The following is a 72,089-nucleotide window of genomic DNA, read 5'->3' on the forward strand; positions in this document are numbered from 1 at the left end:
GTATCACAATTAGAAAGGGCTATTGTAAACAAATCTACTGTAATGGAAGAGATGGGTAATGCTGTTTCAGACTTTTACCTCAGAGGTAAAACAAGCATCTTAGATAGCCCTGCAAAACAGAATGGCATTAAATTATGTGCTCGTTCCTCAAGAAAGGTACATGTACACTGGTTAACACCACTTCCTGTACATATGCAGACTAAGATCAGAGAATAGAAATGGACATACATAAAATTTGAGGTAAACTTCAGATCCTGCATTAAATACCTGGAGAAAAAACTTTTTGACTGGTGGGAATGGCTCCTAGACATGGAAGGATGGTTAGGAAGCTGCTTAAGACAGCACTGAAGTACAATTTGTTGGGATTAACAATTTTGGTGGTTATGTATTAGTTCAGTTGATCCTACGTTGTAGCTAATTGGTACGTAAAAGGACAGAACAAGGCATAATGCAAGTAGAGGCCAGAACAATAATGCTGAATATCATAGAATGGTTTAGGTTGGAAGGGACCTTAAAGACCATCTATAGTTCCAACCCCCTGCCATGGGCAGGGACACCTCCCACTAGACCTGGTTGCTCAGAGCCCCATCCAGCCTGGTCTTGAACACTTCCAGGGATGGGGCCTTCACAACTTCCCTGGGCAACCTGTTCCAGTGCATCACCACCCTCATAGGGAAAAATTTCTTCCCGATATCTAATCTAAATCTCCCCTCTTCCAGTTTGGAGCCATTACCCCTCGTCCTATCACTACAGGCCCTTGTAAAAAGACCCTTTCCAGCTTTCTTGTAGGCCCCCTTCTGGTACTGGAAAGCTGCTGTAAGGTCTCCCTGGAGCCTTCTCTTCTCCAGGCTGAACAATCCCAACTCTCTCAGCCTGTCTTCATAGGAGAGGTGCTCCAGCCCTCACAGCATCTCCGTGGCCCTCCTCTGGACCTGCTTGAACAGGTCCATGTCCTTCTTGTGCTGTGAGATATGCAAAAAGATTTCAGCTGTCATCCAGGTGAGCAAATTATCAGCTGGTTGCTCCAATGCTGGGATACTGGAGCCAATAGTAAAGAAGCCCAGCTGCTAGGATCCCTTGCTAGGGATAAGGCCATTGACAAAGGGATTGGAAAAGGGACAACACTCCTCAGTCACTGGAGGTGACTCCTGTCAAATGTGAAGGAAAGGAAGATCTTACAAATTCCCAAAGCGAGTGGACCACCGTTGAGGGAGGTATCCAGTATCTGAGGGAATTAGCCTTTGTGGAGGTGATCAACAGCAATGTCGTGGTTTCGACTGGGATGGAGTTGACTTTCTTACTAACAGCTGGTATAATGCTATGTTTTAGGTTTGGGATGGGAATACTGTTGATAGTGCACTAATGGTTTTGGTCGTTGCTAAGCAGTCAAGACCTTTTCTGCTCCTCATACTGCCCCACCAGTGAATAGGCTGGGAGTGCACAAAAAGTTGGAAGGAGACACAGCCAGGACAGCTGACCCCAAATGACCAAAGGACTATTCCATGCCATATGACATCATGCTCAGCATATAAAGCTGGGGGAAGAAGAAGGAAGGGGGGGTTGTTCTGAGTTATGGCGTTTGTCTTCCCAAGTAACCATTACGCGTGATGGAGCCCTGCTTTCCTGGAGATGGCTGAACACCTGCCTGATGATGGGAAGTAGTGAATGGATTCCTTGTTTTGCTTTGCTTGCGTGTGCGGCTTTTGCTTTACTTATTAAACTGTCTTTATCTCAATCCACGAATTTTCTCACTTTCACTTTTCTGATTCTCTTCCCCATCCCACCATGGGGGGAGTGAGCAAGCAGCTGCATGGTGCTTAGTTGCCAGCTGGGGTTAAACCACAACAAGCAACCTGGACAACAACCAGGCATCCAAAAACCCAAATGAAATCTGGTGCACACAGTCCATGTGGAAAAACTTTGTACAAAGTTCACCGATGTCATACACCAACACCCTGGCAATAATGAGCTGGACAGACACAGAGGCACCAACTGCGGATGGATTGGCCAGTCAACTTGGAGAAATCAAAGAGAATCTCGCTTCCTCCCTACAGACCTGTGTCTCAGCTGCGGAGATACTGTTCCAACAAGCGTTCCAGCAATTCAAAAAGGATATGTTTTCTTCCTCACTCATACCAGCCAATATCTCAAACTTTTTCTGCTCAAGGGAAAGGGTACCAGTGGCATACGCCATGTGCCACCCTGTGGTTCTATCTGCATGACCAGGGGGAGGACATGAGGAAGTGGGATGATGAATCTATCAGGAGATTAGAAGCTCAAGAATTACAAGAAAAAACAACAGCCAAAAGCTAATTCCAATATCCAGGAATATTACTGCTCCAGTGTCTGTTGGGCAGAGTAGAAGGGCTGATCTTACTTCTGACCCTGATGAAGGGACTTCCAGTTTGCAGTTACAAAAGTCAAGTAATGAATACTCCGATGAGGAATAAAGGGGCCCTGCCTGCAGCAAGGCAGAAGAAAGGGGCAATCATCGGGTTTACTTGACTGTGTGGGTTTGATGGCCTGGCACATCAGCCCCACAGGAGTATAAAGCTGTGGTGGACACTGGTGCACAGAGTACCCTAATACCATCAGATTAGAAAGGGGCAGAATCCATCTGTATTTCTGGAGTGACAGAGGGATCCCAACAACTAGCTGTGTTGGAGGCTGAGGTAAGCCTAACTGAAAATGAGGGGCAAAAGCATCCTACTGTGACTGGCCCAGAGGCTCCATGCATCCTTGGTATGGACTACCTCAGGAGAGTGTATTTCAAGGACCCAAAAGGGTACTGGTGGGCTTTTGGTATAGCTGCCTTGAGTACGGAGAAGATTAAGCAGCTGTCTAGCTTGCCTGGTCTCTCAGAGGATCCTTCTGTGTGGTGTTGCTGTGGGTTAAAGAACAGCAGGTGCCAATTGCTACCATGACACCAAATTTGTCAGGCATGATTTGGCCTTGGTGAAGCCATGTTGGCTGTTGCCGATCACCTCATTTTCCATGTGCCTTAGCAGAGTTTCCAGGAGGATCTGCTACATGATCTTGCCAGGCACAAAGGCGAGACTGACTGGCCTGTAGTTCCCTGGGTCTTCCTTTTTAAAAATGGGGGTTATGTTTCCCCTTTTCTGGTTAGTGGGAACTTCACCAGACTGCCATGACTTCTCAAATATGATGGATAGTGGCTTAGCAACTTCATCTGCCAGTTCCCTCAAGACCCACGAATGAATCTCATCAGGTCCCATGGACTTGTGTACCTTCAGGTTTCTTAGATGGTCTTGAACCTTATCTTTTCCTACAGTGGGTAGTTCTTTATTCTCACAGTTCCTGCCTTTGCCTTCTGCGACTGGGTGATGTGGTTAAGGGGAGACCATCTACCTGGACTTGTGCAAAGTGTTTGACACTGTCCTGCATGACATCCTGGTCTCTAAATTGGAGAGACATGGATGTGATGGATGGACCACTCGGTGGATAAGGAACTGGCTAGATGGCTGCACTCAAAAGGGTTGCAGTCAATGGCTCAATGTCCCAAGTGGAAACCAGCGACAAGTGGCGTTCCTCAGGGGTCAGTACTGGGACCAGTACTATTTAACACCTTTGTTGGAGACATGGACAGTGAGATTGAGTGCATCCTCAGCAAGGTTGTCGATGACACCAAGCTGTGTGGCATGGTCAACATGCTGGAGGGATGGGATGCCATCCAGAGGGACCTGGACAGGCTTGAGAGGTGGGCCTGTGCAAACCTCATGAATTTCAACCAGGCCAAGTGCAAGGTCCTGCACCTGGGTTGTGGAAATCCCAGGCACAAATACAAGCTGGGTGGAGAACAGATTGAGAGCAGCCCTGAGGAGAAGGACTTGGGGGTGCTGGTGGACGAGAAGCTCAACATGAGCAGGCAATGTGCACTTGCAGCCCAGAAAGCCACCTGTATCCTGGGCTGCATCAAAAGAACCATGGCCAACAGGTTGAGGGAGGTGATCCTGCCCCTCTACTCTGCTCTGGTGAGACCCCACCTGCAGTACTGTGTCCAGCTCTGGGACCCCCAACATAAGGAGGACATGGACCTGTTGGAATGGGTCCAGAGGAGGGTCACAAAGATGATCAGAGGGCTGGAGCACCTCTCCTATGAGGACAGGCTGAGACAGTTGGGGATGTTCAGCCTGGAGAAGAGAAGGCTCTGGGGAGACCTTCCAGTACCTAAAGGGGGCCTACAGGAAAGATAGGGATTGACTCTTTATCAGGGAGTGTAGTGATAGGACGAGGGGTAATGGTTTTAAACTGAAACAGGGGAGGTTTAGATTAGACATTAGGAAGAAATTCTTTGCTGTGAGGGTGGTGAGACACTGGAACAGGTTGCCCAGAGAAGTTGTGGATGCCCCATCCCTAGAAGCGTTCAAGACCAGGCTGGACGGGGCTTTGAGCAACCTATTATAGTGGAAGGTGTCCCCGCCCATGGCAGGGGGGTTGGAGCTAGATGATCTTTAAGGTCCCTTCCAACTCTAACCATTCTATGATCCTACTCTGATTTGATTGGTAATAAATTAAATTAATTTCCCCAGGTCGAGTCTGTTTTGCCTCTGACAGTAATTGGTGAGTGATCTCAGCAGCCCGCGGAAAGCTTATGCAGGAGCAGGTTTTCCGGCAGTCCACAGGACTGACCCATGCTAGAGCAGTTCCTGAAGTACTGCAGCCCATGGAGAATGCCCACACTGGAGCATGGGAAAGAGTGAGGAGGAAGGAGATGCAGAGACAAAGTATCATGAACAGATTGCAACCCTCCTTCCCCCTGTGCTGCTGAGGGTAAAGGGTGTTTGCCTTTGTTCCTCACCATGCTACTCTATTTTTAACTAACAATAAATTAATTTTCCCCGGGTCTAGTCTGTTTTTCTCATGACAGTAATTGTTAAGTGATGTCTCTGTCTCTTTCTCAACCCATGAGCTTTTCCATTGTATTCCCCCCATCCCCCCCTTGAGGTCAGTGGTCTTCTGCAGGTTCACAAAGGATGTATTCATTTCAGTCCAGGTAAATTCAGTACTGCTTTATAAACTTTTTATCACTTTCCGAACTGTGTATTTTCCTTTTCTAGTCTATAAGCAATAGGAAGGAAGATCAAGAGGCTGAGATACCTTGGTAAAAAACAAAACAAAACAAAACCATTCATCTACACTACTCATCTGCCGTGACCTTTCCCCACAGATATTGTTTGGAAGTCTCCTACTCTCTCTCTCTCTCTACTCTGTAGGATAATATGGTTTTCTACCTACAGAGAATGGGTTTTATGTAAGTGCTCATTAAAAAAAAACCAAACAAAAAAAACCCCACCACACACAAACAAAACCCCAACAAACCACCACAAAGCTGAATCCAAGTGTTACTTAATCACTGACTTATGAGCAAGCTTTTGAAGAACAGACAGATGATTCAAGAACAAATAACAGCATGGGGAGAGCGCAGCCAGAGCCATGTAAGTCACAGGTCTAAAACATTTGCTCTTTTAATTGTCTTAATTTCACAGAATGTCACCTTCTTTCACTACAAGATAGCAGAAAGGAAAGTTCCTGGTCTATCTCATCTAGACTATTCATTGTTTTAAATACTTCTATCGCATTACTTTTGTATACTTCAGAAAGGAAGCTAGTAACCCCACTGACTATCAGCAGTTCTTGCTTATACAGACTTAGACCATGGAAAATTCTACTTTATTATTGGTGGTAGTACTAGCAGCCCCCCTACATTAGAAAATAAATGATCAGAGAATAACTTGCTAGGTCTCATATCAAGTAAAAATTTTCAGCTTCTACTATAAGAAAACTACATTTAAAGTGTGGTACTACAACATCATGAGTTTGACATATCTATGCTGATATAATCTTGTAGGAAGTTATGCCTCAATTATGCTGCACTGCCTACTGGCAACATACATTAAACTATCAGGGACACCTGGAGGGGTTTGCTATTCTTGTTGAGCCTGCTCAACAGCTAGGCACAAAGATGAGAGAAGTTTTAGCCTCTATTTTGATTTTGTCAGCCTGAAGGACTCCAAAAACATAATTTAGAAACATTTTGTTTTAAAAGGTGGGAATTTGTCTCAGGTTCTAATCCTGCCCTCACATTTATGCAGCAACATGGCAATTAATACATGTTACTTCTGCCATCTGATATTTTTGGTTTTACTACTTATTACCCTTATTTTGTCATCAGAAAATATGTCAAATAAAGTATTTGCCATTAAAAAAAACAAAACAAAAACACAAACCAAAAAAAACCCCACCCCACAACTTAAAACCAACTAAAGCACTAAAGATGGCTATATGTTAAGTACAGGAAATAAAAAAAATCCCCCTCCGCACTCATGCCTTTCGTCTCTGCTCTATTACTACTTGTAATAACAAAAGGTTAAGAACATTTCATAGGCAAACATAATTCTCATGTTGCAGGCTTTTACAGCTTGATTTTTCTTAATTTAAGAATAATAAATATTTATGTCTATGGCTTAAACTAACAAAGAAAAACTCAACACCTTGTTCCATTAAAATCAATTCAGATAAATCATGCTTTTAATAGTTGTTCCTTGGTTAGATTCTCACAAAGCTTAGTCTAGAAGATAGCAGCAAGATTTCTCTTAATTAACAGCGTTACCAAAGACAGGCCTCTGCTTTGTTCATAACCATATGCTAACTAAAATGTTGTTTGTTTCCTACTAACCTTCTTACTGTGTGAGAAAATAGACACTGAGCTGATGTTACAGATAATGATAACAAGGAGACAGCCAGAAGTAGCTAATCACCAAGGATGGGATAACAAGTAGTTGTTAATCACTTCAAGGTTCTTCTATATGTCAAGTAGACACATAAATCAAATAGAGCTGTGGCTACTTCAAGGAACATCCTTATCATCCTCAAGAAGTTGGCAAACTTACAGAGAACCTTTACTGTCCTGAGATGACTCAATACCTTAAAAGGATAATGTGAGGAAGGGTCTCCTTACCCAAACAACCACTGAGACGCTCACGCTTGCGCATAAGTGTTTTGCCAACACAGCAAAATTTGATACGCATGTGCAAAAAGGTGAATAGCCTCATCCTAATGAATATGTAAGCCTAGGTGGAGTTATGTATTAGGTGGGTGGAATTATGAGAATATTTTGTGTATAAATAATGGGTGAATATCCCCGGTGAGGTGTGCTAGATTTGTGGGTTTCCCCCCTAGCACCCAACGTTGAATAAAGCAATATCTCCTCTCTAAACTACTTTTGGTTTCGAGAGCTTTTATTTCAGGTAACAGCAGCATTATGGATTTTTAATATCTACACACAGCAAACAAGACCTTCACATTTACCTCAGAATATCCATACTCACTTTACACATCCTGAAAGAGTGAGGAAGGGCACAATTGACTACACCAGAATTTTCACCACTGGCATCACTACTCCATCCCATTCAGCATCATAGGATCTCCTCCAAAGCCTTACTTCCTATTATCTAAATACATATTGGGACGGCTACAAAACAAGAAAATGCAAAGGGTGCTACCATTCTTGCCAGAGACATAAGGAATTACAAACTTCTAACCCCACATTTGGGGATAACATCAAGTTTGCTGATGATACCAAACTGGGAGGTGCTGTTGACTCTCTTGAGGAACGAGAGGCTTTGCAGAGGGCTCTGGATAGATTGGAGCATTGGGCAATCATCAATGGCATGAAATTTAACAAGAACAAATGCCAGATCCTGCACCTGGGACGGAGTAATGCCGGGCACAAGTATAGATTGGGAGAGGAGTGGCTGGAGAGCAGCCCTGCAGAAAGGGATCTGGAGGTGCTAGTCAACAGCACTGTGCCCTGTCAGCCAAGAGGGCAAACCGCATCCTGGGGTGCATCAAACACAGCATAACCAGCCGGTCAAAGAGGTGATTATCCCACTGTATTTAGCATTGCTGTGGCCTCACCCTGAGTACTGCGTGCAATTCTGGGATCCACAATTTAAGCAGGATATTAAGGTCCATGAATGCACCCAGAGGAGGGCAACAAAGCTGGTGAAAAGGCTGGAAGGCATGTCCTATGAAGAGCATCTGAGGACACTGGGCTTGCCTAGTTTGGAGAAAAGGAGGCTGAGGGGCAACCTCATTGCTCTCTGCAGCTTCCTGAGGAGGGGAAGTGGAGAGGGAGGTGTCGATCTCTTCTCCCTGGTACCCAGTGACAGGACGCATAGGAATGGTTCAAGTCTGCACCAGGGGAGATTTAAACTGGACATCAGGAAGGATTTCTTTACCGAGAGAGTGGTCAAACAGTGGAACAGGCTTCCTAGAGAGGTGGTCGATGCCCCAATCTTGTCAGTGTTTGGACATTGCCCTTAACAGCATGCTTTAACTTTTGGTCAGCCCTTAAGAGGTCATGCAGCTGGACTAGATGATCATTGTAGGTCCCTTCCCACTGAAATTTTCTATTCTATAACAAAAGGACCTATGGATACTGTATTAAAGTAAATATAAAACTGAAAGAGTAATTCTAAACAGGACATCTCTCCCCTCCAATATACCACAGCTATCTTTTGTTGATAACTAGCTGTACTAAATCTACTTTCCCTGGCATTCTTTCAATTTTTTTTAACTGAAAGGCCAATCTATGAACATCATCTATAATAGCCTTATAAAAGGCTGACCTTGTATGTGTTAGAAGACAGAATAGTCAGAAAAAACAATACTGGTATTTTAAGCAAGGACAATTAATACAAGATAAGCATATTCCTGATCTACATCTAAAAAGGTCCAATAAACCTAGACCATGAATTATAGGATTCATATTATACAGCTAGCCTCAGTCAGACATTACTCGGTAAAACATTTTGGCCTTGAAGTTCATAAATCTCTTAAAAACCAAACCAAAACACAAACCCCCAAAAAAACAGAAAACAAACAAACAAAGCAAATCACCACAAACCTCCCCCGACCCCATGAAGTAGGGTTTGATATATTAAAGCTTTAAACTAATTGAAGTAGGGGCTTAATATATTAGAACTGTAAATTAGAGTAGGAGACTGGGTGCCTTAAGGCTGTACAAAGAGCAGATGCAACAGTTGTAGTACTAAATGTCAGAACTTATCTCCTATTTTTTAAGAAAGAATGCTTTAGGACCATATAACCTTGTAGTAGAAGCTTATCTCTCAAAACAAGGGGCCCAGGATTACTGAGGAATGCAGAGACTAGTCAAAATTAACACTTTTGATACGCCAGCAAGAACAAAGAAGTAGAGTAGAGGCCTGCAGTTCACCAGAAGGTCACAACGATGAAGAGGAGTGGAGGAAGTAAACGACCACCAGATGTCTCTGAAGACCACTGAGAGACTCTAGTGCCCATGCGGGAGTGGGCAGTAACCTGTAATAATGAGTTAATGAATAGGTAATCATTTCTTGGAAAACTAGTAAATATGCATACATAGTATGTACTTAAACTGTACAAGTAAATCAGTCGGTGCGCACATTAGGTGGACCAATCCCCTGTGCACCCAGCGCTGCAATAAAGAATACCTGCTTAATAGTCACCAAGGCTATTGAGTCTTAACTTCGGCATTTCACTGCATCACCCACCACAACCAAATTACATCCTTTGACCCCCCCCCAAATGAACAGAGGGTAACTTCTGGGCACTCACAATGGTGGGCTTGGGGGGGGGGGGCTTTTTTGACTCAAAAGGTAAACACACACTTCATTTTTATCAGTTGCATATCACAATTGTAATACCTAGAAAATAAACATTCTTTGCTATTTTCAGCATTTGTAAAAAAATATATTACACATCCATTTCTGGAAGAATGACAGGTACAGGCTGCAGAGATAAGGACAGTCAGTTCAGATTTTGAATGCAATGCAGTAGAATTCAAATCATTGTGACTGGAATATTTTAGGGAGCAAGTTGGTTGTGAGCCTGTGAGATGTTTAAAAAGAATAAAGTTCTTGCCATATAGATGTATTCTTATCACCTGACATGGTAATGCGTATTAAAGATAAGAATTAATGCTACATATTTGATCTGCCCCACACCCTTAATAATATGCAGAGTTTGGGAAAAATCTGTGCCTTCCTACTTTAATTTCTTCGTGGCTATGACAGTTAGATCCATAGGGCATGCTAAGATAAACTATAATTCTACAGCCCAGTAATGTTGTCGAAAGAAAAGGGTTAACAGTCACAAACTCTAGGTTTCACAACCAGATGGGCTTGTTTAGTTGATGAACTGGGGAAGGGTGGGGACAGCCCCAGGGGCGGGGGCTTGTCCCCAGGCCTTGATAGCACCAAACTGCTCTCAAACAGAAGAGTCTCAAGATAAGAGAATGGTAAGTTTCTGCTTTCATACGTAAAGTTAGGAGTGACGAATGACTGACTCATCGTTCACTGTGGTTTCTTCTTTGTTATTATTTGGTATATAAAACCTGGCTTATTTCTCAAAAGGTGTGCTAGCTTCATGGAGTTACCACCTAGCACCCATCTCTGCGCAGACATGCAATAAACAAATATCTCGACTCTGTGTGCAGATCGGCTTATTGCACACCGGGTGAAGAACCCAGATTTGGGACAACAATAAGGACACAAAAAGGGAAAGAAAAAAAAAATTATTATTTCATCCCAGGCTCAAGTCCTCAGTCTCTTTCCAAATACAGCTCTACAGGCAGCGATAGTGAAACAAGCTGCAGTAAATGGCTTCTGTTAAGAGTAGACTTCCCAGAAAAAGAGGTAAAATATTTATGGCTGCACCAGCCAGGAAGATAATTTAAGTAATCCACACCCTAATTGCACCAGAAGCTATACAGATTCTTCTCCAGGAAGAATCAAGAGGTCTCCCTTTCCTAAAATTAGTATTTGATACTAACAGCTCCCTCTCCCAGCTCAAAGATGAGGGAGAATCTTACAAATAGGGGTGGGAAGGTCTCCTCTCCCTTGAGCCCCTCCCACAAGCCAGCAGTCCAGTAGGACCCGGTCAGGGCACGTCTTCACTCCCTGTCTTGTTGCAACCACGTTCTGCTTGCTCAGCAATTAGCTTCCTTCTTGACCTCCATTTCTCCTTTAAATCAGGAGGGATAAAAAAAATATGGTAGAGTATAAGTAGTTCTGTACAGTAATATTCCATGCATGTCTCAATATTATTAAAATAACACAGTGCACAGTTATTTATTGAAGCCCCTATTTGCAGGTGGACCCAGGGCATTAATATATCTTTATATCTTTCACTGCAGCTTAAAAAGCAGATGCAAATTTCCTCTCATACACTGAGTCTTACAACCTACTGTCATCCATTCCTATTTTCTCATTGGTGCATGATTCACACACCAAGTACCTGCCCCAGCACTGCACTCCTGATGCTAATGGCTGCCATTGCCTCATATTTTTTTTCAGTTACAGCATCCTTAGCTGAAAAGAAATCCTGTGAAACAAAGAGCATACTCCTACAACGTTACACAGTTTATACACATCACAGATTATAACATACCCCCAGCACAATGCACATGATCCTACATGCAGCCATCCAGATTCTCTTATTGTTACTCCAAAATGAGCCCTATCCTTCCTCAGGAAAGCTTAGCAACTATCATCAGCATAACATGTAAATACATTTGTAACCGACAGGGATCCCCCCCCCGTACATCTTACTCCTAGTCTAATCCTCCCCCTATCTAGTTCAGCTCTAAAGAGAGCAGCCGCCTTATACCTTGACTTGATTCCATGCGGACTACCTCAGCACGCAGGACAGCAATTATGACACCAGTGAAATTGACAGCACAAATAACGCCAGAAAGCATAGGAAACAAGCCTTTCCTTCAATTGCTGTTATCTTCAACTCCACCATCTTCTTTCTCCTCCTACTCTGACAGTCACCAGCAGAGCCTGTTCCTGCCTACTCCTCTCTTACCCCACCTCCCTGCACGTGACCAGCTTTCTCTCTCCAGCCTCTAACACACCGAGAAAAAGGGTGCGGGATGAGCTGGTTGTTTTTTTTTCAGGTAGGCGCAGCTGATGCAGGCAGGAAACTAGCTATTCCTTCCCCCAATAGACGAGGATGGTGTAGGATCCTAGCTACTCTCCAACAGCAAGAGCAACAAATGCATCAAAATTGGATCCTGTTGCTTAGGAAAGCGTACGTATGCGGCTTGCTTTAGTCACTATCAGCACATGCAGGAAAACATGCTACAGTAGAAAGCTTCCTACGTGCACTTTGACAAATTTGGTTTTTGTCTCCCCTAACAAATTAACCCAAATCACATCCTAGACAGTACATGTTAACATGTTTGAACTTAAAAATACAGCAAATGCAAAAAACTGCATAACCATGTAATTGCACCAGTCTATTGCCTACAGATGTCCATGCAAATCAAGTAAATACATCTTGCAATGAATTGTTAGGAGGTTAACTATATAGTTATATGCACGTTAACCTGATTTGCATGTATAGCTCAGTAGGGCTGCCTTAAGCCCTTACAGCTGCTGACAAATTCTGCAGCAACTCAACTCATTAACTAGCCCATTTCTAGCTCTAATTCATTTAAAGCTACAGAGAAAGCAGGGAGGAACCCACACCAGATAACAAGCTGCATACCATGGAAGAAAAAAATATCCCCTCTCACCTGGAGAAGCATTTGAAGTAGGAAGTTTTATAGCTGTTTCAATTGCTTTAGCGCAGAAGTGACCATTAACAATGCAGACAAATCTCTCCTTCAGTGGAGCTGGAAGACTGGAAGTGACCAGCACCCAGATCCCTTTTCCCTGCCCCAAACATTACCCCTCAGAAACTTTTTACAAAGTATACTAAAGAGTGAACCTCACATTAAAGTTATCGTGCACAAGCAATTCCCTTGATAAAATAGTATTTAATGGCCCTAATTCATTGAAAACTATGTATTACTTGAAGGTTTTAAATGGCCATCCTCTTCCTTATGCCTTTGTCAGCAAGGTCAATCAGCCTTGCATCATCCTCTCCGCATGCCAGTGCCCCTATGTAATGAATCACAGTTCAATCTGCTCTTCTACATACTGAATAGATGGAACCCCTAAACCAGTAATTTTTCAGGATTATTTTTCATCACCAGATTACTTTTGTGGTCCTTTTTCCAACATTCTCACATCTCTTGAAATATGGTCATAAGAGTTATGCAGCTGACTAGTACAAGAGCAATCCTCAATGGGACTGAGACTCTTCCTTCTCTCCTTCGCATTAAGGCCTACAGTTCTCAACAGGTCAGGTGGGGAGGGGCATGCCTCACAGAAAAGGAGCAGCCTCTCAGCATGAAGCTGTATGATGGAAGGAGAGATATACAAAGCACAGGCATGTTCTTGGTTGCTGCTAGCCAACATTGTGCTTTCTTTCCTGCCTTGGAGGAGCCAAGGAAAACAACAGTGCTGTAGAACCAATAGGAATACCCTAATAGCTGAAGATGTAACAGAACGATGGCAAGTGGAGGCTGATAACTCCTTTAGCTTCCCTGTAGTAACAGTTTTACCAACACTGCCTTCCTGGGTGAGGGCATGTCTGTTTACTTCTTTTTTATGTGTATAAAGGTAGCATTAGTCCTTACATTGCATTTACAGGCCTCACTAGTTAAGAAACATTTGCAGCATGATTTAATCAACAAAGTAGTCGTAAGGAGCCTCTGGTCTGTGCATCCTTTTATCTGAAGGATTTCAGTTGCTGTTATTTATCATATATGGGTTGTATAACCTAAAAGTATATAAACTCTGTAACTGCCTCATTTGGACAGAGTTCATATCAGCAGAGGCTGTCATTTGGCTGCTCTGTGTTCTCTCCTATAGCAATAAACTGTTTCTGTTCTGACCTAATCTAAATTGTATTCTGGTTATTTCTGCGACAGCTATTACTTACTATATCTTGTATGTTCTCTTTCAAGCTGACACTCTACATGGTAGTGCCCTATTTCACAGGTACAACCATTATCCTTAATTTATAAAGATAATACCTTTCATTTTACAATATTTCAATACATATGGCTTGATCGTAATAAATTAACAAAATTATCAGAGGACAGACAGCTATCTGAGAAATAAAAAATTGCATAACACTTTTGTAACAAAAATCAAAGTTATTATTATAGAAGAGGAGACTCTTTAAGGCATTTGAAAACTAATACAAAATTACAGTATTTCCATCCTAAATTAGTGAGTTTTTAGCTATATTGCAAATCTGTCTCTTCAGAGGCCATTCTTATGGCATGGTATTAATTTAGAATAGACTTCTGTTTATTCCTCTACCAAAAAGAAACTCCAGAGGCTCCTACCTGAAAAAGACTATTCTTTGTTAGAGCAGGGCCTGTGAGCCACTTGGCTGTATTTCTATACTCTAGTCAACATGCTACAGAACTCTATAAATGCAAACTCTAAAAAGCACAATGCAAAAGCATTTGTTGAAAGAGGAGAGAAAAGCTCAAATTTCTTGAACAGAAGTGTGTGTGGGGGGGTGTTGGTGTTGGTTTTTTTGTTGTTGTTGCTTACAGAACTGCTACCACAACCGCTACCTCTAATTATAAAGCACTTCATTTTTGCCATCTTTCTTTACTGTTTTTATTGATTGATATTGTCCTTTTCCATCCTGGAAACAACTTTCTAATGTACTACTTGGGGTAATTTGCAAGGAATGCAAATCAGCTATCTTCTAAAATACTCAGATGCTCTTGCTGTGTAAATGGTGCTATTTACACTGAGTTTAACTAACATGTATATGCTGTTTTCCATATATTCCAATTTGAAGACAAGCCTGTAAGGGTATGTGAAAGGAGAGTGTCTACTCTTTAAGGGTACCCAGTCCAGGGCCTTTTCAGTGCAAAAAGGGATAATAAGAAAAGGAGGAAGCCATAAACAAGAACATACAGAGACACAAACCTGACAGGCAAAAATAATGGAGACAAAGACAAGAAACAAACCTCATCAGGCACACTAATTGATGGCTTATAGCACTGGGTCTGGCTGCGATGGAGTTAACTTTTTTTCATAGCAGCTCGTGTGGTGATAATTTTTACATTTGTGGCTAAAACAGTGTCAGTAACACACTGATGTTTTAACTATTGCTGAACAGTGTTTACACAGTGTCAAGGCCTTCTCTGTTTCTCACTCTGCCCCCACAGAGAGTAGTTTGTGAGTATGCAATTGTGGTGGATTGACCTTGGCTGGACGTCAGGTGCCCACCAAGCCACTCTATCACTCCCCCTCCTCAACTGGACAAGGGACAGAAAATATGACAAAAGGCTTATGGGTCAAGATAAGAACAGGGAGATCATTCATCAATTACTGTCATGGGCAAAACTGACTCGACTTGGGAAAAATAATTTAATTTATTACCAATTAAATCAGAGTAGGATAATGAGAAATAAAAACAAATCTTAAAAACACCTTCCCCCCACCCCTCCCTTCTTCCCAGGCTCAACTTCACTCCCAATTTCTCTACCTCCTCCCCCTGAGCAGGACAGGGAATAGGGGTTGCGTTCAGTTCATCACACAGTGTCTCTGCCACCCACCGGAGTGGGTGGATGTGCCCAAAGGAGGCTGTGACCCCGTGAAGAGCCCATGACAGAGCAGTCTCCTGGTAGGACCTGTGACTCCGTGGAGAGGAGCCCACACTGGAGCAGGTTTGCTGGCAGGACTTGTGACCCCATAGAGGACCATGCAGTCTGTTACTGAAGGACTGCACCCCATGGAAAGGACCCATGCTGGAGCAGTTTGTGAAGAAGTGTAGCCCATGGCAAAGATCCATGTCAGAGAAGTTCCTGGAGGACTGTCTCCCATGGGTGGGACCCCACGCTGGAGCAGAGGAAGAGCATGAGGATGAAGGAGCGGCAGAAACATGTGATGAACTGACTGCAACCCCCATTCCTTGCCCCCCTCTAATGAGGTAGTGAAATTTTACAGGGGACTTTGTTATTGTTCATGCTTAAGTAAACAAACTAAAGGACACTGGGTCATCTCCAGGAACAGAAGGACAGCCTGGCTCTGGAGATAGGGACCTTGCTTCTCGGAATCTTAGAGCTGTCTGTGAAGGATAAATGATATCCCTGGACAACCAAGATAACACTAGCTTCCTACCCCTCTAACATATCCTTGAAAAAACCCCAGTACCTGGTGTCATGGATAAGTAACTACTGCAAGACCGACTCCAGAGGTATCCAGAGTAATAGATAAGAAGTTCCTTTCCGAAGTTTTACTATGATTGGTTGCCAGTAGTATGTGTAAATTAGTGACTGATCAATTTATATTGTACCTGTACACCTGAAAGGCATAAAACCCCATATAAAAATTACATTTCAGGTGTCCAGTTTGACTGGGACACCTCATGCACATTAATAAATATTTACCCTTGTAATTCTGTACTTTGCATCCTATCCTCTCTCCTTGGTCAGCACGAGCCAGTTGTGAATTTTTGTAACAGCAAGAAGCTGGGAGGGGACACAACCAGGACAGCTGACCCAAAGTGACAAAAAAGATGTTCCATACCATATAACATTGTGCTCAGCAATAAAAATTGAGAGAAGGGGGGCTTCGGGTAGGTAATTATTGTTCGGGGACTGGCTGGGCATTGATCTGCTTACGGGAGGAGGTAAGTGATTGATTTTGCATCACTTGTTTTGTTTTTTTTTCCTTTCTTTCTTCTTCCTTTTTCCTCTGTTTATGAAACTATTCCTATCTTGATCTACAAGTTTTCCTGCTTTTACTGTTTCTATTTGTTTCCCCCATGCCAATCAGGGAGGGAGCAAGTGAGCAGATGTGTGGGGCTTAGCTGCTTGCCAGGGTCAACCTACCACAGCTATCAAGAAACTGCAGAAAAACTGAGACTTTGCAACTGATAAGGATATATATATATGAGGGTCCAGGATGTTGGGCGGGGGTGGTGAAACTATGTAAACTGATGAGGGAATGTGCAGGGGAAGGGAAATGGAGAGGAACAAAGGAGGAACAGGCAGAAAGGGGTATAGAAGGAAACAATTGCATGTAAAATGGGGCTGGTCAGTACACTTTAACTGAGCCATGCACCTGATCGCTGCAGTCTGTCCTATCTTCTTATTAAACCCTTTCTTAATTATCTCTCTGCATAACCTTACTCTGTATCCCATGTGTATGTGTGTTGCAAGGACTAAATGCCAGTTTCTGGAGAGACAGATGTGAGTGGTTTTGGTGCGAGCTACTGGAATCAGACCAGGGGTGTAGGCACCCTGCACCTGTGGTGCAAAGAACTGGAGCAGGTAAGGGGCTTGGCTGACAGACACTTGGGTGGGAATGATGTGTGTCCAGCAAATCAGATACTGGGATGGAACAACGTGAATGAGGTGAGTAAGGAGTGGGAGTGAGTGTCTGGAGTGGGACCAAGTGCCTGGAGCGGGACTGCTGGTAACAGCCTGTGTGCGTGGTGATGGCTGCTGATTGGGAGCAAGTGTCTATCTTCCCCAAGTCGGATGTGTGTGGGGGGGTGTGTGTATCCACTAGCAAACTTCAAGCTGGACTAGCTGATGAGTAGGGGACTCATGAAGCAGGTAAGAGGTCCTGGGATCTAGGCAGGGGTACAGGATGGACAGAGAGCCTGTGCCAGTACTCGGGGGATCTGCAAGTGTGCATGTGCTTGTGAATATAGAGAGTGTTGTGTGTGCCTTCATTAGTGAACTTCTATCGCTGATAGACAGAGGAGGAAGGGAACTTGTCAGGCCACATTTATGTTTTATGTTGGTACTATGTAGATGCTATTGAAGGCAGCGCCTTACCTGTGTAACCAGCCATGTCAGTGTCCTGCCTGCGTGTGTTTCTGGGATATGTGCTCAGCTTTGCTACTGGTTGAACCTGCAAACAGGTTGCTGCGTCCCTCAGCCTGGGAAGAGTCCCCTGGTCTCTGGGCACACTGGGCTGGACTCCAGCCACCAGGCAGGAGGGAGTCCTGAGCCGGAGCAGCTGGAGGCGGCACCTGTCTTAACATCCCTTAAACCATTAAACCTGTACTTATTGACTACTTGATATACAGCTAGTATGCAGTCAACAATGAAGCCAATTTAACAGATGCAGGATAAAAAAGTCCCTTCATTGCCTGCCCACATCTCCCCCTCTATCTGAGGAAAAAGGAACTGAAAGAATCCTGCACCTGACATAGCCAATCTCCAAAAGTTCCTTTATTATTAAAAAAAGAAACAAACCTAGAATTAAGTCACCCCCCATTAATGTTCACCTTTTTTTCCAATTGGAAGTCACAATTTCCAATTTCTATTCTGTTCTGCTCTAGCTTTAAGTTTTAAAAAACATGATTCAGGTGCAAATCTTCAATTCAGACACACCAGACCTCATAAATCATAGAATCATAGAATCATTTAGGTTGGAAAAGACCCTTGGGATCATCGAGTCCAACCATCAACTCCACTCTACAAAGTTCTCCCTTACACCATATCCCTTAACAGCACATCTAAACAACTCTTAAACACATTCAGGGATGGTGACTCCACCACCTCCCTGGGCAGCCTATTCCAGTGTCTGACCACTCTTTCTGTGAAGAATTTTTTCCTAATGTCCAGCCTAAACCTACCCTGCTGCAGCTTGAAGCCATTCCCTCTTGTTCTATCACCAATTACCTGTGAGAAGAGACCAGCACCAACCTCTCTACAATGGCCTTTCAAGTAGTTGTAGAGAGTGATGAGGTCTCCCCTCAGCCTCCTCTTCCTCAAACTAAACAGTCCCAGCTCCTTCAGTCGCTCCTCATAAGATTTATTCTTCAGGCCCTTCACCAGCTTCGTTGCCCTCCTCTGCACTCGCTCCAGCACCTCGATATCTCTCTCGTATTGAGGTGCCCAAAACTGGACACAATACTCAAGGTGTGGCCTCACCAGTGCTGAGTACAGGGGGACAATCACCTCCCTCCTTCTGCTGGTCACACTATTTCTAATACAAGCCAGGATGGCATTGGCTTTCTTGGCCACCTGGGCACACTGCTGGCTCACGTTCAGCCATTTGTCAATTAGAACCCCCAGGTCCTTTTCTGCCAGGCAGCTCTCCAGCCACACTTCCCCAAGCCTGTAGCGATGCATGGGGTTGTTGTGGCCCAAGTGCAGGACCCGGCACTTGGCCTTGTTGAAGCTCATTCCATTAGCATTGGCCCATCGGTCCAATCTATCCAAGTCTCTCTGTAGAGCCTCCCTATCCTCATGCAGATCAACACTCCCGCTTAGCTTCGTGTCATCTGCAAACTTGCTGATGATACCCTCTGTGTCCTTATCAAGGTCATCAATAAAGATGTTAAACAGAAATGGTCCCAACACCGAGCCCTGAGGGACACCACTTGTGACCGGCCGCCAGCTGGATTTAACCCCACCACTCTTTGGGACCGCCCATCCAGCCAGTGCTTGATCCAGCAGATCGTATGCTCATCCAGGCCATGAGCAGCCAGTTTTTCCATGAGAATTCTATGGGGAACAGTGTCAAATGCTTTTCGAAAGTCTAGGTAGACAATATCCACAGCCTTTCCCTCGTCCAATAATCGGGTCATCTTGTCATAGAAGGAGATCAGGTTCGTCAGGCAGGACCTGCCTTTCATAAACCCATGCTGACTAGGCCTGATCCCCTGCTTGTCCATTATATGACTTGTAATGGCACTCAGGATGATCTGCTCCATGACCTTCCCTGCTACCAAGGTCAGACTGACAGGTCTATAGTTTCCCGGATCCTCCTTTCTGCCTTTCTTGTAGATGGGTGCTACATTTGCTACCCTCCAGTCCATTGGGACCTCCCCAGTTAGCCATGACTTCAGGTAGATCATGGAAAGTGGCTTGGCGAGCACGTCTGCCAACTCTTTCAGCACTCTTGGATGTAACCCATCCGGTCCCATAGACTTGTGTGCATCCAAGCAGTGTAGCAGGTCACTGATCGCTTCCTCTTTCATTGTGATGACCTCGTTCAGCTTCCCCTCCCTGTCTCCTAGCTCATGAGGCTGGGTGCCCAGGGAACAGCTAGTTCCACTGCTAAAGACTGAGGCAAAGTAGGCGTTGAGCACCTCAGCCTTTTCCTCATCCTTTGTGACTATGTTTCCCTCTGCATCCAATAAGGGAGGGAGATTTTCCCTAACCCTCCTTTTGTTGTTAATGGATTTATAGAAACATTTTTTGTTATCCTTAACAGCTGTAGCTAGGTTGAGCTCTAGCTGCACTTTGGCTCTCCTAATTTTCTCCCTGCATAGCTTCGCTATATCCTTATAGTCTTCATGAGAGACCTGCCCCCTCTTCCAAAGGTCATAGACTCTCCTTTTGTTCTTGAGGTCCAGCCAAAGGTCCCTATTTAGCCAGGCCGGTCTCCTTCCCTGCCTACTTGTTTTTCGGCACACGGGGACAGCCTCCTCCTGTGCCTTTAAGACTTCTCTCTTGAAGTATGTCCAGCCTTCCTGGGCTCCTATATCCTTCAGGGCAGCCTCCCAAGGGCTTTTGTCCAGCAGTCTTCCGAACAGGTCAAAGTTTGCCCTCCGGAAGTCTAAGGTGGCAGTTTTACTAACCCCTCTCCTTGTTTCTCCAAGAATCAGAAATTCGATCATCTCATGATCACTGTGCCCTAGACGGCCACCAACCTTTACTTGCCCCACAAGTTCTTCCCTGTTCACAAGAAGCAGGTCCAGGAGGGCACCTTCCCTTGTCGGCTCACTTACCAGCTGTGTGAGGAAGTTATCTTCCACACATTCCAGGAACCTCCTGGATTGTTCCCTCTCTGCTGTGTTGTATTCCCAGCAGATATCCGGGAGGTTAAAGTCCCCCACAAGAACAACGGCAAGTGACCGCGAGATTTCCCCCAGCTGCTTATAGAAAGCTTCATCCGCCTCACTGCTTTGGTTGGGAGGTCTATAGCAGACTCCCACAGCGATATCAGCTTTATCGGCCCTTAACCTAATCCAAACACTCTCCACCCCATCATCAGTATACTTGATTTCTGAGCTCTCATAGCATTCTCTAACATACAGGGCCACTCCACCGCCTCTCCTTTCCTGTCTGTCCCTCCTGAAGAGCTTGTAGCCATTGATTGTGGCACTCCAGTTGTGAGAGGCATCCCACCACGTTTCTGTGATAGCCACTATGTCGTAGTTTTCCTGGTGCATCATGGCTTCAAGCTCCCCCTGTTTATTGCGCATACTGCGTGCATTGGTATAGATGCACTTCAGATGCGCTAACGATTCCAACACCTTTTTGTGAGTGTGGGCCCCATTTCCTACCAGACCCCTCTCAGGTGCTTCCATGATTTCTAAATGTCTCTCCCTTCTCTCAAATGAAATGGCAGAGTGAGAGTCCTCGCTAGTCAACCATCCTTCAAGCCCTGGCATGCCTCCCTTGGGTTTATTCCTGACAGGCCCAGTTATCTCCCCTTCCCCCCCTCATATCTAGTTTAAAGCCCTGTCAATGAGCCTTGCTAACTCCTGCCCCCAAATTCTTTTCCCCTTCTGGGACAGGTGCATCCCACCTGCCACCAGCAGGTCAGGTGTCTCGTATAGCAGCCTATGATCAAAAAACCCAAAGCCCTGCTAATAACACCATTCCCAGAGCCACGAGTTGACCTGATGCCTCTTCCTGTTAATTTCCTCATTCGTGATTGCCACTGAAGGGATAGAGGAGAACACAACTTGCGTTCCTGATCCCTTAAGCCGCCGCCCCAAGGCTCTAAAATCTCTTTTAATTGATTTTGGGCTCCTTCTACCCACTTCATCACTACCCACCTGAAATACTAAGAGGGGGTAATAGTCAGAGGAGTTTACTAGGGCCGGAAGTTTGTCCAACACATCCCTGACCCATGCCCCAGGGAGGCAGCAGACTTCCCTGTGAAGTGGGTCAGGACGGCATATTGGCCCCTCCGCCCCCCTCAGCAGAGAGTCACCCACAACAATGACCCGTCTGCTTTTCCTTTTGGAGCCAGTGGTGATGCTGGGTCCATGGGGACTTTGTTTTTCTAACATTTCTGGCCTGGGTGTATCATCCTCCTCTCCAACAGCCAGTTCCTCCTGCAGGACTTCATATCTGTTCTGCAAGGGTAACTGGGAAGGTGGGAGGGGCCGGGAGGGGATTCGCCTGCTTCCCCGAGCAGGGACCTGTTTCCATTCCCCCTCTTCTCTGCGATCCCCTCCTATTGCCTGGTGACGAGAGGGGAGGGGGTCCTCTGATTTGTGTGGGGCCTCAACCTGTTCCCTTTCTCTCAGGGAGTGGGTCCACCAGTCACTCTCCCTCTCACATTCTCTGATACTCCTCAACCTCTCCACTTCTTCCTTTAGCTCAGCCACCAGAATGAGCAGATCATTTACCTGTTCACATCTGGCACAGGTGTTGTCTCTGCTGCCCTCCATCGCAAGTGCCAGGCTCCGGCACTCTCTGCAGCCAGAGGCCTGGACGCCCATATGTTTGCGTGGGGCCTCTGTCTGGGTGCCCACAGTTCTTTTAACAGCAGCCTTCAACCGGGTAGCAACCATGGCTGGATCTCTACACGCAAGTGACACCTTGTGACTCGAAGGTCAGTTGGGGTGAGCACTGGTTGCTCACTCTGTGGTCAGGGACTAGTCCCTGCCCTTCCGGAGGCTTCTTACAACCTGGTGGCTTGATCAACTGGGGGAGGTGCTGGCTCCGCCCCCAGGCTCACTCAGCAGCCCGCTCACTAGCTGACAGCCCTCAGCACAGGCCGAGGGCTTTTGCCGGCTTCCAAAAGCCCCAAAAAGAGCTTTTTGTTGGCCCTTTTCGCTGCAGATCCCTTCCCCAGCGCAGTCTTACCTGCCCTGAAGCTGGTCTCCGCGGTCCCCAACTCTCTCAGCCTGTCCTCTGATCATACTCCTGGCCCTCCTCTGGACCCTCTCCAACAGGTCCATGTCCTTCTTGTGCTGAGGACTCCAGATCTGCACACAGTACTCCAGGTGGGGTCTCACGAGAGCAGAGTAGAGGGGCAGAATCACCTCCCTCGCCCTGCTAGCCATGCTTCTTTTGATGCAGCCCAGGATACGGTTGGCCTTCTGGGCTGTGAGCATGCATTGCTGGCTCATGTTGAGCTTCTCATCCACCAACACCCCCAAGTCCTTCTCCTCATGGCTGTTCTCAATCCATTCTCCACCCAGCCTGATATAGAGTTGTCAGTCTTATAATCAGGTTAGTCCCAAATAAAATGATCTCGCAGAGTGCTAATTGACAAGCCAGCAAATCTCATTTATTGCTCAGCCCTCCAAATAACAGGATATTATGTCTCCATGGTGACCACCATGTTTATGCCCATAAGATGGCTCTTATAGAGGGAGAGGAATCACTCCCATGTGAAAATTAATGCTTAAGAGTACAGCAGTCATGCCAGTTAAGGCATCCTGCCCAAATTACAGATGGTGAGGTAATAGCCTATTTCTACTTCTATGATTCTTGTGCCTTGCACCTCACTTAAGCTTCAAAAAGACTTTGCAGTACAATTCAAAGTATATTAAACTAATTAATAAAAATTTAAGTGAAAATATTAATTTCTCGCTAATACCTTAAATGCCTTAAAAAATATTTGTAAGGGATTCCAGATGGGAAAGTTTCCTTTAAGAAGTGTCTGGGTTTATGTATTTGGGAGCCTGTTCTGAAGGCACCATGTTCATATAAATTCTATGGTTGCAGGTACATATGCAACCTACTGCTGGGATTCTCAGTGTTTTTGCTTTACCTTTTTAGAGGTAGTCCTCTACCAAACCAAATTTGCCAGAAAACCTTAAAGATTGATTTTTATGCAAAGTAGCATATAACCCACTCTTCTTGTAATGCCCTTAATGAAATTGGTATTGGTATTCATGAAATTTTGTTGTTTTGGGGTGTTTTGGGTTTTGTTTGCTGTTTTTTCTTTCCGGGGGGGCGGGCACATCACTAGTGATCACATCACCTGATGTACTGCCTAGTTTGAGGCTGTTGCTTCTGTATTTCAAATCACACATTTTGTATGTTACTGGACTCTCTCTCACTGGCCAGTTCAAAAAGCAAAGATCAAATTGTCAGATGCCAGAGGCAGTGGTTTCTTTTCTTTCAGAATATGAGAGCTTTCCTGGATCTATTTCTCAGTATTTTCTTGGCTATTCAAAATGTGTGCTTCCATTAGAGGATTGTTGTCATTACTTTCTGTGGTTTGGTCAGATGATTTCATATTTGTGTCGGACACGATCCTTCCTGTGCCAGAAAATATTATCTTGGAAAGTACAACATGTCTATAGGTCTAAAAAAAAGCATTGATCACTTAATAGTCTGAATATATTCTGAGGATTTTCAGGACATGAGCATTCCTCAGTCATAGAGTAGTTAAAAAAATAAACATTCTAAAAAATCCAAATTAGTAGGAAAAAATATAACTCGGAAAGAGTTCAGATAGAAATATATCTGTTAGCAGCAAAGAGATTTCCACTCTAAAGAGCTTGTAAATCCAATGGAGTAGTAGAGTCTCTTTTATATATAAATCTCTCATATTTCACTGTCATCTTTTCTTCTTCTGGGACAACTGGGTATCTAGCAGAATTTATCTAATTAAGCTGATTGTGATACGTCTTAAGCCTTCAAATGAGTGATAGCCAAAATGTGTCCCTGCTTGGAACTGTCCTTATCTTAAAAAAAACCGCGATGACAACAGATTTTCCAAGTATAGTTGTCACTGAATATTCAGAACAGCTCAACTCCTAAAACATGGCCAAATGCTGGGTGTCTAAATGGCAGTTGATCTCTTCTTGGATGTCCATCTTGGTGTATGCACCTGAATGTACAAGTCCATATTTATCTCCTCTCTTGCAGATAGCGTGCTGAGCTAATGAATTGCACTGCACTTATCTTCTTGCCATATTGTTCTTGCCATCAAATTGTTTTGATTTGAAAGTTTGCAAAATAATGGAAGTACAGACTCTGTGTGCTGTTGACCTTTTCAGTGCCAGAGATCATGTTTTTGTCATCAACAGGTTTAGAGCTAGCTTGAGTAGATACAAGATACAAAAAGGTTTTTTGGGGGGATTGGGAACCTTTTCCTTACTGGGGCCTGAATTGGACTACGTGTGAAAAAACAGCTTAGCTGTGTTCCTACATCCCCAGCACATCCCCACACTGTAGGCTACGGAGTCCTCCCATCCTCTTTCCCTCCCCCCTAACCAGAACTACACACCAGAGGGCAGTTTCATTCTGCACTGTGACCAGTGCCCCTACACCCCACAGTGCTTCCTGCACCCAGCACTCTGGTTATACACAGCACTGTTCCACACAGGTTCCTGCGCTGCTCCCATCAGCTCTGCCCTCATGCCATGTTGCTTTCCACTTGTAAACAATATGTATATCATTCCAAGTTTACCTCAATCACCTCACAACAAAGGATTCCGCTAGTCTGCTATTTTCAGCTGCTTCCTTGCCTTGCATGGCACAGAGATCAGAGCTTTCTCTTTACATGCCTTTGTTTTTCTACCCATCCCCGCCTCTACCACCAGTAGCAGGTGGTAGGAGCTAGAATCATAGAATGGTTTGGGTTGGAAGGGACCTTTAAAGATCACCTAGTCCAACCCCCCTGCCATGGGAAGGGACATCTTTCAGTAGATTAGCTTGCTCAAAGCCCCTTCCAACCTGACTTTGAACACTTTCAATGATTGACACTCTGCCTCCTGACACCCTGCCCCTTGACCAATATCAGCAGTGTAGACAGACTGCCGACACCCTGCCCCCTGACTGACATTGGCAGCATAGGCAGAATGCCACCCGCATTATTTACGTAAGGTATGATTCTCTCAAATCACACTACCATTGGTGGAGCCATGGGACAGCACAACTCTTACATTCAAAAGGCATTTGCACAATTGGCTGTTGCTGTCAGATGACCTGGACACCAAGTGTCCCTGGCAGTCCACCAGAGCCATGGCATCACTTATGATCCTGTGTTTGCTATTAGTGATCAGCTGAGTCTCTGTAATGATGCATTGTTGTTCATCTTTCCTACTGCCTCAGCAAAGCTATGTTTTATAACATGTTGTCAGACTGCATTACCATTTGCGTCACAGGCATCCACAACTTCTCTGGGCAACCTGTTCCAGTGTCTCACCACCCTCATCATAAAACATTTCTTCCTTATATCTAATCTAAATCTACCCTCTCTCAGTTTAAAACTGTTTCCCCCTGTCCTGACACTACAGGCCTTGGTAAAAAGTCTCTCTCCATCTTTTTTATAAGCCCCCTTTAAATATTGAAAGGCTGCAATAAGGTCTCCCCAAAGCCTTCTCTTCTTCAGGCTGAACAACCCCAACTCTATCAGCCTGTCTTCATAGCATAGGAGAGGTGCTCCACCCCTCTGATCATTTTCATAGCCCTCCTCTGGGACCCGCTCTAACAGGTCCATGTTCGCCTTGTGCTGGGGACCCCAGATCTGGATGCAGTACTCCAGGTGGGATCTCACCAGAGCGGAATAGAGGGGCAGAATCGCCTTCTTCAACCTGCTAGCCACACTTCTTTTGATGCAGCCCAGGATACGGTTGGCTTTCTGGGCTGCAAGCGCACATTGCCAGCTCATGTCCGATTTTTCACCCACCAGTATCCCCAAGTCCTTCTCTGCAGGGCCGCTCTCAATCCGTTCAGCAGCCAGTCTGTACTGATACTGGGGATTACCCTGACCCAGGTGCAGGACCCTGCGCTTGGCTTTGTTGAACCTCATGAGGTTCACATGGGTCCACTCCTCAAGCCTGTCCAGGTCCCTCTGGATGGCATCCCTTCCCTCTAGTTTATCAACAGCACCACTCAGCTTGGTGTCATCTGCAAACTTGCTGAGGGTACACTTGATCCCACTGTCTATGTCATTAATGAAGATATTAAACAGTATTGGTCCCAATATGGACCCTTGAGGGACACCACTCAGTACTGGTTTCCACTTGGACATTGAACCATTGACTGTAACTCTTTGGACATGGCTATCCAGACAACTCCTTATTCATCTAACAGTCCATCCATCAAACCCATATCTCTCCAATTTAGCAGCAAGCATGTTGTGGGGGACAGCATCAAAGCCTTACAGAAGTCCAGGTAGATGACATTCGTAGGTCTTCCCTTGTCCACTGATCCAGTCCCTCCATTGTAGAAGGCCACTGGATTAGTCAGGCATGATTTGCCCTTGGTGAAGCCATGTTGGCTGTCTCTAATCGCCTCCCTGTCTTCCATATGTTTCAACATAACTTCCAGGAGGATCTGTTCCATGATCTTACTGGGCACAGAGGTGAGGCTGATTGGTTGGTAGTTCCCAGGGCCCTCCTTTCTACCATTTTTAAAAATGGGTGCAATATTCCCTTTTCTCCAGTCACTAGAACAGCTCACAGGGAGTAATGCAGCAATGAGTGAAAGCTATGGAGCATCCAGTAGCTTTAGGAGCAGAGCAGCCAAGAGCAAGCTACAGACATATGAGAGAGCCATATAGACTAGGCAGAGTGGGCTGGAAGCCCATTGAACTTCATTCATGAAATTCAGCAAGGACCAATGACAAGTCTTGCACCTAGGGAGTAAGAAACCCTGGCAACAAAGCAGGCTGGGGACTGACTAGCTGGAGAGGAGCTCTGCTGAAAAGGCCCTGGGGGGGCTTGGCAGACAGCAATGCTGAACATGAGCCAGCAGTGTGCCCTGGCAAGCAAAGACAGACAACATCGTCCTGGGCTGGATTAAAAGGAGCATAAGCAGTAAATTGCAGGAAATGATTCTTCCTCTCTGCTCAACGCTCATTAGACCACCTCTAGAATACCACATCCAATTTTGGGTCCCCAGTCTCCTCCCAGTACAAGAAAGGCATTGACAAACTGGAGTGAGTTCAACAGAAGGCCATCAAGATGGTCAGGGGGCTGGAGCACTTGCCCTATGAGGAGAGGCTGAGGGACAAGGGCTTGTTCAGCCTGGAGAAGACAAGGCTTCAGGGGGCCCTAACAGCAGCCTTCCAATATCCATGAGGAGATCAAGAAGATGGAGCCAGGCTCCTCACAGTGGTGTATGGTGGGAGTATGAGAGCTAACGGCCATACATTGAAACAAGAAAGGAATGGATACAAGGAAAAACTTTTTCATCATGAGGACAGTCAAGTATTGGAACAGGCTGTCCAGAGAGGTTATATAGTCCATCCTTGAAGATTTTTCAATACCTGACTAAAAACCCTGAATAACCTGGTCTGACCTCATAGCTGATTGCTTTGAACAGGAAGTTGGACTAGAGACCCTTTGAGGTCCCTTCCAACCAGAATGATTCTATGATCGTGGGCTGCTTCCAGTCACATTAAGGGCTGGATTTGATCAATGGGCCAGTTGTTTCCACCCTTTACATATTTTATCTGAGAGTAACTTCAAACACGGTTGTGAGAATTTTAAAGGAAAGCATGGACAAGAAGAAAGAGTAGGAAATACCATAGCATCATAGCATAGCTGGGGTGGGACAGCACCTCTAGAGACTGTCTAGTTGAACCCCCCCCCCGCTCAAGCAAGGTCCACTAGAACAATTTATCCAGGACTATGTCCAGTTGGGTTTTGAATACCTCCAAGGATGGAGACTCCAAAACCTCTCTGGGCAACCTGTTCCGGTATTCAACCACACCCTCACAGTAAAAAAGTGTGTTCTTAGGTTTAAGTGTAATTTTCTGTGTTTCTGTTTGTCCCCATTGCCTCTTGTCCTGTCACTGGGCATCACTGAAAAGAGCCCGGCTCCATCTTCTTTACACCCTCCCATCAGGTATTTATATGTTTCTGTAAGATCCCTCATGAGTCTTCTCTTCTCTAGGATGAACAGTCACAGCTCTCTCAGCCTCTCCACACATGTCAGATGTTCCAGTCCCCGAATCATCTTTGTGGCCCTTCTCTGGAGTCTCTCCAGTCCATGTCTCTCTCGTACTGGGGAGCCCAGAACTGGACACAGGACTCCAGTGTTGAGTAGAGAGGAAGGATCACCTCCCTCGACCTGCTGTCAGCACTCCTCTTAATGCAGCCCAAGATACTTTTGCCTTCTTTTAAAGGCCTCATCATCATCTTTTAAAATGCTGTCATGTGTTTTCTAGAAGGCTTTTTATTGATGGCTTGCCTTTGTGCCAGAAGAGAAAACTATCACAGGTGAGAGCTCAAGTTCTCCCTCTGGAGTCTCAGTTTCAAGTAATGCAATGGGTATACCTTTATGTTAGCAGTAGTTAGCTGTGAAAGGAAAACTTTACTTGTGTTTCTTATGTGTAGTTACTTGTTCAGCAGGGTTCACTGTGTGGATGAATATGTTGACATTCTGTTTTGCTTTTTAATTATTTCTTTAGGTTCACTTTTTAAAAAATTTATGACAGTTCCTTAACTTGTAGGCATGAACCATTTTGTAGCATGTTTATAACAGAGAAATTGTCAGTGAATGAAACCATTGGAATGTTTGATGTTCTTTTCTTCTTTGGGAATTATTACAGGCACAGCTGATTGCACAGTCTATAGGTCAAGCATTTAGTGTGGCCTACCAGGAATTTCTGAGGGCAAATGGAATCAATCCAGAAGACCTAAGCCAGAAGGAATATAGTGACTTGCTCAATACCCAGGACATGTACAATGATGACCTGATTCATTTTTCCAAATCTGAAAACTGCAAAGATGTATGTCTGCTTTTTTTCCATAACACCATTAAGCTCATGTATCCTGAGTTCAGACCTGTACTGGCAACAATTAGAAAGCTATTAGTGCTTCCAATAAATAACCTCAATGAGGTAAATTCTGTCCTTCCCAGTAGGTTTATCCTGTGGGCAATTCTGTTTTAAAAGCAAGCAGTGAACCCTAAATTTATCAATAGTTGAATGATTTACTGACTCTGTGTGTTCTTTTTACCAAAAAATTTTCACATTTGAGACATTACATGTCAGTGAAGTGAATATACAGTAGACAGTATAAAAATTTTGGAGGCACTGAGGTTGATAAGAGTGGTTGGCCCCAGATTTTAAAAGGCTATATATTTGATGCTGGTTTTATTACTAAAGATGAAGTAGTGTAACACTGCAACACATGGGTAATTGTTTCCGAAAACACAGTCACAAGTACTTTAAATCCCTCCCTGACATATAGTTCTGTCCACCAAAGTCCATCATGCCAGGGTTTCTTCTGTACCAGCTCCCTCCAGCCATATGAACAGATGAGTTCTATTTGGGCGGGATTCTGAATTTAAAAAAATCTCTAGTTTTAATGTTATTTGATGGTTGAAGGCATTTAAACTGTGTTAAACTATATACCCTATTGTGTTTTCCCTTCGAATAAGAAAGGCATTTTGCAAATGAGAAGCCTGTGTTTGTTTATATGGAAACATAGAGGGGGGTGTTCATCAGTTTCATAGATGAGAAAAAAGATTTTGTTTGAAACTCTCTTTCTTATGATTCAGGTTTACATTGAAAAGCAAAAGGGAGAAATTCTAGGTGTAGTGATTGTGGAATCTGGATGGGGATCCATTTTGCCTACAGTTATTATAGCCAACATGATGCATGGAGGACCATCAGAGAAGTCTGGGAAACTAAATATAGGGGACCAGATCATGTCAATTAATGGGACCAGTTTGGTTGGCTTACCACTCTCAACATGCCAGAGCATTATAAAGGTACAGAGAATATTCCTGGATATTACATGTTTTAAAACCTTTATTGGAGTAGTGGGAGAGCAAAAAGTATAGAACTATTTGTTGTTTGTTAACTCTGATCTTGTGCATTTTATAGCAGTTTCCTTTTGATGACCTTAAAGGAGAGGGCAAATTCTGTTTTACATATTTTCTGAGACCTAAGAAGGGAGCTATGCAACTTGAGTGTATTGGAAAGTATATTGTTTCTTTGAACTTGGCTAAATGGTGGGATTTTTTTTAATTGGAAGAACTTTCTTTTAATTGACATGAGAGCATGTAAATGCAAAAAGCAAGCAAGTCAACTGGAAATGAAGAGTCTCTGGGGTAGATGCAACATACAACAGAATGTGTATTTAAACATCAGTGTTTCAGGAGGGGGAAAGATGCAACCTTTGAGAATGTTGCAAATTCAGCTAAATTGTCTTCTGGGTTACCTATTGAAAAAGTCAATCACCACAGAACTGCTGCATATTGTAGCATGTACACATGCAATGTAATACTATATATGACTATAGAAATCCTTCTGTGTCCCTGCTGGGTAGTGGTGTTCTGCAGTAAAAAAATGTTTGTTTAGTAATTCACAAAATAAATAAGTATGTCTTTGTTGCCCATGGATTCCTTTCTTAATGCTTGAACTAAAAAATTTGCTATAAAGATCTGATATTCTGGTTTCTGAAAATGTAAACACCGTGCACTGACAAGTAATAGATATTTAAGTCTCTGAGACCAGCCATTCTGGATTCAGTGAATTCAAATGATATCTTGTGAATGCAGTGTATTAAAACTTTGGTAACATCACTCTTTTTTATTTTTTCCTGAAACAGGAAAATCCCTTATATATCTCTGTGCCAACTTCAGTGGAACAAAGCTCACCATCCTTCATGTTATCAGCTTTGTCATACTTGGTTTTAGTTCCATATCAGTTTTATTTCTAAAACTGATGTATACTTTTCTCATATAGATGGACTTTTGCTGTGATGCATTAAGAATCTTCTGTACTTTCTGAAAATGAAAACAATAAAAAATCTAGCTTTGCTGTCTCCTGCCTTTACGAGGCCTTTATACTCCTTTTTCATGGATACATGAGGCTGCTATCCATTTATCTTTCTGTTAAGAAGGTAGTCTTTATAGCCATGCTTCTAGAACTTTTTATGTAACATTTTTGGATAACACAAATGAACTCCCAAATAAAATATCAGTCACCCAAGTATATATTTCAGTGTTACAGAAATATCCTAAGATTGTAAACTTTTCGTGTGCTATAAGGACTCCTATGAAAAAAAAAGCATTTTATATAGATGAGGAGAATATCTTGCGATTACTTCACATAAGGTTATTTTTAAATTAGAGATGTAAGCCTTGCTGCTAATTGACTATAAACCATTTACAAACTGACAGGTCTAGGAAGAAACTTTCCATATGTGATAGTTATTCCCTAATTGTATTATGCTACTTATGTCTTTTTCTGAAGCATCTTGTGCTAACTACTATCAGAAACAGATTCAGGGAATTAGAAGGCAGTTAGAAGCATTGACTTTTCATCCTAGCAGAATGTCAGTTTCAAGTCAGTACCAAGTCTAGAGTTAAGCTCAACAAAATCAGCAGCAGTAAACTGCATATAGAGACACCAGTATATTACCTTAGCTGTAATAGGAGTTATTTTTCTGAATGAAATCCTAATCTTGTTGAAGTCAGTGGCAGGCAACCCATTGTTTTCAATGGGACCCATATTTGACCTTGTTCATATGGAAGAAATTCAAAAGCAGGCATTGAAATTGATAAATGTTAACATGATTGAAGCTTGAAGCTACCATACTCTCTACATAGCATCTCTTTCCCATATGGGTTCTGTTTATTGAACATTAAATGTGTGTAAATCCAACATTTCAGAGTAATGTGTGTTCAGTTCTATATGTTGTATGGAAAAAAGTAATGTAACATTGGAGTTGGTTTTATCTGCAAGACACAGCTCTGAACGCTTGAATATGTGTAACAGTCAGACTCTACATTTATCTCCACTTTTATGTTTGGGTTTTCCTTCTTCATTTAGTTCTTCTGGTAGCAAAGATTTAATGGTGAATGTGATAAATCCAGTTTAGAAGGGAGGGGTAACATAAATGTGAATATTGCTTATACATGGACTTGACGTTTGCATTACAGAATTTAATATAACTACGCCAGGAAAACCACTTATGTGTAACTATCTATTCTTAGCTGCATATTTTAAATTTCATTTCCCAGACAGAATGCTTGGCAGTTTTCTGGTCAACTGCATAGACCTGCTTTTTATTTCCTTTGCTTCCTTAAGAACAATAATTTCTGTTCTCAAATGAAGAAATTGCCAACAGGAAGCTAGATTTCTTAAAACAACCACATCAGCTTCTTGACAAGAAGAGGTTTATACTGCATTGTTCAATTCACTGAGCATCCTGTTGCTTGTGTCTGGTATTCAGGAATCCTGTTTCATAATGATACATTCAAAGAACTGCTTATTTAGGGCTATTCCCATATTAACATTCTAAGCATTGTTTTTCCTAGTGCTCATGTTAAATTTTTTCACCCCATCTTTGTCAGCATTTTTCATGGTGATGGTTATTTTTTGCAGGGTTTGAAAAATCAAGCCCAAGTTAAACTGAATGTAGTTAGATGTCCTCCGGTAACCACAGTCTTGATCAGGAGACCTGACCTCAGATACCAGTTAGGCTTCAGTGTACAGAATGGGATTGTAAGTAGCTTCCAGACCTTCTGGTGATGCTTTTACATATGTTAAAGTTTACATATGTGCTGAATTGTATTTTTTCCCTCACTGCAGCAGGGGCTCAGTACACATTTTAAGTCTAAGATATAAAAGCTGAACTGGTCAAAGTTATTCATCTGAATTTTTCCCCAGTTAAAAGTAGGAAAATAAACTTTATTTCATAGCATCAGAACCAGAGGAGCAAAAAGGCTGGTTTAGGTTAAACAAAAGTGTATGGAGAAGGCTGCTTTCAGTCTGTATCATTTGTGTCTCTGACCACACCATTGTATACGGTCTCAAAAGAAAGAGTCTGTCTTTGATTCTCTCTTAATGCAAGGCTTATGCACTTTGAACTTTTTGTAAACTATGGTTCTTCATACACTCTTAAATTTTCAAACCATGAAGTAACAAGTATAATACAGATAGCTTTTGGTGGATGTTTTCTTTTGCTTTTGGAAGAGAATGTGTAGTACTCGATTGCTAATAAATATTACTTTTAATCAGTGATCCACTACATTTTAGACTTTGTTGCAAACACATGTATTTAAATACTGAATTATCATTTGTGGTCAAAAGCCTCTGTTCCATATCAAAACTGTGATAATTTTGTCCTTTCCCTTCCAGATCTGTAGCCTTATGAGAGGAGGTATAGCAGAGCGAGGAGGAGTACGAGTTGGCCATCGTATCATTGAAATCAATGGGCAGAGTGTTGTAGCAACATCTCACGAGAAAATTGTTCACATTCTCTCAAATGCTGTTGGTGAGGTAGGAGCAAACAGTGTGCCTAGACAGTATTGCATATTTTATCATCATTGCCTCTTTTGGGTTGTTACTGTTCAAACATATTTACTATATTCTATATATACTATATTCTAATATATAGTATATACTATATATATATAGTATATACTATATTCTAATACTAGAAGTGAGAGTGAGATCCACCAAGGTTTTTCTTATTATTGAAGCGCCCACAACTTCAGATAAAATTGAGATGGTTGATAGATACTCAACAGCTTAGAGAAACCTTTTTCCCCAGTGGATATGAATTCTCAGTCTTTCCCTTTCGCTTCTCTCCTATGTTACCTCAGCTAGTTTCTTCCCTAGTACTCCCTAGGCTATCACAGAATCATAGAATCATAGAACAGTTTGGGTTGGAAGGGACCTTAAAGATCATCTTGTTCCAACCCCCCTGCCGTGGACAGGGACACCTCCCACTAGACCAGATTGCTCAAAACCCCATCCAGCCTGGTCTTGAACACCTCCAGGGAAGGGGCATCCACAACTTCCCTGGGCAACCTGTTCCAGTGCCTCACCACCCTCACAATAAAGAATTTCTTCCTAATATCCAATCTAAATCTACCCTCTTTCAGTTTGATGCCATTACCCCTCGTCCTATCACTCCACTCCCTCATAAAGAGTCCCTCCCCATCTCTCCTGTAGGCCCCCTTTAGGTACTGGAAGGCTGCTTATAAGGTCTGCCCGGAGCCTTCCCCTCTCCAGGCTGAACATCCCCAACTCTCTCAGCCTGTCTTCATAGGAGGGTTGCTCCAGCCCTCTGATCATCTTCGTGGCCCTCCTCTGGACCCATTCCAACAGGTCCATGTCCTTCCTGTGCTGAGGACTCCAAAGTTGGACACAGTACTCCAGGTGGGGTCTCACAAGAGCAGAGCAGAGGGACAGAATCACCTCCCTCGACCTGCTGGCCATGCTTCTCTTGATGCAGCCCAGGATGCAGTTGGACTTCTGGGCTGTGAGCGTGCATTGCTGGCTCATGTTGAGCTTCTCGTCCACCAACACCCCCAAGTCCTTCTCTGCAGGGCTGTTCTCAATCCATTCTCTGCCCAGCCTGTGTTTGTGCTTGGGATTGCCATGACCCAGGTGCAGGACGTTGCACTTGGCCTGGTTGAACTTCATGAGGTTGGCATGGGCCCACCTCTCAAGCCTGTCCAGGTCCCTCTGGATGTCTATGGACACTCATGTTTTTGGTAGCATGCCTAATAGGAGTATTGATTAACATGTTGTATTACCTTCTAGATTCATATGAAGACCATGCCAGCTGCTATGTACAGACTGTTGACTGCGCAAGAACAACCAGTTTATATCTAAGGCTGACACCTCACCTTCACAACATGCATGAAGGATAGTTTTCTTCATTACTGCTTCTGTTTCTAGTACTACATTTGTGTCTGCAGATACATTTCTCTCTTCCCAACATTTGCTGTGTATAGAGGGGGAGGGAAAATATAGCCATGAGACTTTTTGGTTGCATCTCTATACAAGTAAAGCTTTATGCAATTCCACACACAGAGTAAATAGCAGCAGCAGTGTCCTTGGTAAGATTCACAAAAAGACGACTTACATGCCTATCAAGAATGAGTAACTGATGCTGTCATAAACCCCATTGTTCAAATGCACACCCTTTAATTTCTGTTCTTCACCCCAAAAGGTGCTACATGAGTTGGTACAGACAATGCAATTTTGACATGTTTCAGCAAATAATTCAGGAGATGTGATTATTTTGCAGTTAGGTCCCCCCAGGTTTCTAATTTTTAAAATACTTATTTTTCAAATGCAATGTGTCTTTTATATGCCCATTTCAGAGGTTAAATGAGGGAGGAGGGGAGTGATCTCTAAATATCCAGCAAGAGTAATATTGAGGGGCTCTGCTGAGAAGCTATACATTCTAAGCTCTTAATTACAGATTTGGTGCACACAACTGTGTGCTTGTGTATACTGACATTTTTAAATTGTGCTTGATATTTATGAATCTTGAAAATAATAGGTCTGCGCACTGTTCTAAGTAATTTTGTTACACTGAGCCAGTTTAAAAGTATTTTTTGTTGAAAGATGTCTAGTATTATTGACATTTTTCTTTAGACATAGATAAATGGGAGAAGTAAAGGTAAGGTGGGAAAAAAATTATTTATTTTGTTATATAAGTTAATTTGTGATTTGTTTTTTCATATGACAGAGGATGTGTAAGTACTACATGGATTTGTATGAAGAAGAAATGTATAGATGCATGAAATGCAGGATTTGATTGGTCTATAACTTATATCAGGAACAAAGGGGAAAAACAGTAAAAGAATAAAGTAGCTGATGGCTCTTTTTACTCAAGAAGAAAACATTCCATTTTGTGTAGCTACATTCTGTCCATACTGCATACTGCTGTTTACACTGAATTTGAACCATATATTTAGGCCAGACTTATGCCTCAAATTTTCTCAAAGCAACAATTTCTCTGGTGTCTTATTATGACATAAGGCTCGGTGTGATTAAAAACAAGACTGGAACATGTATGGGGAAAAAAAAAAAGCCCGTCCTTTTTGTTTGAAAATGGTGTGATGCTTATAGCCATTAGTTTCTCAATTACTGTGGAATGGACCGTGCAGTGCATTGTGTTTGGAAACTAGTAATGATACCTGGACTTTATTCCAGAGATTTCATGGATGTGTGTGTACACATGTACACTTCTGTTGATGAGACCCATGAAAACTGTTTTTATCTGAGAACTTGGTTTCCATCTGTGGTCAGAGGTTTATTTTGCCTTTCAGAAACCACGGACATACATGAGCTGAACAGAGAGAGAGAAAATAAGCTTTATATTTCAATGGGCAGTAAGGGAGATAATGGAACTGAGCATAAGCTATTGTAGTAAGTGAATGCATTTTAGTTTGAAAGTAGCGTACAATGACTTGATTTATTGCAGTTCTTGTTGCATAATTTAATCTTGATCTCTGAAATAGAAGATTTTGAAAGCAAACGGTGTTAGTATTCCAGGTTAGTATTTACCTCTGCTATCAGACTGATGTAAATAAATTGTGAATGACTTGTGATTAGAGTTTTTAATTGTAGACATCTGGCTTATGGAGATAATTTGAAATTTTTCATAACTTCTTATAAATATAGTAATCTATCTAAATATGGTATATAACCACATACTATTTAATAGGTTATATACAGTGAAGCCTTTCCATAAGTTGCCTGAGGAAACCCAACAGTCTTGAAGACAATCACACTTCTGATTACTGGTGTGTTTTACACCCTCAACTTCACATGTTGTTTTTGTGGTTCTGTCCAACTCATGTTGAGGAGTCTTCCCATTGACTTCAGCAGGAGATGAAGAAAACCTAAGCACGCAAAAAATTGAATCATTAAAAACAAGGCTGTTTTCCTGCAATCAAGCTTATACCTAGTTCTAAGCACCTGAGTACCTAACCCACTGACTTCATGGTGAACAGATGCTTAAAACTAAGCATGCGAATGCTTGTAGGATTGGAGCCTAGTGAAGAATCTTCATTGTTCCAATTAATTTTAATATGCGTATAAGCTTTCTACACTGGGAAGTTTACAGTGTGCACTCCTGATAAGTCTTGTAAACAATCCCACCATTTCAGTTTGCAAAAGTAAAGATAGTTGCAAGAAAAATGAGCTCAAAAGGAATAGTACAGTACAGTAGTGCAGTAGTTTATTAGATTAGATGTGTGAATTCTCCATGAATTCAACAGAATGAACTGCCATTTTACATTCCTTCTTCACTATTTCATACATTTTTATTAATGCTTCAATGTTTACATAAAGAATGAAAAATCCTTTTTATTAGCAAGTTCCCCACTTGTTTTGAATCTTGTTTTGATTTGACATTTGGTTGGAATTTCCAGATTTGGGGTTTTTTGTGTGTTGTTTCATTAATTTTCTAAATGAGATCAGCTTCTGAAGATGGCAATGTGCATGAGATCTCTTGTACATATTTTGTGCAGTGCCTAGACTCTCTTGTATTATTGTTCTGTAAAAAGGTTGAATAGGAATTATTATAAAGTATTGGGAAAAGTATAGTATTGTATTTGTAACAATATTGTTCTTTGTAAACACTGAACTTGGTGATCTCTCTCTTTATATATATAAATGAGCCTAGAATGTGAGTCTGCACATCTGAATGTAATTCCTCTGATGTTTTTTGTCACATGTCTTTGACCCTTTCTCTGTAATGGAGCTGCAATGGTTTCGGGGAGGGGGGGGGGAGAGTTTGGGTTGAGGGGGAGTTGCTATCTATTTTGTTGTGATCTGTTTACTGTGCTACATTCCTTTATTTAGCAGAGCACTAGTGTCTATAAGAATTACAACAATAAAATACAGAACAAAAATACTTCAGACAAGGCTGAGAGTTTGCTGATAATAATTTAGGAAGTGGCTTGCCAAAACGGAATGAACGTATGCTAAGAAGGTGTCCAAATTTCTCTTCTGTCATTTAATTTGCAGTAATGTATACGTGCATCTGCAGAATCAAACACATAATATTAACTATGTATTTAAAACAGCATTGTTTTAGAGTAATCAGTGACACAACTGCTCCTAAATTATATCAATTACTTAGCTAAGGTTATGTCCCAGCTTTCATTTATAATTCTTGCCATATGTGGATCTTTCCATAAATACATTCACTAAATACACAATGCATATGGCAGAAGTGTTATTTCACTGTCTAACTTTAAACGTGTTTTTCCACTTATAAAACAGTGTGGTGAGTTGACCCCGGCCAGCAGCAAAACACCCACCCAGGCTCTCGCTCATTCCCCACTCCTGCGGGATAGGGAGAAAACAGAAGGAAGTCAAGAAGACTCAGGGATTGAGATAATAACAATTTAATAGGGAAAGCAAGAGCTGCACATGCAAGCAAAGCAAATAGAGGAATTCATTCACTACTTCCCTTCAGCAGGCAGATGTCCAGCCACTTCCTGGAAAGCAGGGCCTCAGTACATGTAACAATTGCTCGGGAAGACAAATGCTATAACCACAAATGTCCCTTCTTCCCTGAGATTTTATTGCTGAGCATGACATCCTATGGTATGGAATAGCCTTTTGGTCAGTTTGGGTCAGCTGTCCCAGCTGTGTTCCCTCCCCATCTCTTGCTCACTCCCGGTCTGCCTGCTAGGAGCGGGGGGGGAGAAAAAGAGAGAAAACCTTGATTCTGTACAAGCATTGATCAACAATAGCCAAAATACTGCTGCGTTATCAACACTGGTTTAGCCACAAATGCAAAGCATAGCACCATACAGGCTGCTATGAAGAAAGTTAACTCAGTCCCATATAGACCCAGTACAAACAGCTTCTTTCCTATTACTAATCACTAATCTAGTAGCTTTCTATGATGGGGTGACTGCATCAGAGGACAAGGGAAGAGCTACAGATGTCATTTACCTGGAGTTCTGTAAGGCCTTTGACACTGATCCCCACAACATTCTTGTTGCTACACTAGCAAGATATTGGTTTGATGGATGGACTGTTAGATGGATAAGGAATTGGCTATTGTCATAATTTAGCCTCAGCTAGCAACAGAGAACCACACAGTCACTCGCTCACCCCTCCACTGTAGGGGGAGAATCAGAAGAAAAAGGCAAAACTCATGGGTTGAGATAAAGGCAGCTTAACAGAACAGCAAAGGAAAGAGAAAAATGACAATAATACTGATAGAGGAATATACAAAGCACAATTAATGTACAGCCACTCACCAACTGGAACCTGACGCCACAAGGCAAGGCCCCTGCAGCTACCTCTCCCAGCTATATACCAGGCATGGCATCACATGGTATCAAATACCAACCTGGCAGTACCCTCCTGTGTCCCATCCTCCCTCCTGTGAAAATTAATCCTATCCTCACTGGAATCAGGATATTATCCACCCCTTATTCTATAACATCTACATCATGCCCAGATCTTACACTTTCCAATGAATCACCACCACTTCTCCCTGTCTTTGATATATATATATATATTCACACACACGCATACACACAGATATTGTTCCCTTAGTCTATGGGCCATCCCTCTGTTGAGTTCATTTAATCCATGACTTTGGGCTCCATCTCTTAGAACAGTATCTCAGATCACCTGCATCAATCATATTTCAGATGACTCTGGTGGGAGCTCAGGTGTTTAGCACACACACAGAGACACCTCAATTCAGGTGTCTCTCATCTTGGGTTGAATCTCGTTGCTACTCATGCTGACACCTTGGTTCTGCTGACCATTATTCACCAAAAATACACAGGACACTTGATCTGCTCATCCCAGGAACAGTTCTGGGGACTGCTCACCAAAGCCACGTGACGTTAATATAGTCGTTGTCTTGATGAGTTTTCCTGCCAGGGAGGGCAGGTCAAAAGATGCTATTTTTCAAAATAAAGGTATGTTGGAGATTTTGGAGAATGCATGCTCATACTGACATATTCATCTGATGTTCACTAATAAGGACAGGGGAAATATGTTGTCAGATTCAGAGCTGTGTGTTCACCCCTCACAGTCCTGTGCTGGATGGATGATTTATATCTTTAAACCTAACAAATCTGGAAAGAGTTGTATTTTCTTCCCATGGGATTACCACCGACTCCACTTGTTCTAGCTTTTTTTAAAGGCTGAAACAAAGATGGTTTTAGTTTATTACTGTCAAATGTGAATGATGCTCTGATTTTGAAAAAATGCAACATCTAAAATTAGTGTCATCCTGTTTCACCTTCTTCCCAGTCACTTTGTGCAAGCAAAAAGATCAAACCTTTGTGCTTCTGCAGAACGTAAATCATTCATTTTTGAATGAATTTAAAGTGAGGTCAGTGTGTATCAACACTGATTTGTGTTTAAAAATCTGGTGGGAAGAAAAACATACTTTGATATTAGGAAATGTTCTGAACTTCCAAGCGCTCTTCAAAGATGCATTGTAGATCAAAACCCTCTTAGATTTTCCATTGCGAAAGCAGTGGACATCATACCATATTGCATAAGGGAAAAAGTTAAATATGCAGGATACGAGGAAACCTTTTTACTCATTTCAGTCATCATGAGACCGTTTGGGGCAGAGCTGAAGCGTGGCTTTACGTACTACCTGTTCTGGTTTTGGCCAGAGGGATGGACTCAAAAAGTCTGTCCAATTTTTTAATGGAGATTCTTTATTTTTTTGATGAAAATCATCTAATAACCACAGGAAGCCAGCTACCAGTTAGTTCCAGGTGGATTACTTCAGTTATCAATTAACTCAGAGGAATTAGTCAGAGTTTTCACTTTCACCTGGAAGCTAATTCTCCTTATCAACCAATTTATGCAATGACAAAGCTGCTGCAGGTGCCTGCAAGAACTTGGAGTAATTAATTACCTGTGTGTTTCCTCCTATAGGAGGAGGAACACCAGTTGCTGGAACTCTCTGAACTAACACAAATCTGGACAGTCTCAGCAGCCCATAAATCACTGCTGGTTCCCACATCAGAGCTACGCAGCCAAGAAATTCACTCTTATCTCGGGGTAAAGTAGCTCCCCTCTCCTTTCAGCTCAGTCTGTCTGCAGGTGTCCTCTGTCACTGAGAACATCTTCAGAATTAGCACCAGAAGATGCAACTCCCCTGTAAGGAGAAACACCAGTGGGTTGTTTCTGACCACATCTACGATTAATTGCCAAAAAGTCTGCCAAGTGAGGAGTGTCTCTCTCTGTCAGCAGGGGATATGCGGCTTTGTTTCAGAAATCCAAATGCAATCAAACAGCTCAGGAAAAAAAGCCTCGCTTGAGATGTGGCACATCCACCCCATCACACGTCCCTACAGATGGGCATGTCACTGAGCTCCCCAAGCTCATAGCGATGTGTTCATCCAGGGTTCAGGTACGCAGGTGGAAAATGGGAATGGGAGGTCAAGAGAACTCTGTAGCAAAACCACTGCCCAAATTCAACAAACTTGCATTGGTTTCTGCACAGATGGTTTCTCAGGGGGCTTTGGCCGCAAGGACACGTGCTCTTGCTGCTGGCAGAGAGTGCAATCATCCCTGCTGCTAATTACCCCATCAGCTGGGAGGGGTAATAAGTTAGGTTGTCCTTGCCTTGGTAATTTTGTATAGAGCTGGGTAGCAAGGTTAGAGCGGGAGAAGGATGGGTAGTAGAGCAGTAGTGTCTTCAAACCCTACAATGGCTTAGAGGATGGTCTATCACCTTTATTTCTATCTGAGGCATTCACTTCAAAGGAAGATAAGCGTTTTATTTCTATTGATTTTCTTTATGAGTGTTGCTGTGGTTAGCTGGGGATGGCTATTTTGGAAGGGAGGAGGATATGCTGGCGTGGATGGATGTGCAAGCAGCCGTGTGGATGTTCCCTTGTTTGGTTGTGGTGGGTGTTCTCCTCTTTCCTTTGTACAAGTGTGCTGTTGGATATTAGCTTTGTGTAGCTAAGGATACTGTATCCCTAGCTCTGTTAATTAGGCTTTTTTGCGTTTCATCTGTTTCTGACAGGCTGTGGCTGCAAACTAGTGAACAAAGATATTGCTGTATTTTTTTCCCCCTTTCTAGGGACTTTAGAGTGTTTTACATTGACAAATGAATCAGGGGATTTTTTCTTTTTGGAGACACTTTTCTACTCAGTTACCAGACTCATTTGAGAAATGTTTCCTGGCTAAAGGTCCAGTATAACTACTGGAATGGTAATGGACATGGAAAGTATAATGTTTGGAAAACAAGCTACCGTGAATTATTCATAACTTGGCTTTCTTATTTTTATTGTTTACCTATTCTCTTAAAAATAGCATTTTCATTTTATGTATCTACATGTTGTTATTGTCAGAGGATACGGTATAATTATTTTTCTTATATGGAAGAACCATGTGGAAAAATAAGGGATAGTTCTTAATTTTAAGTAAACTTTTGGGAAAAAATAACATTCATTAATACGCCATGAACGCTTCTAATCTTTGAGCATATGGTTACTTTGTCAAAGTTTCCCATTATCATTTAAAATTATAGCTATTGTCAGTTTAAATATACTCAGAATGTATAATGGATATATATATTCAATTTTGAAATCAGTTCTTTAAATTATGTGAATGTATTGATAAAATTAACATCCATTTGGAGCTCAGTTTTAACAGAATTACAATTTGATGGATTTCTCCATTTAAATGTATTTGCAAAAGCAGAATTTTCTTCTCACTAGGGTAGGGAATGAAGACAACAAATTCCAGAAGCTTTACAGAACTGAAGAGCTGGGATTTTTTTGAAGAGAAAAAGATGAAGTTATTTCCTTATTTGGGGTCCTGGAAGTGCTGTACGTTACTGAGTCTCTTGATGTGCAGCATTCTGTGTACAAATAATCTATCCCTGGGTATTTGGGGAGTAAAGGCACGCTCTTGCGTGAAATCCTTTGCGTGTTTTCCTTTCCTATTTTGCAGCATTGTTTTATTAGATACAAATTGTATTTAAGATAAAATAATCTTTGATCTGGTCTCTATTGTGAAGGTGAGCTGTGTCTCACTGTCGCACTTGGCTGCTGAAGGAGGGGAGTTAGTAATCCCATCTCTCTCTATAGTTGCTGGAGAGAGACAACTTCAGGAAGTGACCAGCCCAACTGTGCTGGGTTTTTTTGGTGTTTCCTTGTATTTTTTTTTATGTGGGGACACAACTTCTTAAAGTCATTTGCCCCTGTATGTTCTTACACGTAGCTTTTTATGTTGGGATCATCCCTCTTCTGGAAATGCTCCTCTCCTACTGGCCGTAGATGAGATGCTTCCTATGGCGATGGCTGGAGCGAGATGAAACACCACTTTCATCAGTGTCTTCTTCAGACCACGGTGTTAATGCCTGGAGCTCTACATATGGAGCTGACATGATTTCTTTGACTGGATGACCTTGTCCTATGTTTTCCTGGAGGAAGGCAGGGTGAGAGGAGGTGGTGATGAGGAAGAGGGCAGCACGCTAGGGGAGAAAGGGAATGCAATCATTAAATGGGGCAGCAAGTGGAGAACCAGGAGGGGGCTGCTAAGGGATGATCTCTTCATCCTCCCTTCTTGGACTGCATCACTTGGACCAGTGCTTTCTCGTTATTGTATTTTGATCTAGTTGTGCCTTTTATGTACAAACCTGAGTTGAGACTGGGCGGTGTTGGTTGGGTAAATGGTTGCTGGCCAAGGAGCTGGATGTGGGTCAGGTGCCCTCCAGCACTTGCCTGATCACGCAAGGATTTCCATGGGGAGGGAGAGGGTCGTGAGACCTTTGACATGACCTGAGAGATGGGGCAAAGGAAGCAGGACAGTCACCTCCTAAAGCCCCGTGATTTTCTCTGCTGGGTTATATCTGACAATGTGTGTTCTGCCTCTGTTTTTTGGGCAGAAGCAAGAATTTGCTACTTCTTTCTCCTCCTTTTGGTGTTTGGAAAGTTCCTCTTGGTAGACTTTCTGTGCTGGGGAGGGGATGCTAGCTTGTTTGTTGGTTTTAAATCCCCAGTGTGAAAACAAACTTCCTTGCACAAGAATGTTTTCCACTGCCATCTTCCTTCATGGGCATGTGGCTGGTAGACCTCAGGGAGGAAGGAAGGATGGACACAGAGGACTGGAGTGGGTTGGGAGCAGGGCATGGGAGCAATGCAGTCTCTCCACTGGTGGGATAGGCATTGACTTCTCAGGGGCACCAGGGAGACTTCAGAGCTCCCAGGACTCCTGGGGTGGTTAGCCCAAATCCCCTTGGGGTGAAAGTCCCTGAGAAGTTCCTCTTCTCCTGTCTATTAGCAAGACTCCTTGGAGGGAGGTTTGGCTGCAGGGTAGGGTTGCCAATAACAGCGAAATGAGAAGAATTCTTCACTGTGAGCAAAATTACTACTTGGGTACTGATATGGTGATGCTCTGAAAAGCAGGGTGATACCTTGGGGGCACGGTGGGAGACAGAAAACAGCCAGGAATGAGAGGGTGGTCAGGACAGCCTGTTTAAGAAAATGCAACTCTGTATGTTTTAGGTTCTTATTTTGGGGTTTGTTGTTTGTTTGTTGGGTTTTTTTAACAGCTTAACTTACTATGGGTGAAACCACTTGTGGTTTCCTGTTTTCATTATTTGGCTTTTTTTATTGTGGTGGGTTTTTTTAGAAGCAGAGTCAAATCTTCAGGCCCACTTTAGCAGGTTTGGTGCTACTGTGTGGGTTGCACGGGCACCTGTGGGCTCCCTCAAAAGGGGTTTGCATCCCATTAAAAGTAGAGCAGCTCCATATGGCAAAGGAGAGGGCGAAGAAAACCAATGGGAGGCTCATCTTGTCATGGAGTCAAGTATAAAATCTGCCTGCGTGTCTACTTTTGTTGTTGATACCCCAAGCTCACTAACTGGAGACCGTTGCTGATTTATAACACTGCATAAAGCCCCGAGAACTGGAGTAGACAAAAAAGGAAGCAAAAGAGCTTTACAAATACACCAAGTATTTGTAGTAGTATTACACAACTATCTTGCTACAGGTCAGAGACACTTCTTGAGGTTTTTTTGGTCACTGGGAACACTTTTTTTCCCCCCTCCCGCACCTGACCATCAGCAGCTTGTGACCCAAGTCGTGTCTGATCAAACCTCAGTGCCCATCAAAGCAGAGCTTTGGGGAGGTAGCACTGGGGGATCATGTCCCTGTATCCCAGTTTGAAGAGTCATCACCCTCAGGAGAGGAGAATATCTTGTGGTATCTCAGCTCACTCAGCTGTACCACTAGACAAGACAGATGAAAGAGTACGTGAGGCTAAACCCATAGATTTGGAGTAAAGGAACAAAGATAAAAGAAGATAAAACAAGAAAGTACCTTCTTAAGGTTTTGCTTAATTACAGAGATGGTGCTTAGCTGGCTCAGTGCTTTGGCTGGCACGTACTGCTCTTTGTCCTGGAAAGAAGCAGCTGGAATCATCTCTTTCCTCCAGTAACTAAGACAGATCCTGCATCTTTGTTTCCTTTCCTCTGGAAGGGGAAACGGTCAAGAGCAAAGTTCCCTTCCATTTAACAAGCCCAAGCGCTGCTAGTTGTGTGTGTCTCTGCCTTGTTCTCCATGACTGGGCAGTGGGACAGAACACAGACTTGGGAGAGGTGAAGTCCTTCTGAAGCCTTCTGTGAATGTTTGCATCTTAGCACTTCATGGGTCTCTGGCTGCTTTCTCTGTTCAGTAATATCAATGAAACTATCTATATCTTGAGAATATACTGACTTTGTTAGTTGAGTTTAACTATTTTTTCTTCCCTAGAAGCACTATATGACAAAGTCCATGGGTGCTTTATTGGGAGTCTGTGCAAGGTAGCCAAGAAAAAGAAACATGCTGGCAATAGGTGTTCCTGTACACAAGGCCAAACCTTCCATGGGAAAAAGTCAGAGGCCCAGGAAATAATAAGAGTTGAAAATGCTGGCTGTAGGGTCCAGACCCATTATGTTAAAAATTAAGAGACATGTGAAAACCTCAGCCCATGTCTGTGGTTCGTAACTGAAGGCTTACAGTTGAACAGATTAGTGCTGAAGTCTATTGACTCATTGAATTTGCTGAACTTCTGGTAGGTCTCTTAAAGGTTGAGCTTTGCTTTTCAGCACTTCTCCGCATTATGTGAGACAAGTAACATCAGCGTTCCGTGGAAATCCAGTCTTGTCCTCTCTTGACATCTTCATGGCTTGCAAAATATATGGTGCAGCCAGTCAGATAGCTAAGGCATGTGCTATGAGTGTAAACTCCTTTTACAAAAGAGTAATGAGGTTTAAGATGGAAAACAAGTGCTGGTTATTCAGGTAAATACCAGTGCTGAAATAGAAGTGCCTAGGACAGCCTCCTGATAATTACTGTGTGCATCTTCCTTGTGTTTACTTTGCATCCAAAAGCAAGTGAGCACTTGATGGCTGTGTGCTAAATGCTGTGTATTCCCTGGAGATGGCTGCTCAGCTGTCAGGTGGAGATGCTGTGAAAAAATATGTGCTTGTTTATAAAGCCTCACTTGAAGTTTTGCCAGTAGAGTAAATGAAGACAGGATGCCCTCGGAAGTCTTGCCCCAGCCATCTCCAAGGGCTGTGCCTTTGGGATGGCTGAACCAAAGACCCCAGAACTAAAATAAACAGTGGTGGGGCTGATTTGGGGAGGACCATGGCACTAGAACTGATTTTATTTATTTTTTTTTTCCCCAGATGAGAGGGAGCGTTATACCCTTCAAATTTTTTGGTCGTGTCCTGGTTCCGGTGGGGATAGGGTTAACTTTTCCTGGTATTCCATGCCATGTGAGCCACGCCCACCCTGAGCTGCCGGGGGAGGGGGCAGGAAGTTGCTGCTTAAAAGCGGGCTGGGGCGGCCGGGGTCCGGCCGGCGAGCGGCGAGCGGCAGGGGGAGCGGCGGTTCCGTAATCGCGTTTGTATATTCCCCTATCCGTGTTGTTGTTGTTGTTGTTTGCCTGTTCCCTTTGCTGTTCTATTAAACTGCCTTTGTCTCAACCCAAGAGTCTTGCCTTTTCTTACGATTCTTCCTGTGTTTGGAAGGCACGAGCGAGCGACACGTGGTTCTTTGTTGCCGTCTGAGGCTAAACCACGGCAGTCCTTTTTGGCGCCCAACGTGGGGCTCGAAGGGTTGAGATAACGACAGAATCCAACTAGAACGTGGAAAAAACGGTTTTGGTTTTTTTTTGTATGCATTTATTTTATTAGGTAAGTAGTCACTGGTCATCATGTTGCTTGGTTTGTTCTCATGGCTGTGTTACATAAATTCCTATATGGCTTATGTACTCCCTGCGATGCTGTTTACCATGTCTGGAACAGGGATGAGGATTATCATTCTGCTGTCCTGTGCGATATCTGTTTATGATATGATAACATCACTGTTCAGACGGCTATTTTGGGGTGTTTATGCGGTTTTGCTGTCCTGTCCGTACATTGGACACCGTCTCTCAGAATTTGTTAATAATTTCCCCAGCCCTTCTGCCTCCCTTTTCTCCTTCGGGTCAGGTATGACAGCTTTTGAGAATTTTGAATATCCTTGGGATACTCAAACTAGCGTGTTCGTAGTGCTATGTCTCCTGAATACGTTCCAGGTCTTGTTTAGGGTTAAGCGACTATTTAAGACTACCACCCGGAGATCTGCTCCGAGGCTGGATAGTCAGGGGTGGCATGGCATGTGGGAGAGCATGGGCAGGTACCTAGAGAACTACTCACCTCCAATGGTCTGGGACTTCACCCCTGAACAATTACAGGACCCTGATAAAGTGGTAGAATATTTGAAGGGAAAATGCTGTGGCTATTCTAGAGAGGCACAACTCACCGCGCTGTGCTGGGCCCTGGCCAGTATCTACCAGGCACTGCTCAGAATTATGCAGCACCCTCAAGGGGAAGAGATGGAAACCAGACCTGCGGCGGCCCCTGCGGCGGCCCCTGCGGCGGCCCCTGCGGCTGCGGCGGCCCCTGCAGCGGCCCCTGCGGCTGCTGCAATCCTTGCGACAGACACTGCGGCTACTGCAACCCCCGTGGTAGCCACTGCCACTGAACCAGGGAACCAACCCATGCCAGTATCAGTTGCCCCCATACAGAAGAAGAAGTACACAAAGAAATCAGTTCGCTTAGTAAGAGATGATGATGAACCAGGGCCATCACGAGAGCAGGAGGAAGAGGCAGAACCAGAGATAATTACTCGATCCCTATCCTTGAGTGAGCTGCGGGATATGCGAAAAGATTTTAGCCGACTTTCAGGCGAGCACATTGTCACCTGGCTGCTCCGGTGCTGGGATAATGGGGCCAGTAGCCTGGAATTAGAGGGTAGGGAGGCCAGGCAGCTGGGATCCCTGTCTAGGGAAGGCGGCATTGACAAGGCGATCGGGAAAAAGACCCAAGCCCTCAGCCTCTGGAAACGACTCCTGTTAGGCGTGAGGGAGAGGTACCCCTTCAGCGAGGATGTTGTATGTCAGCCAAGCAAGTGGACTACCATGGAAAGAGGTATCCAGTACCTGAGAGAATTAGCCGTGCGGGAGATGATTTATTATGACTTGGACAATGCAGACTTACCCACAGACCCTGATGAGGTGCGATGCACAAGGCCCATGTGGCGGAAGTTTGTACGGAGCGCACCATCGTCATATGCCAACTCCCTGGCAGTAATGGAATGGAAAGGTGAAGAGGGACCAACGGTGGATGAGGTAGCTGGCCGGCTCCGGCGATATGAAGAAAGTCTCTCTTCCCCCCTTGTCTCAGCTGTGGAGAAACTGTCGCGGAAGGTCCAGCAACTTGAAGAGAATATGTCCTACTCCCCACCTGCACGGGCCAGCATCTCAGCTATTAGAAGCAGGCATTTCCCCACTCAAGAGAGAGAGTACAGAGGGTACACACCACGAGGCACCCTGTGGTTCTACCTGCGGGACCACGGAGAGGACATGAGGAAGTGGGACGGACAACCTACTTCGATCCTGCGGACACGGGTACAGGAGTTGCAAGGAAGGACAACCACAAAAGGGGATCCCTCCAGGAAAAGTGCCGCCCCAGTTTCCAGTGGGCCGTTCCCCAGACAAAGCAGAAGGCTTGATCTTGCTTCTGATCCTCTTGAAGGAACTTCCAAGTCATTTATGCAAGAAGTGAGTAATGGATACTATGACCAGTATTAGGGGGGCCCTGCCTCCGGCCAGGTGGAGGAAAGGGATAACCGGGTTTATTGGACGGTGTGGATTCGATGGCCTGGCACATCAGACCCACAGGAGTATAAGGCTCTAGTGGACACGGGTGCGCAGTGTACTTTAATACCATCAAGCTATAGAGGGGCAGAACCCATTTGTATTTCTGGGGTGACAGGGGGATCCCAAGAGTTGACTGTACTGGAGGCAGAAGTGAGCCTAACTGGGAATGAGTGGCAAAAGCATCCCATTGTGACTGGCCCAGAGGCTCCATGCATCCTTGGTATAGATTACCTCAGGAGAGGGTATTTTAAGGACCCAAAAGGGTACCGCTGGGCCTTTGGCATAGCTGCTTTGGAGACAGAGGAAGTTAAACAGTTGTCTGCCTTGCCTGGTCTCTCAGAGGATTCTTCTGTTGTGGGGTTGTTGAGGGTCAAAGAACAACAGGTGCCGATTGCTACCACAACGGTGCATCGGCGGCAGTATCGCACTAACCGAGACTCTCTGATTCCCATCCATAAGCTGATTCGTCAACTAGAGGTTCAAGGAGTGATCAGCAAGACTCGCTCACCCTTTAACAGTCCCATATGGCCGGTGCGAAAATCTAATGGAGAGTGGAGGCTAACTGTAGACTATCGTGGTCTGAATGAAGTCACGCCACTGCTGAGTGCTGCTGTGCCGGACATGCTAGAACTCCAGTACGAACTGGAGTCCAAGGCAGCCAAGTGGTATGCCACGATTGATATAGCGAATGCATTTTTCTCAATCCCTTTGGCAGCAGAGTGCAGGCCACAGTTTGCTTTCACTTGGAGGGGCATCCAATACACCTGGAATCGACTGCCCCAGGGGTGGAAACACAGCCCCACCATTTGCCATGGACTGATCCAGACTGCACTGGAACAGGGTGAAGCTCCAGAACATCTGCAGTACATTGATGACATCATTGTATGGGGAAACACAGCAGAAGAAGTTTTTGAGAAAGGGAGTAAAATAGTCCAAATCCTTCTGAAAGCTGGTTCTGCCATAAAACGAAGTAAGGTCAAGGGACCTGCGCAGGAGATCCAGTTTTTAGGAATAAAATGGCAAGATGGACGCCGTCAGATTCCAATGGATGTGATCAACAAAATAGCAGCTATGTCTCCACCAACTAGTAAAAAGGAAACACAGGCTTTCTTAGGTATTGTGGGTTTTTGGAGAATGCATATCCCAGATTACAGTCAAATTGTAAGCCCTCTGTATCAAGTAACCCGGAAGAAGAATGATTTTAAATGGGGTCCTGAGCAACGACAAGCTTTTGAACAAATCAAACAGGAAATAGTCCATGCAGTGGCCCTGGGGCCAGTCCGGGCAGGACAAGATGTTAAAAATGTGCTCTACACTGCAGCCGGGGAGAACGGCCCTACCTGGAGCCTCTGGCAGAAAGCACCAGGGGAGACTCGAGGTCGACCCCTAGGGTTTTGGAGTCGTGGATACAGAGGATCCGAAGCCCGCTACACTCCAACAGAAAAAGAGATATTGGCAGCATATGAAGGGGTTCGAGCTGCTTCGGAAGTGGTTGGTACAGAAGCACAGCTCCTCTTAGCACCTCGACTGCCGGTGCTGGGTTGGATGTTCAAAGAAAGGGTCCCCACCACACATCATGCAACCGATGCTACATGGAGTAAGTGGATTGCACTGATCACGCAGCGAACTCGAATGGGAAACCCCAGTCGCCCGGGAATTCTGGAAGTGATCATGGACTGGCCAGAAGGCAAGGATTTCGGAATGGCACCAGAGGAGGAGGTGACGCGTGCAGAAGAGGCCCCACCATATAATAAACTGCCAGAAAATGAGAAGAAATATGCCCTGTTCACTGATGGGTCCTGCCGTATTGTGGGAAAGCATCGAAAGTGGAAGGCTGCTGTGTGGAGTCCTACACGACGGGTTGCAGAAGCCAGTGAGGGACAGGGTGAATCGAGCCAGTTTGCAGAGGTGAAGGCTATTCAGCTGGCTTTGGACATTGCTGAGCGAGAAAAATGGCCAGTACTTTATCTCTACACTGACTCATGGATGGTGGCAAATGCTCTGTGGGGATGGTTACAGCAGTGGAAGCAGGGCAACTGGCAGCGCAGAGGCAAACCCATCTGGGCTGCTGACCTATGGCAAGATATTGCTGCCCGGATAGAGAATCTGGTTGTGAAAGTACGCCATGTAGATGCCCACGTACCAAAGAATCGGGCCACGGAGGAACATCAGAACAACCAGCAGGTGGATCGGGCCGCTAGGATTGAAGTGGCTCAGGTGGATCTGGACTGGCAACATAAGGGTGAACTATTCATAGCTCGGTGGGCCCATGACTCCTCAGGCCATCAAGGGAGAGATGCGACATATAGATGGGCTCGTGACCGAGGGGTGGACTTGACCATGGACACTATTGCACAGGTCATCCATGAATGTGAGACATGCGCTGCGATCAAACAAGCCAAGCGTTTGAAGCCTCTTTGGTATGGAGGGCGATGGCTGAAATACAAATATGGGGAGGCCTGGCAGATTGATTATATCACGCTGCCACAAACCCGTCAAGGCAAGCGCTATGTGCTCACAATGGTGGAAGCAACCACTGGATGGCTGGAAACATACCCTGTGCCCCATGCCACTGCCCGGAACACTATCCTGGGCCTTGAAAAGCAAGTCCTGTGGCGACATGGTACCCCAGAGAGAATTGAGTCGGACAATGGGACTCATTTCCGAAACAGCCTCATAGACACCTGGGCCAAAGAGCATGGTATCGAGTGGGTGTATCACATCCCCTATCACGCCCCAGCCTCTGGGAAGATAGAACGATACAATGGACTGTTAAAAACTACACTGAGAGCAATGGGTGGTGGGACTTTCAAACACTGGGATACGCATTTAGCAAAAGCTACCTGGCTAGTTAACACCAGGGGATCTAACAATCGGGCTGGCCCTGCCCAATCAAAACTTCCACGTACTGTAGAAGGGGATAAAGTCCCCGTAGTGCACATGAAGAATATGCTAGGGAAGACAGTCTGGGTTAGTCCTGCCTCAGGCAAAGGCAAACCCACCCGTGGGATTGCTTTTGCCCAAGGACCTGGGTGCACTTGGTGGGTGATGCGGAAGGATGGGGAAGTCCGATGTGTACCTCATGGAGATCTGATTTTGGGCGAGAATAGCCAATGAATCAGATTGTGTGCTGTTAATTGCTAAGTAACACTGTCACTGTATGTCCTCATTGCTATCAGTTGTACTACAAGTAAGGCACAGGGGTGATGGGATAAGAACTGATCTCAGCAGCCGGCGCCCAGCAGTTTCCTCAAGATCTACATCTTCAGCCTACAGACTGCGTGCATGAGCCACACCAGGTGCACCAGTCACAAGCTCCGAAAAATACAGCATGCAACAGACCAGCACCACCCAGCATCTCACCTGCCCTGAGAGACTGTTCTAACAGATGGATCCCAAAGCCGTGGATTAAAAGAACTCAACGGACACTTTGGAGGGATGACCCATAAACTAAGGGTATTATATGTGTGTATATATATATATATATAACAGGGGAAAGTGGTGGCAATTCATTGGAACCTGCTGGGCATGGCATAGATGGTATGGAATAAGGGGTGGATAATGTCCTGGTTCCGGTGGGGATAGGGTTAACTTTTCCTGGTATTCCATGCCATGTGAGCCACGCCCACCCTGAGCTGCCGGGGGAGGGGGCAGGAAGTTGCTGCTTAAAAGCGGGCTGGGGCGGCCGGGGTCCGGCCGGCGAGCGGCGAGCGGCAGGGGGAGCGGCGGTTCCGTAATCGCGTTTGTATATTCCCCTATCCGTGTTGTTGTTGTTGTTTGCCTGTTCCCTTTGCTGTTCTATTAAACTGCCTTTGTCTCAACCCAAGAGTCTTGCCTTTTCTTACGATTCTTCCTGTGTTTGGAAGGCACGAGCGAGCGACACGTGGTTCTTTGTTGCCGTCTGAGGCTAAACCACGGCAGGTCGTTAATCTGAAAAAGGAACTTGTTTGTACCACCTGAATTTCTAGGGAATTCCCAAAAGAATTTCTGTTTGCTGGAATCTGCTCAGCACCCAGAGCCTCTCTCATGTTGTGCTAGCTTCGTTCTTTCCTCCTGACATCTATTATCCCGTACGTGCCTAGCTGCCTTCATGCTTTGCCTCCTGACATCATTTACATAAGAGTAAAATTAGCAGCTTGAGTAATTATGAATAAGTCACATTAGACAAAGAAGCCTTTAGGCTGAATGTAGGAAGCCAAAATGTCTGGCATTGCGAACTTTCAACACACCGAACGGCAGGGAAAGGATCCTTTTTCTCTCTTTCAGAGTTTCCCAGTGATGCCAAGGGGTTTAGGAACCCAAATCCCATTGATGCTCAGCGGGGAGGGTGGTGTGGACACAGAGAATGCTCCGCGTGCAAATATTCAAGGCACCCAAGCAGCGCTCTTTGGTTTGGCTCAGCTTTGTAGACCTCATCTCCGTAGGTTGGCCATGTCCAGTGCCCAGCCATGAGCACCACTACCCATCTGCATCCCCCCAGGTTCTGCTGCTGCCAATGCAATGCTGTGGTGCCAAACATCACTGAGGTGTTATGGTCTGGTTCAGCTTTGTAGACCTCATCTCTGTAGGCTGGCCATTTCCGGTGCCTGGCCATGAGCACTGCTACCCATCTGCATCCCCCCCAGGTTCTTCCGCTGACAAAGCGATGCTGCGGTGCCAAATGTCACTGAGCTGTTACTGAGAGCAAGGGGCCAGACTCATGCCCCACTTGTCCCTGGTTGAGGGCTGGGCAAGCAAAGCTGCACCTGATTTTAAAGAAAAAAGGTCGGATTTTAGGTTGGTGTTTCACAGATTGAAGGGTTTATCAGCCACATCTAATGAGGAGAATGGGTGCTGCTGAGCTGAGTCCAGGACAACAGCTGTTGCTAGTAAAAATAATGATTGTTTTTACTAGGAAAAAACTACTCACTGACAGCAGAAAGAGCTTTACTTGAGTAGAAACTGCAGGGCCTGTCTCCTCATAGCTATATATATAAAAAAAAAAATCTTAAAAGGACAGCCTGTAAAGAGGTAGTGGTGTTGTCTCCAAGGCCTGATGGAAATGAAGGAATCTATTTCAATTTGTGCATATATTTGCACACTTGCATAAAAAGCAGCTTGTTTGTCTTTAAAAATATTTAAATACATGCAAAAACCATAGGTTTATGGACGGTTTTCCAAAGGGTACCACTGCAATCCCCCCAGGAGTAACCATACCTGCACCGTGGCAAACTTCTGTGCTGAAAACCCCCAACTAATGGAGCTAATCTGGCTTTTAGTTTTTGAGTTAAGCACTGGAGGTTCACTTGTGAAATGCAAAACCCAGAGATCACATCAGGATGCGTGCACTGGCCCGTACAGAGTCATTATCAGGGGTCCCAGCAGAGCCGGGCTGATACGAGCATGCTTCTGATCACCAGATTTCAATTGCAGTCAAAGATACTCTCATTTTTTGGTGAGTTTGTTCTTTTGGTCCGTGCTATAAAAAGAATTAAGTGTTTCTCCCATCATGTATATATGGAAAAGGTCTGGTTCTGAAATTGTGCACTTCCCACTTGGAAACAGATGACTGTTTTACAGCTTGATGGTTTTCAGTATTACTCCTCCAAAACATGTCATGAGATGACACACTTCGAGAGTGTGATTTTTTTTTTTATTATTTTTTTTTTTCCTGCACCACAAAACCTATTTGCACTTCATTATTTATTTTTTTTTGATTCTGGCCTCTGATCATTTCCCGGTCCCTCAAAGTTTCTTTTTTCTCCCTGTTACCATTTTGTATCATCTTGATGTATTTGCTCTGCCAGGATTTTGGTTTTATTCCAGCTGTCATATTTCTTTAGGATTTTGGTCAGCCTGACAAGCTACAACATGTAGAGGCCAGAATAAAAGCTTTGTTTGGCAGAGGTGTTGAATATCTTCTTGGTGAGCACAGTTTACTGTACACAAATACATAAGGGAGGAGAAATTTCCTTCTGTGTGTCTTTTTTTTTTTCCTTCTTCCTTTAGATCTGGTATCCCAGTGCCGCTGCTTGATGTGAATTTGTTTAAAGATTCATTTTACCATCTCTAATCCGCTGATTCTTCCAACCTTTCATGGGTTTGCTTCCTAACAAAAGGGGGTTTGAAACTTTTTTTTCTGAGGGTTTTTTATTGTTGTTAAGAAAGTGAAGGGGGGGGTCACAATCTTTCATCCCCGTTGCTTCATTTTTAACGTCTGATTTGAGATGATATCCCAGAGCAGGGAGTTCCCCAGCTATGTTCCACGGTGTATGAAATCACTGCTGAACCCTTTGACTCCCTTTTATTTTCCTCTTCAATGTTCCTACTTGATCACTGTAAATTTTGCTCGCCTCGGTACCATAAAGACACCAAAAATCTCTTCTTATAATATTTTGGCTTCTTAACAAGTAGTCATTTGTCTGCTAGAAACCCTTTGGTATATTTTACATTGTTTTCCCTGCAAAGATAATTTTAAGAAAAGTTGCTGTATTGCAGATACTGAAAGGTCATGGGAACCTCTTGCTAAGATTAGTCCAACTTCTTCCTATCAATAGCTGTAAGTGGCATTAGCATTTTAAAAGGAGTATTGTGTGAGCATTAAAAGATGTTTTTATTTTTTTTTTCCCCAAGTACACATTGAAAAGCACTCTTATCCCATGTCTAGGGCTGGGTGCTAACTGGAGCTCTATCATATGGGCTGATGTTTTCTATTCAGGGCCTCACAGAGAATGCACTGTTCAAAGGAGAGCCGAGCTGCAGAGGTTGGAACAATTTCATAAGCATAAAATTATTGAGAGGTGTCTACGAGGAGCCTTCAGACGGAAGGGCAACCCTGCGATGCAGGCTGTTGAGCAAATGAGCTTTACACTGTACAATTCTAAGAATGGAAAAAATTAAAAAAAAAAAAAAACAAAACAAACAAAAAAAACCCACAACATCCAAAGTTGGTGCTTCCCTTCAACTTTCTCAGTTTATCATTACCAGGAGCTAGAGAGAAAACATCGTGTTGTACATAGAGCAAATCAATTGTCCCGAATTTCTCCAAGGATTTACTAACAAGTAAACACCTTCCAGCATGGATCATCCCTCTCCGGTGTGATGGCCGTTAGCAGCTGGCCACAGTGGTGAGGCTGTAAGGACACGGACATGTTGTTTTTCTAAACCCTGAGAGATATGACTCTAATTTGAGCCCCCTATCCAAATGGATTTAATTTCTCAACTTTCTGCTTCTCTTTTCTTGGGGGCATCTGGAGTCTTTGCAGAGGGAGGGTTGTAGGCTGGGAGCCTTCATCTCTGTGGGCTGCACCCCTTGTTTTGAGGAGTGGCTGGAGGCCACCTTAGAACCACCATGGGTTGTCCTTGGCACAGAGACTCCCTGCTGATCAACCTGAGTCCTGCCGAGCACCCCTGGCAGATTATTCCAGTTAAGTGCATTTCTACTGTTTTTGAGGGCTAAGTGTTTTTCAGTGGCTTTTCTCCTCCCCCTAAGGCTGCTCTCTCACTTGCTCAACCTTTAGATGTGCTTCCCACTGAAAGGCTGATTTGTGGTGCCAAAGGCTTCTTAAGCAAAGGGAAATTATCCAGTTCCTCCTTGTTTTCCCCCCATTATTCACAATAACTTGTATTTGGCTAAAGCACATTTGAGAAAGGCACTGTCTGGAGATGAAGATATCAAGAAATGCAGATCTATAGTATCCCATGACAGTTGCCCCATGTGGTTAATCAAACACTCTGCAAAAAGGCACTTTATTCTTAATTTGCAGTTGTCTTGCTTCAGCTGCTGGGCATCCATGAGTACCCGTTTACTTTTTTTTCCCAACCCAGGCTCTCATACACAGTGATCAAGACACCCTTCAACCCTCCTCTTGCTAAACCAGAGAGGAGGGTGCCCTTGGACCCCAAGGTGGATGGAATCTGCTGGGAGACCTTCCAGTGGGCAAAGATCTCGGCCTGCAAACGCCTATAGCTCGGTGCAATATCTAAAACTCTTACCAGCTCAGGTGTCAATTTAATAACCCCTTTCCTTAGCTAGCTGGTTAGCCTAGAGCAAAACAGTTAGCTTAGAGGGCATGCATGGCTATCCTGCTTCAACTCTGAGCAGTCCTGACTGTGGGCAGCTCAGGAGAGACCTTCATCCCACTCTCCTCAAATGGCAGGTCTGGGGTGACAGCTGTAGAGGCAGTTTGGGTCAGTGCCTGTGTGTTTTTTTTGGCAAGGAGTCTCCCATGCTTCAGCACCCGCAGCTCACCCCGTCATGCTCGGGAGCCAGGCTTGTCTCACCATACCTGGGTGGTGAGACGGTTGCCCAGAGAAGCTGTGACTGCCCCATCCCTGGAGGTGTTCAAGGCCAGGCTGGACAGGGCTTGGAGCAATGTGGTCTAGTGGGAGGTGTCCCTGCCCATGGCAGGGGGTTGGATCTTGATGACCTTTAAGTTCCCTTCTGACTCTAACCATTCTATGATTCTGTCCCTGCCTCTCTGCTGTGGGGACAATGGAGCCCCAGCCAGAGCTGTGAACCCCCACCAAGGTGGATGAATATGCAGCTACATTTGTTTTTTGTCCTTCCTTTTGGCGTAGAGACCTGAAATTATTTCTGCCACCTTCAAATAATTTCTCTCATCCTTTTTTTTTTTTTTTTTTTCCATCACTACTGGCTTTTTCAGTATCATTGCAGATGCATCTACAATGCATCATCAATGCAATACCATTGCATCTGCATCTTTTCCAGCTGAAACCTTCCAGGACACCTTTTCCCAGCATGTAGATAACAACTACAACTGCAACTTTCTGTACAACTTGGTGGAAGTGAGATTTGTCTGAATATGTTTGGTTGGCTGAAGGATCCCCATCATCCTGTGCAACTGCCCTCCCCTCCATGATAGTTGCCATCCTGCCAACGCTAATATTACCCGCAGATTTTATTAGTGGTGTCATGTAGACTCATTTCAGGATCATTGATTAAAAAGGTCAATTAGCATTGCAATATTTCCTACCTAAAAAAAAATAATCGGAGTTGATTCCCAATTCTTGAGATTCCGAAGCTGTGAGCCTTTCTTTAAAAGGAGTGGAGAGAGAATGCTGCATGAAGGAAATTGCCTCCTGAGTGGGAAATTTTTATCATTTCTGCCCACACTGAATATACCTACGGGTATATTCTCTCCCATCACAGTACCTGTGGGGGTAGATGTACCTGGGGATGAGGATGTTTTGGTTGCGGTGTTTCTTTTCTGGAGGATTTTTGTTTTTTTTTCAGGGGAAAAACATGCCAGCCTCTGTAAGTGCTCCTCAGTGGGAGTTCAACAGCCTTGTTGGTTTTGAGAGTGTGTCAGAGGGCAAGAACAGACAAACTCATGTCATAACACAGACACAAAAACTCCAGGAAATTCAAGGGCGGGTAGATCTGAGGTTCTGCCCTGGCTTCATCCCTAAATTGAAACAGTCCATCCAACAGCACTGCCACTGCTTCTCTTTGGAAACTCTTCTCATCTACCACCCCAAAGCATGTGTGCAAGGCTTGGGTGGTCTCGCAGGGGTCATGCTGTCAGTAGTAGTATTTTCCACCCTGGGAGTTCAGTGTTGATAGTTGAGGAGAAATAATTGGACTCCAGACGATCCAATGTGAATCAACAGAAGCTGTTTAGTAAGCACAGATCATCATCTTTTATACCCTGTGTTGTAGCCATACACGCGACTCGCTTATTTCTGATTAGCTAGTTACACTGTCCACGCGCTGTCCATGCAGTTCATTCACACATCAGATTGGTTACAAGAATTCACATAGTAAATTGCTTAGTCATTAGCACAACATGTTTTCTACCTTCTCAGTTCCCGTTTTTCCCATGTACTAATTCCATCTTCTACCACCTGTTTTGCTCTTAATCTAATCTCTCACAGTAGGGAGGCTGGCTCACATGGCCATTTTCTCTCAGATACATTCCTACAGTACCCCCTTTTTCTTCTTGAGCCAGTCAGACCTTATGCATGGCATTTTCTATCATGTCAGTCACTTTGCAGAGAACACACGAGGCTACCATAACCAATAAAAATATAACCAACAGTAGCATGAGCCCTTGTTTTAGGAAGTCTGATAACCATCCCGTTGTTATACCCCATGAGCTTAACCAATCATCGAAACCATTTTTGACCACTTTTAATTTGGACATGTTATCCTTCAGCTCCCGTAACTGCTTATGAATGGATGATGAGTGTTCGGAAAGGTTCATACAACACATACCTTCAAAATCTTCACATCCATGACCCTGAGCTAACAGCAAAAAGTCAATAGCCGCTCGATTTTGCAACGTAGCATGCCGAATGCTATCAGCATCAGTAAGCAAGCTAGATATGATTTTAGTTGTAAGGTTTATCTGTTTACTTGCCCAACACCCTATCTTATTCAATGTATTTAATGCCGTTGCTGTTCCTAGCGAAGGAAGAATACTTATCCCTATTCTTTGTCCGAGATTTGAAAATGTTATATGGTCGTCACAGGATGGAGCGAAGGTATGAACTGTTCTCTTGGCTCTGTGGTTACTGTGTGCTCTGCTCACTGTGTCTTTGGCCGTATGCAGGCCTCTGCTCGTAGATCTGCCACATCTCCCCCTTTTTTGTTTATCACCAGACCATTTATTAACAAGGTCGCCATGACTTGTGCGTCTACTCGTTGCGACGCTCTTAGCAGGTTATATACTAAACACAATTAAAAACAGAATCAAAAAGAACCCTGCTAAGGCAATAAATACCCAGATTCCTAAATTTAGCCCAGAAAGCCAATTTCTTTGGATTTACCCACGAGAAATCCTTTTGTAATATTTCAAATACATTGTGGTTCATTAAGTTTTGAATCTTTAGTATTTGAGCTTTTAGCTGATCATGTAAAGGACGAATATTTTTTTGCAACGACATGTCAAGTTGTGATAACCAAGAGTCAAGGTCATCCTTTTTGATGGGGACACGTATGTGGCTTGGATCCATTCCAGAAAGCTGGTGACAGCACAAACGACCCTGGAAAAACAATCGTGGTAACATTTCAATCATCATAGTTACTGGTTTTGAAAAGGTATGTGGCAAAAATACCCACTCTAATGCAGTCAGGCTCTTTGCGAGTGCATCATCCCACTGTCCTATCAGGGCATAAAGTTGAAATTCTTGTAGGAAGGTGTTCAATGCGTCTTGCAGCAGTAGTAGACTATATCTTGCAACATGCTGTAATGCTTTCTGAGCTGTTGGGGTTAATGAACATAGAACTTATGGGGGGGGGGGGGGCGGGGCCAGACACAGTGCTTCAGGGCATCCCCTGTACCTTCAAAGTGTGCTCATGTCTCTCTCCCCCTCTCTGACCCGAGACAGCCCCCCTACATCCTGCACTGGATTGAGTGGAGAAGTACAGGCTAGAGTCACTGCATGCATGGCCAGTGCATGCAGCAAGTCCCACCAGACTCTCCTGCACTGGACTGAGTAGAAAAGTACAGGCCAGAGTCGCTGCACACGTGGCCAGCGTATGCAGCGAGTCTCACCAAACTCATGATCCAGCTTTGCTAACAGCGGCTGTCTGATACGTGACTACATTGTTGTAATCCCTTCTTGTTATCTTCTTCTGTGAAGGTCGGGTTCTCATGGATACACACATAGTTTTTAGAGCAACATATTCTACAACTCGTACAAGGGTACGATGCAAAGCGGCATCTACAACTGATCGTATAATGCTTATTAAACACGGCAAACAGCATACTAAACATAACAGACAAATTCCTTCCCCACAGGCAATGAGTATATTTTGCTTCAACCAACCCCATCCCCAAGTCCATCCAGCAAAGAGATTTCACCCAGTGGTCTCCACAAGTTGCTGGTTCGGTCGGTGCAGTTCTTGCAACTGGGCATGGATGGATTTGGAGTGCTCACTTAGATTCATACAATACAGTCCTTTAAAATCTTGACAACCATGTCTGTGAGCTGAAAGCAAAAAATCAGTAGCAGCTCTGTTTTGCAGCGTTGCATGTCGAATACTATCTACATCTAGCAATAACTCAGAAATAGCGGTACTAGTAGCATTGTTAAACTTATCCTTGGCAGCAAGAGAGTCCTTGTTATCAAGAATCCTTGGCAGCAAGAGAGTCCTTGTTAGCAAGAGCGCATGCGGACTCCCTGTTCTTGCTGGTACTGTGCTTTGATCTTCTTCCACAACAGGCCAAGATTCTCAAGCAGCTAGATAAGGTGTCTGTGAGTCCATTACAGGCTTATGTCATCCAAATGTTTTTCTTGCCAGCACCCGAGACTGAATAACAATTGGTGTGATATATGTTTTCCAGCACCCAGGTGCGAGTCCCTTGAGTGTATTTACAATCCTCCTCGCCAATCTTCCGTTGCTTTCCCATATTCCACCCCCCCTGCTCAAGAGACCGCTTCCGCTGGGGTTCATTTTAGTCTTGCAGGGTATAACACAGAGCAATCTACTAAGGCATGCAATAACATATACGCATATAGGAAAAAACCAAAAACATATCTCTATGGTACTGCTTTGAATCAGGTGTCCTATTTCTCTTTTTCTGATGCTTTCTCGTAATGCGTATGGCATACTTTTGTGCTAACGTGGCACATTTCCCATCTAATTGTTCCTGTTTGGTTTTTTTTCCTCCCCTTTCCTCCCCTTTCCTCCCCTTTCCTCCCCTTTCCTCCCCTTTCCTCCCCTTTCCTTTTTCTTCCATCACTTATGACTGACATAAAAGTCTGCCTTTGCAACAAGAGCTCAGTTTCTCATTTTTCCTTAAGTTTCCATTTTCCTACAGAGTATCCTATAGATTTTGGCTCAACTCCTTTTCCCAATCAACCATGACCTTATAGACAAACAACAAACAACCAGCGATACGCCCTGCACGGGCGAGCCGTTCCCGAGAGTGTAAACGTGTCGGCTCGTGAAAACTCCCCCAATATTTCAGGACTTCCATCGGTTCTACAGCCCATCCTGGTGTATCTACCTGGGGCGCGCTCGCCTTACGTCTAAACATTGTGTATATACAAACTTCTTCACTTGACGGAGTGTCAGCCCTAGTTGCATACGAGAACAGTACCACACCGGGCAGAACACCTGCTCAAGGGGAGTCACCTAACGACACTGCACACAACAAAAAGCAAACAGTAGCACACATGCTGACCAGCAGGTATAAGCTGGCGCCCGCACACACTTACACAGCAGACATACAAAACCAGCACTTCTATCTCAGGGAGACGACTGGGGAGGGGAGGGGGCGAGGCGGGCAATGGCAGGAGCAAACAGCTCCGGCTCTGTCCTTCTCTGCTGACATTCTGCCTCCTCCCTCGGCCTCAGGTGGAGCAGAGGGGATCAGCAGGGGATTGTCCCAGACCTTTGGACCTGGCCTGTTCGATCCCCCTCCCGTGGGTTGTAATGCTGCAAAAGCCCCGGCTGCCGTGGCTCGCTCCGCCTTCATATCTTGTAAGGTCGATAACACCAACCACCATGTCGTCGCCAACGGTGATGCCTCTTTGTCTCCTTTACTTATCACTTCCCACAGTTTTTTCCCCAACAGCCTCCCATATTTCTGGTTTAAAAGCTGTCTGGGGCTCTGGTGCGAATCCGTTCTCTCTGCACCAGGTTAACAACCTTCGGAGCATACGCTCATCGTATTTCACCCCTCTCTTAGAGAGGATATGCAGGAGAAGTCTTAATATAGCCCCTTCTTCTTTTGTTACTTGTTGCCCCATCTCCTGCCCCGGCTGCTCACCTCTCTCTGGGTGTCCGTGGCCATGTCGTCTGTTTATTCCGGACTGACGGCCAATCCGCCCGGTCTGAGTCCAGCTGAGCCGTCCTCCAGCCGGTGGATCTCCTTCTGGGTTTTCCGCCCCTCGCATTCCGTTGCTCAAGCCAAGCGCCGATCGGTATCACGTCGGGGTCACCATCTGAGGAGAAATAACTGGACTCCAGACGATCCAATGTGAATCAACAGAAGCCGTTTATTAAGCACAGATCGTCATCTTTTATACCCTGTGTTGTAGCCGTACACGCGACTCGCTTATTTCTGATTAGCTAGTTACACTGTCCACGCACTGTCCATGCAGTTCATTCACACATCAGATTGGTTACAAGAATTCACATAGTAAATTGCTTAGTCATTAGCACAACATGTTTTCTACCTTCTCAGTTCCCGTTTTTCCCATGTACTAATTCCATCTTCTACCACCTGTTTTGCCCTTAATCTAATCTCTCACAGTAGGGAGGCTGGCTCACGTGGCCATTTTCTCTCAGATACATTCCTACAGATAGTAGGATGTCTTTTGTCCAAAGCTGGTATGAAATAACAAACCAGGGCAAATGTTTTATTTATATTTAATGTACACCCTCAATGAAACTGTTGTGGGGCATGTGACTGCTTAAAATGTACAGCCTGAATTTCACTCTTTATTAATGTCACGCAAATAAATTAGGAAAGCATTTGCAACATGAGTGCGTGCGGCAAAAACACAGCCCACAAGAGAGTGGATATAGAATAATATTCTACAATCCTCATTGTTTTGCCCCTTTGCTTCAGACAGTGGACAGTACAGTTTTGTCTGTCTCATCAGGAACCACTGGTGAAACACCACTGGAATGATCATGGAGCATTTCTCCTAAGTATTTCTTAAATACTACCAACAGGTTAAATAAATTCACTTGTAGTTATCAATAAAAGAATGACTTGTAATTATCAAGAAAACACAGCGGAAGCAATGAGCAATCTGATTTTGTCTTAAGCTTTTCTGCAGTTCCTTTTTGAGACTGGTGAGAGGACAAGATCATTCCGATGGGAAACATAGGGAATGGGATGGGATCAACCAGAACTCACTCTCTATGGACAGGATACAGAAATTACTTGATTGCTTTTTCTAAGGAGACATTTTGCCGATGTTCTGCTTCATTTTCTTTGCTTGTCTAGAGTGGTTGAGGAAACCACGGTGAAATGAAGATGTTTTTCTGGGAATGGTGGCAAATTGGGAGTTCTTGATCAAGAGTCTGATATTATAAATTGATGGGCATACTTAATCTGTTAAAGTTAACATAGGATCCTAGGACAGTCTCATCTGAGCATCTTCTCACTGCCTTAGAGAAATGTGTAGAGAGGAGGGTAGGAAAAGGCTAGCTCAAAGACACAAGTGTGGCCAAGGTTGTGGAAACAGCAGCCCCCAGGGTAGCTCCTGGTCTTTGCTGGCCACTTGGGTGGTTCGGGAGCTACAAACACTGCCACAGTGGTGGACATTCTGGTTTGGTTGAGGGGCACTTGAATCGTTGTATTCCCAGTGTGGCTGTGGCCCTTCGGCTTAACAATGCAACCTTTTGTTTCAGCCTGGCCTTTGAAGTCTAAAGGCAGCGTTCCCCGGATACTAAAGCTACCTTTGCTTTTAATGAGGCTTAAAGGAGCAAACGGGGTCCTTGCAGTGCCCATGTAGCTGCGCAATGTCATTCCTGAACACCCTGTGCTGAATCCAGGGCTGACTTCATAGAATCACACACTGGTTTGGGTTGGAAGGGAATTTAAAGATCATCTAGATCCAACCCCCTGCCCTGGGCAGGGACACCTCCCACCAGCCCAGGTTGCTCCAAGCCCTGTCCAACTTGGCCTTGAACACCTCCAGGGATGGGGCAGCCACAGCTTCTCTGGGCAACCTGGGCCAGGGTCTCACCACCCTCACAGGAAAACTTCTTCCTAATATCTCATCTAAATCTCCTCTCTTTCAGTTCAAAACTGTTCCCCCTCGTCCTATTGCTCCACTCCCTGATCAAGAGGGACCTTCTCTGTAGGCCCTCTTTAAGTACTCAGTCCGGAGGAGTCTAGCAAAGCCAAGCAGCCATCAGTGTGTAAGGCTTTGGCATAGCCAAGGTATGAGAAATGGTTCTCACCAAGCAAAAAAGTCAACTAGCAGAGAGTTTGGCTCTTAACTTCTCCTAGATCCATCCTATTATTTCCTTGTCATGCAGATCTTTCAATCTAAATATTACATGGTTGAATGTTTTGAGGACTCCTAGGATGCAGAGGCTGGGTCCATGTTTGCAAGGTTAGAGCACTTCTTCAACACACCTTCCAGTTGGGTTTGAGCTGGTTTGTGCACCCGGAGCCAAATCCCTTCTGGGAACCAAACCAAGGGAGCGGGGATCTTTCAGAGACCCCAAAAGCACCCTCCCGAGCCAAAATGAAGCTCTGAGGTGGACCAAGGGCCAAGCTCTGATTTATGGATGCAGATCAAACGTGGGTGCTCTGGTTGCCCCCAGGTACTTGTCCTCCCCCTCGATCGGGATCCCCATCTCTGCTGCACGGGTGGTTAAGCTCCTGCAGAGCAGCTGCCCAACAGCTGCAGGTTACACTTCACATATGAAAGAAACCCCAAATCTGTGTGAAATTCCCAGTGGTTTAACAGCTGTTGCTTGAGCCAGGCTGTCTGTGTCACATATATGGGGACACTGGAGGGGAAAGAGGCAGGACAGACAGCTGAGAGCTGTCATTTCTCCAGCTGCTTAGTTATAATCTGCTTTTGCTCATGTCAGAGCCTTTTGAGGGAAAATTTGAGAATGGAGAAGCCTTTGGATTTATTTTCCTCCCTTTTCTCACCCCCTACCCCACAATTGCCGTGAGTACGGTGTGAGGCAAACTCTGTCGTTAAGGGATTTATTTCTAGGGAGACTTTTTGGTGGGATTCACTGCAACTTATTTTAAATATCTGAGCAAGTCAAATACTCATTCTGGTGAGTGGAGAGGAATAGCATCCAGGAATGGTCAGTTCAGCTGAATTAGCTATTGGTTTTAGAGAAAGACAATTTGCTTTCTGAAGGCAGGAGTCGTCTTTTTTTTTGGCTGCAGAATTGGTGATAAATTCCATATCTTCTGGGAAGGGGAAGGTGTTGTGGGGAGATGAGAAACTTTTGAAGGAGAAGTGGCACTAAAAATCAGGAAATTAGTTGTGTACTTTGAAGAAACCACACAGAGCAATTTGCCAAAGGATCTGGAGGGTGTTTAAAATATCTACATATTAATAGGCTGTGGTGTGACCAACTGACTAACCCTGTTTACCTGTGGAGAGGGAGGGTTTTATTTCCAGGACATAGCAGGGAAAAGTTTGGGTCACCAGAAGGGCTTCATTTACCTCAGTCAACCATAAAGTGCAGGATAAAAATCTGTGGTATTGCTGTGATTTATTCTAAAAACACCTGGTACAAACACTTCTTTTTATTTCCTGACATTTTGCATTCTCTCTGCATTTATGAAAATAAAACGACCTGTTAATTCTTAATCAAAACCAGTTCTTAATTCTATTTTTTTAACTGAAATTATATTTATCCAGGAATCCCTTATTTGCTCTTAAATGTGAATTTAGGTTAACCAAAAATTTATGTGATTTTTAGCTGTGGGAAGTCCTGCTGTGGGCAGAGGGAATGCTGCAGATTTAAAGCCCACAGAGCACACGCTGAGGAGGTCGTGTCTTCCCAACGCTGCTCGGCTGTATTTTGGATGGTATTTCTCTGTGTCGTTGCTTTCCAGATGAGTCTCCTGTAACGTGACATCAGTCTCTGTTTAGGTAATACCTACATCAAGGAATCACGTCTTGATGGAAGAGGCAGTAGACAGGTCACAGTGGTCTTGGTTGCTCTGGTTGACATTGTAATTTGAGATGTGGTTTGAGTGCAAGATCAAAATGGCTTGGGTCTTAGTGTCCCAAAACCCCTCAGCCATGTGGGGTGCCATCTCTGTACCCCAACCCTCCCTGCATGGGACATCAGGAAGGGAGAGAGATGGGGGGCAGATCTTGAGCTGAATATGTTCTGCTGAGAGAGGCCCTGCATCTCCTGTGGCTTCCCCAGCAGTTTGAACACAGCTTTAGTAACCCCCAAATGCTCCATGGGCACCACAAACTGGAGTTTTCTGTTGGTGGCTGTGGGCTATGAGCTGTGGGGCTTGTGCCCAAGGACGGCTGGAGGGGGCCAGGACAGCTGGAGGCTCCCAAACTGGGATGGGATGAGACCATGGACATGTTGCCCATGGAAGGGAGAGCAGAAAACAGGGCTGGTCCTGCCAGGTTGGGGGAAGAGATGGGAATTCTCCTGTTTTTCCCTTCCCCAGCCCCTGCAAGGACTCTGGCACACCAAAAATCAAAACAAAATGGAAAAAAAAAGTTCTGTTGATGCTAATTTGTTGGATGGTTATTTCCTGGGGAAGTAACTGTTGCATGGTAGAGTTCAAAGTTCAAAAGAGAAATGGAAAATTTTGCTACCCAATAGTTCCTTCTGTTCTTATATGATTGTATTATGGAAAAATACAGTAGAAAAGAAGTGCCCCATGTTGTCCACTCTTCCCATGGCACAGTCACCCTCGCTGTCCCACGGGGGAGCTCCAGGGGTACAGGACACCCCATCTCTGAGATGGGTCCTGTTGAGGGACACAGGGTGTGATGCCACAGGGGAGGGCAGGGGACAAGGCAAGGTGATGGTGCAGAGTTCTGAACGCCACCAGGAAATTCCAAGCAGAAAAATGCCAGGGCTGGATGGGCGATAGTTTGGTTTTGTTGTCTTGTTTTAAACAGCCCCTGTGAACAACTGTTGTGTGCAAGGGGCAGGAAGGGGGGGTTGCCATGGCAAAATGGGATTTGTTGGGAATGAATAGCTTTCTTTTTCTCCCCTGAAATGAATGGGTTGCTAAGACCTCCCTGCATATGAAGACTGTAGGTGCTACCCTCCGTGGAAGAGATGGCGAACAATATCCCTCCCCAGCTTTATGTTGTCCACAGGCCTCTTAATACAACTCAGTCTTATTACACACAAAAAATGTGATCTCAAGTGCAGATTGAGAGAGACAAAAATGTTCCAAGTGGGATCTATCTATGTCTCTTCCCCAGTCCCCTCCAACAACAGGGATTAGCGGTGATGTTTGCACTGACTGTAACTAGGACATAAAGACTATGGTTCATTTCTTCCCATTCAGCTAATTCTTTACATTGCAGGCACTACAGGATCCATTTATGGTTTGGGGTTGTGTTTTGTTTTTTTTTCCCCTTTTGTGAAAGTAGGTTGGGGTGGGAGGGGAGGGGCTGAGGGGGAGAAATCTGCTGAGGAAACTGTTGGCATCTCCAAAGAAAAGTATCTTTTCAAACCTCAGCCTGCAGCCCTCCTCTGCTGGAGGTGAAAGACACTGCAATCCACATCTGATGCAATGGCATTCGCAGGCAGCACCTCTTTTAGATGAAGGCCATGATATATTCGTCGAGAGTGGCAACTTTTAAGAAATAAAGTGATTTAAGCTGACGGATTTGATTTCCCATATCAAGCTCTCAGCCTTTTTTTTGCAGCAAATGGGAGTGCTTGCTCTCAGACATCTCTCATTCCTGACACATACCCACCTCTAAAGCAAACTCCAGCACCAACTTTAGGTATGTTTTTTTTCTGGGAGAGCTTTGGGAGGCAGGACGTGACCATGTGGGAAGGGTTTGGCCAGGACCCCAGGGTAAATATTTTTGCCAGCCATGCGATCCCTAATAGGCGCCAATCGCCAGTGTTTGTTTTTCTCCTATTTGGAAGAAAATTTCTCCAGCAGCCAAAAAATACAGGGGTGGGACACAGGATTTGTGCAAAGGGGCTGGAAGATGCTCTTGGTTTTCTGCAGCGCAGTCGCACTGTGACCTCAGCCTGGCTGGGGAAGGGTTAGCGAGGCAATGGCATCTGGAGCATCCTTGTGCAGGTCCTGAACTCCCTCCCTCCCTCTTCTGGGATATGGGGATGAGAGAAGAGATGGTTAATATCGCCTAAATGCCTTTTAGCTGACCTAGGAACATGCTCTATCTGCTCCGAAGCCATGCATCAATCTTGCCTTAACAAACAAGTCCTGCTGACTCATAGCGGGTTCAGGGGAGGTTACGAGGCGAAAATGAAGGATGATGAGATGAAGGAGGAACTCACAAATCTTTCCGAGGTGGAGGGCAGGCAGGGCCATGTGTCACAGTACTAGGGCATGGTGACCCATCTCTGCCTCGTGGTCTCTCATTCCTCACCGCTGAAGGCAAATACTGTAGAGATAAAAGCCACAGAGCAGATTTCGGAGCTTTGAAATATTGATTGTGGCGGTTAATTTCTTTATTTAATTGCAAACTTCCAAGCTCAGAGAGGAAAAGTGCACAGTGTGGACCCACCTCTTGTCTGAAATTTGGCCACCACAGTTACAGGCCATAATTCACATGAGGATTAACCTGGATTTGTGTGCAAACAAGAGAGAGAAAAAATGACCTAAACTTGCACTGTGCATCTCGGGTGACCCGAGCTAATGTGCCCCAAAGGTGTGTGATGATGTATCTACTACCTCTCACCTCTGTTCCTGGCACTCGGAGAGACAGCAAATGAATCTGAGCTGTCCTTTGAGGGAGCACAGGCTTGCCAAGGACTTCAACACATGCTTTGGAGAACGATATTCCAGGTGCTTGAAGTGGAGGATGATGCCCGAGTACCTTTTTCTGCAGCACTGAGAAATATCCTAGGAATGGGCAAGTGCCAATAGGCGTTATGTATTTCTGGGCTTCTTCCAGTAAAGGGAAGGCATCAATGGTACCTTGGAGAAAGTCAACTTCCTGCCATCTCAGCTCTTCTCGCAAAGGGATTTCTTTTGGTCCATACCTCTCAGGCCATCGGTGTTGAGATCCATAGGCAAGGTGTGTTCCCCGTTGGTTTGCAGGGAAAAAATAATAGGACTTTCACCTGAAAACTGCTCTTCACCTTTAAGTGTGCCAAACTGAAAGAGGAGAGGGTACCAATGGAAAGCAGAAAATAGCTGAGGATAAGATCAGAAAAGTTTAGGGGAGGCTGAGAAGGCAGGACTTCCCATGGTGGTCCTGATCCAGCACCCTGGTGAGGATTTCCATCCTGGGAAGTTACTTAGAAGGACACGGTGGGTGGGATTCATGTCCAGATTGTCAGTGTCCAAATGTGGATATGCACTGGTGTCTCCACGTGTGGTCGGTGTCAGAGTTCTCATCAGCTGGCAGAGGTCTAATCTGTGTATGGACTGCTGCATGCTGTATTCGGAGCTCATGGCTGGTGTATCTGGCATGGCCCATGCCCAAGGTCTGCGGGTTGAAGATGTCGATCTCAAGGAAGTTGCTGGGCACCAGTTGCTGAAGTCAGTTCTGGTCCCATCACTGCTGCACTTTACTCGGTTTCATCAAAGTCCACCTGTCATTAGTTTGGACAATTCTTGCTGTAGTACCATTGATATGGCATATAGCAATTATAGTAATGATGACATACAGTTATTTAGCAATTAACATCATACAATTTGATTCATTGGCTATTCTCGCCCAAAATCAGATCCCCATGAGGCACACATCGGACCTCCCCATCCTTCCGCATCACCCACCAAGTGCACCCAGGTCCTTGGGCAAAAGCAATCCCACGGATGGGTTTGCCTTTGCCTGAGGCAGGACTAACCCAGACTGTCTTCCCTAGCATATTCTTCATGTGCACTACGGGGACGTTAACCCCTTCTACGGTACATGGAAGTTTTGATTGGGCAGGGCCAGCCCGATTGTTAGATCCCCTGGTGTTAACTAGCCAGGTAGCTTTTGCTAGATGTGCATCCCAATGTTTTAAAGTCCCACCACCCATTGCTCTCAGTGTAGTTTTTAACAGTCCATTGTATCGTTCTATCTTCCCAGAGGCTGGTGCATGACAGGGGATGTGATATACCCACTCGATACCATGCTCTTTGGCCCAGGTGTCTATGAGGCTGCTTCGGAAATGAGTCCCGTTGTCTGACTCAGTTCTCTCTGGGCTGCCATGTCATCACAGGACTTGCTTTTCAAGGCCCAGGACAGTGTTCTGGGTGGTGGCATGGGGCACAGGGTATGTTTCCAGCCATCCAGTGGTTGCTTCCACCATTGTAAGCACATAGCGCTTGCCTTGACGGATCTGTGGCAGTGTGATATAATCAATCTGCCAGGCCTCCCCATATTTATACTTCAGCCATCGTCCTCTGTAGGAATGTGTCTGAGAGAAAATGGTCACGTGAGCCAGCCTCCCTACTATGAGAGATTAGATTAAGAGCAAAACAGGTGGTAGAAGATGGAATTAGTACATGGGAAAAACAGGAACTGAGAAGGTAGAAAACATGTTGTGCTAATGACTAAGCAATTTACTATGTGAATTCTTGTAACCAATCTGATCTGTGAATGAACTGCATGGACAGCGCGTGAACAGAGACTGTAAGCCAATCGTATAGCTGCTGCTAGTGTGTACTCTTATTGCCTGTCTATATATACTCTGTGAAAACTTGAATAAAGGGAGAACGATCATACTCATATTGAGACTCCATCGTTACTCCGGGTCCGTCTCCC

At 44.5% G+C, this 72,089-nt stretch overlaps 1 protein-coding gene across 1 annotated transcript; it reads left to right on the forward strand.

The window, feature by feature from the left end:
* Nucleotides 1-28,977: 28,977 nt before the first annotated feature.
* On the forward strand, nt 28,978-38,750 carry LOC128901930 (amyloid-beta A4 precursor protein-binding family A member 1-like; the record flags this gene model as incomplete). Its single annotated transcript, XM_054184078.1, has 6 exons — nt 28,978-29,061; nt 29,394-29,573; nt 30,347-30,559; nt 33,183-33,302; nt 33,939-34,079; nt 35,352-38,750. Coding segments are annotated over 6 exons (810 nt in total), but the record flags the coding sequence as incomplete, so codon positions are not given.
* Nucleotides 38,751-72,089: the final 33,339 nt, after the last annotated feature.

This window comes from Rissa tridactyla, chromosome W, assembly GCF_028500815.1.
Source record: "Rissa tridactyla isolate bRisTri1 chromosome W, bRisTri1.patW.cur.20221130, whole genome shotgun sequence".
Taxonomy (NCBI): domain Eukaryota; kingdom Metazoa; phylum Chordata; class Aves; order Charadriiformes; family Laridae; genus Rissa; species Rissa tridactyla.